The following is a 72,089-nucleotide window of genomic DNA, read 5'->3' on the forward strand; positions in this document are numbered from 1 at the left end:
AAAATACTCCTTTGATATTTCATCTTATGCCTTATTGAGATAACAATTTTGAAGTGTAGTTTCTAGGAGGCCTGTCCAGAAGGTATCCAGCCATGCACTATGAAAGAGAGAGGTGTTTCTTGAACAAGATACAAGATACAAGAAAGAGTATAATAAGACAATGAAGCCTTAGCACACTCTGAAGTAGGCATCTTGGGAACCTCACACAGTTCTCCCAGTCACCATCAGCTGCTCCATTCCATTTTCCTGAATCTCACTGATGGTCCAAAATCTCTTCCCTTTCAAAGGTGATTTTAGTTTTGGGAAAAGCCAGAAGTGGCAGGGCATAATATCTGGGCTGTAGGGGAGTTGAACCACCTGGGTGATTTGATGTTTTGTAAAAAAACCAAAACAAAACAAAACAAAAAAACCCTACATGATAGGTGACACATGAGAAGGCACATTGTCATGATGAAGCTGCCAATCACCAGTTGCCCATAGCTGCAGCCTTCTGAATCATCCAAATAGTTTCCTCAGAGGAATGTTCAAGCTTAACACAAAATTTGTTGCATATTCATTGCTCTACTTGCTCAGCCATTTTGAATGCAATGGCCGCACAGTGCACATGCTCACTCAATGTTGTCTACTGCCTCCTCTGACTCGCACAGTGAAGTCGTCATTGTGCACAAGTGCACATTCTAGTCCACTCTTCTTGGCTGCCAGGTTATATCGATGTTGGACAGACCATTGTCATTATGCTAACAATGGCTGGACTTTTTCAGGACAGACCTGGTATATTTGTGCTTATGTTTATCACAGAGAACAAATATTTAAACATTCCAATAAAACATACCTATGTAAATGTTCCCCTGAGTCAGAGAACTGCATCTGGGAGGCCAATGGTAGTGCTAAGAACAAGTCTTGCTGGGTATTGAGAGGTAAGGAGGGGAGAGAAATCAGTGGCTCTTTCCTATTGCCAGTGCTCAGGTCACTCAGTGTTAAAGAAAACTGGAATTCTTCAGCTTCTCCTCTCAGTCCAGATTTTGTCCACTTTCAAGTTTAGCTCAACTCCAGATTTCTCCCAGAGATTTCCCAAATTATACCTGCTCAAGAATCTATTTCATTCCCAAACAATGTAACACTTATTTTAATACCATAAGGATCAATGTAGATAAATGCATTACATCATCTTCTCTCAAAAAAGATGTAAACTATTGAAGGGCCAGGCTAAGAGCATACACTTAAAGTTCATCAATCCCTTCTGGTGTTTTTCCCACAGTAGGTAACTGTTGGTTGACGGATTACTTCCTTTTTAAATTGGGAGGGAAGGAAAAACCCTGCTTGTCACACTGTCAGTGGAGAATAATCTCTGACTTGGAAAGCAATCCTCTCAGAACTGACTCCTGGGATTGAGTTACTGGTCTTTCAGATCTCCCACTGCAGACTGAAAATATTATTAGTATGAAGGAGCATTGATAAACGCAAGCATACCTGCTATTTTGAGTCAGGATTTATATAAAATATATTGTATGGGAAATGTCCAGCCTTGATTTCTTAGAGCAGTGTCATCTCCTTACTCCCTTCTCAGTCTACGTACATTTTTTTTCATCCACAAAATAATTTCCGAAAGCCAGCAGCATTTTACTCACAAGACATTGGCAGTCAGAGCCTGGCTCTAAGATCAACTCAATGGCAACCCACAACAGATCACCAAATCAACACCTTCAACCTGCTCGGCTTTGACATCAAGATGTGGCACTGTTCTTTAATACCTTATACATGAAAAGAAGGGGTTGTGATGGCCTCTCTGTCTGCCTGCAGTCAAATGTCTCGCATTTCCCACAGATGAGAAACTCTTTTGCTTAAGCAGGAAGGTATATCAATGAAATTGAGAATGAAGGTATACATTCATTTTTGTGTAGATACATACACAATAATAATAGTAGTTAGTATTTTCTGAGCACTAACTTTGTGATAGATGGTATGCTAAGCAATTTATTTCTCACAACAGCTCTGAAGAGCATGCAGTATTACCACATTCCCTTTAATAAATGAGTAAGTTGAGGCTCAGACAGACTGATTAAATTGACTAAGGAAGCACAGCGTATAAGAGAATGGATATAAACTCAGGGTGACAGACCCTGTAGCATGTATAAAACACATAGGAGGAAGCCATGGAATTAATATTTAGATATGAGTGATAAAGATATTAATAGTTGGTCATTATAGGTCAATATAAAACGGGCAATGGCTCTTTGCCTGGAAAAGAGTCTTTCAAATGGGATCAAGTGTGCAAGAAATAAATTTTATGTTTCTATGTGATTTTTTTTTTTACTTATTCAAAGCATGCTTATCGAGCACATACTATTGGTCAACATAGTTAGCCAATGGTGAACAAAATATATATACCCTTGCCTCATGGAACTTTTAGTTCATCTTCATGAAGAATTTTCTAGGATTGAGAAGCCATCTAATCATTATTTTCGTAAGTTTTCTCTCTGGAGACTAGAGACTGTCCCTGTACCCTAACTGGTGGCTGAACCTTGACCACAGGTGGTCATGTCTTTGATCACTTGCCTACGTGGAGGGAACTTTCCTGACAGTTACATTCTGTTACCACAGCTTCACCTCTTCCACTAGTGTGGGCCTATGGGCCCTCTGTCAGCCAAGGTTCAACCAGAAAACAGCGAGTAGAAGAATAGAAAACATATATGAAAAGTATTGTAGGAGCTGGCTAAGTGATGAAGGCGACTGGCTAGGGAAGTCTGAAACGCATAAGGCAGAGCTTTAAGAACAGCAGGCTGGAACTCATGGAATGATCTAAAACTTCAGTTACAAGCAGAACTTCTTCTGGAAAGCTCCATCTCTGTTCTGAGTAAGGCCTTCCAAGTGCTTGAACCAGATCCACCGAGTTTATTTAGTATAATCTCTTTTAAAGTCAACTGACTATGGACTTTAATCACAGCTATAAAATACCTTCACAGCAGCGCCTGGATACTGCATGACTGGATATCTGGGGAGCAGAGCCCAGCCAAGTGGAGAGATACTTCAAAATGACTCAATCCCAGTTTAGATATAACTCACAAAATGTAGCATTCATTAAGTCTAATTCCTGGTGGAATGTGAACATTCCTGTGATTTTTTTTTGTTCTGAGAAAAGGTGATTTCCAGCTTTTAGGAAAATCATTTCGCAGAATAGAAATGTATTACCAAGAAGGGCATTAGAGCGGCACAGCCTGGGCACTGGGGTGAGATATGAACTCTGATTGACTCATATCAACAGTGGGATTTTGAGCAGGCACTTCAACCTTGGATTCCTCACCCGGTGAAAGAGAGGTTAATACTTATAAGTACAGGTATGATGTAAAGTGGAGGGGAAATTCAATAAAACGCAAAATTCCAGTTTGCCTAAGATTATTTCAGTGTATTCTCAGGACAATTATTAATAACACCCTTTTTACTCCCAAAGTGACCCAGCTTTTGAAAAGAAATAAAATAGCTATCTTATTTATATAGCAGTCTAAACACTTTGGTTGTTTTGATGGTAGCACATTTCCACTGATAACTGTAATTTACATACCTGATTTATTCTGTCTAACTCCAGGGGAGAAAACTGAAGACCGAACTTGAAAGTTACAAAGCCCCATGCTTAAGTTCAATAAAAAACATATTTTCTAATTTTTGCAATACTTTCTTTGGTTAGTCCTTCAAATATTTACAATTCCTGGAGTTTTACCTTTGCCAAAAAAAAAAACACCCCCAATGTCTTTAGTCTTGTTCCATTTGATGTGACTTCTGCTGTGTAGATGATCCTGGTCATTCTGTTTGAGACAACCCACGGGTTTTCAATGTTCCTGTTAAAATGTGTTGCCCATATATTAAGTCCAGATGTTGTCTATTCAATTCAGACTACATTCAATGGTACCACTGGTACTCTTTTCCTAGGTTTTATCCATACATTAATTGATTGCATCGGTGTAAATAGCACAACTTTTTGGGCTGCACTGAACTCAGTCAGTTTAATCTCTGGGCCTTTTTTAGCAGAAATGTTAATTAAGCAGGTCACCTTTATTCTTTATCTATGGACCCTCAGTAAGTCTCAACTGCATAAAAATTGCTCCTTTCACAAAGGCATTGACACCTCCCTGTGTTCATCAAAGTCATTAATTTAAATTTTGAAGAGAGAAGTCAAATGTTAGGGTCTCCTTCCATTCTGTTACTGATCAACACATTTTAAAATACTTGTTCAATTGTCTATTAATACTTATTTTAAGACTTATTAATACTTGTTTTTATTAACAAGGGTATTACATTTCAAATGTATGGACAAAATAAAAATAGGACTTAGCCCTGGCTAATGTGGCTTGTGGACCCGGGGGGTTATGGGTTCAATTCCAGGTCATGGCACATACAGTTATGAATTCGATCCCCAGGTGGGATGTGTATAAGAAGGCAGCCAATCGATGTTTCTCTCTTGCATCCATGTTTCTCTCTCTCTCCTCTCTGCCTCACTATTTCTCTCCCTAAAAGCAATGAAAAAATGTTCCCAGGTGAGGATTTTAAAAAAAGATAGAAATGAAATTTTATATATGGCATGCATCTAATCTGCCATCAACTATGGGTAAGAGAATTCCGCTTTGAAATATACAGACTTAGGGTCTAGTCAACATGTATCCACATGAGAAATGAGTGCCTTTGGACAACTCATTTCATCTAAACCTCATTAGTCTCTAATTTAAATCGTGGGTGTAAATATATGTTGGGTGGCATAGGAAAAGCATTCAGCGTGATGCCTGGCTCATGGCTGGCAATAAATAGTTGGGAATTATTGCTGCTGCTGCTGTTGTTAATATTATTACTTTTGGAGCTGGAAACAACTGTAAAAGTAAATTCCTTAAAATCCTTCATTTAAAGAACAGACAATTAAATTTAAAAGAACTGAATATATTTACCTAAGGGCTCAGATTGTTGGAATTTTTGGTGTTTTTCTAGAAAAAAGTAAAACTTGCATGCATTCTCTTCACCGCATGTCCACTCATGCATTTCCTTCCAGGCCTGAAACATGAATGTCATGTTACCTTCAGGGCTCCTCTGAAATGTTTCTTTTAAAACACCAGCTCTAATTGGCAAGAGAGAGATCCAAAGACCTCCTCCATGTCTCTTTGCAATTTGATTTATTTGTTGCATTTGACATTGCTGAAATCTTTTCACTGTTAGAAACTTTTTGTTGAGATGCCCATGGCAGCAGTCCCTCCTAGCTCACCATTTTTATCTCTGCCTGTTCCGGCTTCCTTCCTTGGCCTTTCTTCCTGAAGTAAACTTGGCCCTCTTCTTGTTTTGAACATCACTCTCACCAAATGCTATCTCATTTATTTCCACAGCCCTAGTAACAACCTATGTTAGTGATTCATAAATGTATTTCTCTAACTCTGGGCACTTACGGTAGAGATGTGTATTGTTTCTGAGAATCTATGTGCCTTCTGACATTTTCCATCCCTCTTTCAGTTAGGCAGGGCCAGATGACTAGTACTTCCGACCACTGGGCTCTAAGCTGAGGTCAGACTTTTCACCTCCACACCAAAGCAAAACCAAGACATTAGAGTCCCTGGTGTTGCCTCTTTCCCTGGCCCAGGAACCCTAGAGGCCTTGTGTTCTGAATGATGAAGACATGTGACAGTGGAGTTTTACTAGCCCAGTTCTTAAGCTACTACAAAGAACATGCCCTGATCTACACTGGGTATTCAAGGGGAGTCACAAATAAACATTTACTGGGTGAAGATGAGGAGATTTGGGGGTTATATTTTTGTTGTTTGAGTTTTGTAGCTGGATTCTTCTTTTTTTTTAAGATTTTATTTATTTAGTTTTAGAGAGGGAAGGGATAGAGAGAGAGAGAGAGAGAGAAACATCAATGTGTGGTTGCTGAGGGTTATGGCCTGCAACCCAGGCATGTACCCTGGCTGGGAATCGAACCTGGGACACTTTAGTTCCCAGCCCGCACTCAATCCACTGAGCTACGCCAGCCAGGGCCGGATTATTCTTAGTTGAAACACCTTTTGTTATCATTCATAACCTTTGTTTTCAACAGCATGCTAGAAGATTCTATGCCAGTAGTCATCAAATATGACCACATCCCAAAAAAGATCTGCTTAACTATGTTTTTATCTGACCATTTATAATGGCTTAGCATGTTCTGTTCTACTTTCTATAAAATATCTCAGTGGGGCCCTAATTCTTCCTTGCCTCCTCCATCATTCTGTTCAGATTATAATCAGCCTCAAAGTCGGCTGTTGTCTCAGTCCACTGTGCCCACGATTTCCCATTCGACCACTGTTTCTCTGAAATATTTTCCCTTATTCAAATGTTTGATCACTGCTCACAGTCTACAATGAAAATCCCCCCAATCTACACTTCCTCCTTTCTATGTTTCATTCTAAAAGATTCTGCTTATCGATATTATGATTTAATCATATGGAATATTTACAAACCATTATGTACTTTAAACCCCAATGCATTCTTATATTTTATTTTACCTAACAAAAATGGCTTTTTATTTTTATATGGAAAAGTCATTCTGGTTTTTCAATTCCAATGCAAATGCTGGGTAATGGTTCGTAAAACCAAAGTTGAGATAATAATCCTGACTAAGCATATTAGAGAAGGTTTCACAGAAGTAACAATTATTACAATATTTTCTGCAAGCAATGCGAGTTGTGTTATGTCATATATATTTTGTCTATGCAACTTCAATGGTTAATTTTATATGTCAATTTGGCTGGGTCACAGGGTGCCCAGATATTTGCTAAACATTATTTCTGGGTGTGGTTTTAAGAATAGCTTCTGAAGAAGTAAGCATTGAATGGGCGGGCTGAGTAAAGCGGTTCGCTCTCTGCAGTGTGGATGGCATCCTGCAGGCTGCTGAGGGCCTGAATAAAACAAAAAATGAAGGAGGGCAAGGTCAGATTTTCCTGCCTGATGGCTTGTTCTGCAACATCTTTATGCTCCTGCCCTCCTCGCTCCTGTTCTCAGGACTTCAGACCTAGGTTGGAATCTAGATCATCAGCTACCCTGGTTCTCAGCTCTTCGGACTTGAACTAGATCATACTACTAGCTTTCCTGGGTTTCCTGCTTGGACACTATAGATTGTGGGACTTCTCAGCTTCCATAGTTGAATGAGCCAATCCCTTATAATAAATCATTTATACATATGTATGTGCCATTGTTTCTGTTTATCTGAAGTACCATGGCTAATACATTATATATTTATCTATCATCATCCCAAGTAAAGTGTGAACCATTGTGGAAACAATCTTGTCATTTTCATCTTTATATCTCTTTCATTTACACAGTACCTAAAATAATGTCTTTAAATGGATGTTTTATAATTGCTCTTGGAAGTAAAAAGTGGATCCTCCTTATCCTACCCACTTCTCTATTTTCTTCCCCATTTGTTATTCCCCAAACATCTATTCATCTACTTAACGGGTCTTTCAGAAATCCTTGAAATATTGACAACAAAATTACTGGTTTATAATGTTCAGAATTAATCTCTTACTACATTATTAAAATAGTGTATCTTTGCTTATCTCTGGTATTTTATGCCTTGAAATATTGACAGTGTATCAGTAATTTTTTAATTGATTTTTTAGAGATGGAGACGAAGGGAGGGAGAGATGGATAAAGAGAGAGAGAGAGAAAGACAGACATTGATTTGTTGTTCCACTTACTATTCATTGGTTGATTCTTGTATGTGCCCTGACTGAGGATCAAACCCACAAACTTGGCATATGAGGATGACTTTCCAACCAACTCAGCTACCTGTCCAGGGCTTCGCAGTGTATCACACAATCTTAGCCACACATTATTTTAGTGTGTATTTGGGCTTTGAAACTGGAAGTCGTTAAATGTATCTGTTGCTCTCATATAAATATCTCTCTAATGCTGGGACTAATTTCCTCTTATGTATTTGATTTACCTTTCTCATTATGAGGACCAATCTTTTACAAGAAATGAGGATGGAAAAATTGGAGATAAGTAGTCCTGCCTTCCCTATCCAATCTTTTTATTCTTCGTATGCCCCAAAGCCATGATTTTTTTCATATCTCCTTCACCTCCTCTCTCTTTCTCTTGGAACGACAGATGGTTGCTAATGATGGTGCAACTTACATTTTTTGACTTGATAATGGTGCAAAACTGATATGAATTCAATTCTGAATTTCGATCTTTTCCCAGGCTAGAGATGCATGGTAGATACTCTCTCTTGATGCTAGGTAGTGTCAACCAGCTACAGCTGCCAATCAGCCACAGTAATTGTGAGGGTAAACAATCCAATTTCTACCATGTGCTCTGTTCTAGCATTCTTTGGATGCTGTGTTCTGAGAATGTTTAAAGTAAGCTAGGCAAAGTTATGATTAAATGTTTTTTTCAACTTCTAATGAGTGTTTTAGGATGTAGCCCCATTGTAGTAAGTCAAGGTGCACCCGTACTTACAGGGTTTCATTTGTGTGCCAAGGGCTTATACTGTTAGCCCAGAAATCAAATCTACAAAGCAAAAAAATTAATAAACAAGGTTTTACCCTGTGCCAAAACTGGTGACCCACCTTCTACTTTCTTTTTGTCCCGTCCTTCATGTATAGTTACCCTCCTGATGTCTGGTTTCTTCTAAGACCATGATTATTATTTTACTGTATAAATCAATTGTATAATACCTGGATTTTCCTGTCTTTAACTTGATGATTATTATCCAAACTTAACAATTATTTTTTTCTTACACATTGGAAGGATACTTTTGGAAATCATGATACATAAACAAGAGTTAGTTAAGAATCATGCATGGAGGAGATCTTTATAGGGAAGTGTTTATGCACAGACTTGTGATATTATTATTTAATAAACAGCTGAGTTTCAATTTGCAGTATTTTAAATAGAATTTTGCCTCTTTATTCTCAAGGGGTATCTGCTCATCACTCTGGTATTCAGGTCATACTTAGAGCTCTAAGTGTCATGTGAGTGAAGAAGTGCATGTCCCAAAGCAAGAGAACCAACGGGCATTGAGAGCAAGTGGGCTGGGCCCTCGCATCAACATGCTTTTATTCAGAGATGCTCTATAAGGAAATGTGTGACTGAAGATGATAAAGTGCTAAGTGAAATGTGATGGTATTCTCAATTATCAATTGTAAACAAAACATGATGTGGAGAGTCATGGGAGTAAAGTCTCCGCATGGAGTAAAGTGTCCCGATCTGAAAGGGCAGAGAAGGAGATATTAAGAACCTCTCTGAAAGGTAAGGATTACTGACTCCATTTGCTCTTCGAGGAAACCACTGATATGCACATCTACCATACACACATCTCTACAACTGGAAAACCAAGATTGAACCCAGGTCTCCCATACCATTTGGGCTTCTCTTTCTACGACATTATGTAACGTTGCTTCTTCTACCAGTATTTATGGTGGCATTTGTGTCGATACGACAGTGTGGACATGCCTGGCATAGGTGGTGTATGTGTGGCCAAGAGCTGCACTTCTCTATATAAGAATTAAATAATTGATCGGATTGAAAGTTTTAAAATGTAAGGATAACTTTAAAATAAACTTTCTTCTTAAATTCTTAAACAGAAATCTTGAAGCTTGAACTTCACTGCATTTTTAATCTTCTGGGTAACCTTGATAAGTCAACAATTAGTTATTGCCAACAATAATCCAAGAAAGGTCTCCCGAAGCTTATGATTGATATTTAATACACAATCTGTAGTGGTCACACATTGTCCTGGGCTAAAGGCACAGTTCTGACCTTCATTTTGATGTCACTTTCACACTTGAAAAAAAAACCTTCCCTCTATTCACTCACTTACCTGGCACTTATAACTTTCTAATGAGGAATGCATCGCCACATATTTCAAACTGTAAGATAAGCGTCCCCCCCATTTTGGCTGTGGGGCTTTTTTCTTTTTTTTGTTCCACTTCACAGTACTAGTTGGCAGTGAGTAATTGCTTTCTTCCAGTAATGCTATAAAATTTGCAATAGTTCACATAATCGCACAATTAGGCACATTCAAGTTGGCAGTTTTTTTTCTTGCCATACACTTTCCCCAAACTACTACAGTAAACTCTACAGGAAAATGCCATTTTAGTTTTTGGTGTGGAAACTCAACTGCAAAATGCCAAAGGTCTTTTGCCAAGACTTTCAGCTTATTCCAAACTCAGCTTGGCTTTGCGTCCTGGTCTGAGAAGGGGATCATGAAATGCACCCTATACATTTATAGGCTGCCCTGATTTACTGCCTAAAAATCTCCATAATATTGTCTTTGAAGTGATGCAAGAAAAAAAGTGATTTTTTTTCCTGTGGAATTCCCTATGTTGAGTGAAATTTTCAGCTCTTATTCTGTCATGATTGAATTTAGATGCTTATGCAAAAGTAACAAATTAGCAAATATCACTGGAGTGAAATTTATCTGGAGCCTCTCATCACAGAGTTGTTGTCCTTGTTGAGTCAGAGATGTTGCACTTATCCACCATTTGCTGGCGTTACTGATTACACAGCCTCCAGCTTCGGCTAAAACCAGGCTTTGACTAGAACAACAGCAGCATTGCCTATAATGCCGGAATAGAAAAAAAGGCTTTTTTTCACTGAACGTATTCTGTACCAGGCCATGGCAATTATTACTATGTTTATTTTACCTTTGAGAAAAATGTAACTAAATTAACCTAAGTAATGTCTTGGAAATTACTCGTATCTGAGTACCGCTTTGCTCCGGATATTCCTTGCAGCCTTCAATAACGTCTTCTGTTCATAGTTGCGTTCAGACTCACTTAGAAGCAAAGTCAAATTTCAGTCTCGCACACTGAATTCAAAACCATATTGGAAACAAATGTGACCATTTGCTAAAATAACAACCCGGTATTATTTTTTCCATATGCATTTTCCTCTCTAATTTTCCTCTAGTCTTCTATCTCTGAAGCCTGAAGTTGCCATGTATGACTGCATTAAGCATGTAAAAAAGACTGTTTAGGTTTTTGTGAGATGAAAATTTAGGAAGTTGCACAGGTGCCTGAGAAGATGTCAGGCACGTAGTAATATAGGGCTGGTTCGCAGATGGTGACAACGGACTTCTATAATAAGAAAGCATCTACGAAGTGCCATTATTTTCCTTTCAGAAAACATAGTAAAACATATGTGATGTGTAAAAATAATCTACTCTCTAATCACTTCGTACATCAGCAAAGGTGAGTACAAAATCATGCAGAAAGCAGCAATGCCCAATTCAGTACTGATCTTCCAATATCCATAATTGGTCTTGTCAGAGTCCTCCTTTCAAACCACCTGACCCCAAGTTCCACAGAAATGTCCTTGTTCTCACATGACTTTCGATCCCATGAGAGTTGTAAACTAGTATTTGCAAATGTGTTTGCCAACCTTCGAGGGACAAGTGCCATAATAAGTCATTCCCAATGTCTGTGACAATCCTCCAGGAGCCAGAGAGTGAACATTGAGTAATCCACATGAAGCAGGACTCACTAGTTTGTGGTTACAAAATAACGCCACTTTACATTTTTGAATGGCTTCTTTTTGTCACTAGGGCTCCGCTTTTAACCAGCTTTGAAATTAAGATTTTTCTCTAGAGTCTTGAAATTACTTTCAGCATGATCCTCACTTGCTCCCACAAACTAGTCCATGAACGGAAATGTGCCCTTGGCTCAGTCCGTTTTCCTCTGTGTCCGGCTTCTCACTTGGTTCACTGTGCAGGAACGCCCAGAAATATTTGCCTGGCTTCCATCACGCCCTGTCCTGAGCCAGGCAAATATTTCGATTCCATGCAAGGCTAGGGAAATGAGCCTCATCTCCAGCACTGTTACATGGATTTTTTCAAAAGCTAGGATTTAAACCAGATCATGTTCTCTCTGAAGTTTTTCACCATCCCTTTTAAACAACTATACAAATAAATGCAAGGTCCCCACTGCTGTCTAGACAGCCAATGAAAAATACTTCTCACATTAACAAAATGTTGAATGAAAAATGTTGAAGAGGCACAAAACCCAACTATTTTATTACACTGAAATCATTCAAAGCAAGGCTACATGTGCCTATGGAAATGTGCTTAACTTACTTACATAAAAAGTATAAAGTGGACTGGAAAATGAGATCGAGATTGGTGCCCTTCAGGGGATGGGGCAGGAGAAGGTGTCTGAAGGTTTCAAAAAAAGGGCACTTTCATTTTATCTGCGATGTTTTTTTTCTTCAGACAAAACCAATAGTGACATCTTCTAATTAATATGTCCAAATGTTAGAAGGCATTCATTCTGGATTTCATTTGCAAGAAAGCAATATGAAGATGTAGCACCTAAGGTTCAACGTCACCTTGAGCGTTCACCAGCTGTGTGGCTTTGAATTGAGTGCTTAACCTTCTTGTGCCTAAAGTGTGAAATGGATACAATAATAGTGCCTACGTCAGAGGTACTATGAACCTACCAGCCATATGTGCTGGAATCGGAGCAAACCCTCTTGTACTGAAATGCCTTTTAGGTTTTTGGAAAACAATTTGCTTGTCAGATTCAGCAACCAGTAGAAGCATTTTAGCTGGTTTGTGCTTGAAGAGGAAATACGTGAATCGAAATTCAGCTGCTAGTGTGTCATATTCAGAAAGAAATTATAAAGTATTGCTAGGAAAACATTTCTTGAGGTTTTTCAGTCTTCACATGAATCAGGAAATGTTACAAATACAGTGAGCTTGTCATTCTTATGGAGCTTTCTTTTTAATTATGCTCATGCAAGGGCATGATTTCCTGCTTGTTATGTGGATGACCTGACTCCAAATGCTGAACTAGCAGGTTGGTTCCAGCAAAATTATCCACCTGCTCTTTGAATTCTCCTTAAATCAGACACACGTATGTTTACAAAAAGGATGGCCTATGTAGCATCACAATTTGGGATCTCATGTTACAGCCGTTAGGTTGAATCAAGTCTTGTCAGGAAACACGGGCAGGAGATTACTGAAATAGCAGAAACACGCTACTTAACAGCAAGCCTGTGATGAGGGACGCATGGATGGACTCGGATGAATCGAATATTATTCATGTTAGGATTGCGGAGTTTTCCTGGTATAGAAATCACTTAGGGTAGCATTTCCAAGGATCCCTCCAGTCACCCAAAGACAAATGATCAGTGTTGTTTTATAAATCTAACCCACCTGAATGGTCATTTTCAGAAATTTAAATTCACTGACTGAAATTTTAAAATGGATTATTAAGTGACCGTTATGATAAATCTCACACCCACCTGACACCATAGTTAGCCATTAGAATATCATTCATTTAAATCTCTTTGTTTTTTTCTTATTAATGTCTTATTTTTGCTCTTTATTGGCTTCATGGTACAGTTAAGTTCCATAAGGGGTAATACATCTATTAAATTTTAAAATATTGAAAAATAATATATTTGTTCCTACTTTCTCATTCTTTTTTTTTTCTTTCTTTACAATTCATTTGTACAGAAAAGACTGAATTTCCCTGATTGCATTTCTGTGGTACCATCCAGCATGTTCTCTGACCTTGTAAGTCCAATAAATTAGAATTCAAATCTAGAGAAGCAATCAGGTTCAGATTTAGTTTCATTTGCACAGTGCATGTGTTTCATTTGTATAAACATTTCATCCACATTCATACTGATGGATATTTTAATTACTTAATGGTTTTTGTAACTATGAACAATACTGTAATGAAACTCCTCATGTGCACATCTTTAAACATTTGTCTGATTACTTGTTTAAAATAAATTCTCAGAAATGTTATGACAGAAACAAAAAACATGCACATTGGAAATATTTGTTGGTGCATATTGTCAAACTAACCTTCAGAAAAATGATGGTGTTTTTGAATCACACTTGACGTATCTGAAGAGATATTTTCTCACATTATTAAAATTATGTTTTTTAAAGGTATTTTCAGAGTGAGAGATTTTTTTTCTGCTTTTTAACTTGTGTTTTTATTATTGGTGAGTTTGACCAACTTTCACTACCATTCTAATGTTAAAGCTAATAAGTTGCTGTTTTGATTCCTATATCTCCCTCTCTTATTCCGATTAGCATGAATTGGGTACTGACTGACTTGTGGAATTTGACTTGGTAAAAGTGGGGGAAGGGGGGGTTTCCTCCTGTGAACTGAAGACTGGGTTCTGATGCACAGTGACTTGATTGTATCACAGTTCCTTAAAGGTCTTGCATCCTCGAACTCTTCTCTTACTATAATATTAACACCGTGGGAATCAAACAAGAAAAGTCTGATAGCTTGAAGATAATAAGAAATGCATTTCATCTTATAAAACTGAAGCCAATACTTAGAAAATGCAAAGCTATGAAGCTTCCTTTTTCTCCCAGACCATTCTTTATAAATTTTCTTCTTTCTCATTAAACAAAAACCTCAGAAGACTTCTGATTTTTCATTATTCTTGAAAATTGCTCAAATGCTTCAATTGGAATACGATTTGCTTTCTCCGGCATTGTGCTTTGTGCCTGACAGATAATGTCTTTCTACATAAAATTCCAGTGCGACTAGATTGGTCTTGAGTATAAATTTTGAAGCTTATCACTCCCATTCTTACAGGAGGGTTGCACAGCAGAGCGTCTTCCCTGGTTGAATTTCCTATCTCTTGGTAGCCCGCAGGGATGCCTTGAAGATAATATATTAGGCTATATCATATTATCACCTTGGGAGTTTTGCTATTCTTTGGGTATGTTTCTGACAAATTGGTATTTAATGTGAGACAGCGGAACAAAAGTACTGGGAGATTTTCTCTTTCATTTCTGTAATAAGTTTGAAATCAACTGAAAGAATCATTTGAGAAAATAAGCCGCCTTTCCTTTATGAAGCCACATGTTCAGTTTTTAACCAGTAAGCTTTGCGCCAGGGTAAAAAGCAATATATAGGAGAAAATCCACTACAGGAAGACATAGGTATGCTGCCACCACTACACAATAAACCCTAATATATTCAATATTAGTTAAAAGTGTTAGTTTTGTGCTTTGGTGACAGAGACGTTAGTAAATAGTATAGGTTGAATTGAGTCTTCCAACTCCTGAATAAAGATATGTTTAATTCCTAATCTTCAGTACTTGTGTTGGTAACTTTGTTTGAAAACAGAGTCTTTGCAGATTTTTTTAAAGATTTTATTTATTTATTTTTAGAGAGGGAAGGGAGGGAGAAACAGAGAGAGAGAGAGAAACACCAATGTGTGGTTGCTAGGGGCCGTGGCCTGCAACCCAGGCATGTGCCCTGACTGGGAATCGAACCTGTGACACTTTGGTTCACAGCTCGCGCTCAAACCACTGAGCTACACCAGCCAGGGCTGAGTCTTTGCAGATTTAACAAAAATGTTAAAATAAGATTATCAGGGTGGTCTCTACCAATATGTATGCTATTCTTATAAAATTGAGAAACTTTGCAGACACAAGAATGGCGTGTGAAGACAGAGAAACACTCAGAGAGGGAGGACAACACAGCCCTGTGAAGTGGGAGACAGAGACTGGAGATATGCAGCCATAAATCAGGGTGTGTCTGGTGGTGCCAGAATCTGTGAGTGGAAAAAAAGCAACCTCTCTTGGAGTCTCAGAGGGAGAATGGCCCTGATACCCTGATCTGGGACTCTAGCTTGCAGGACTCAGATAAGTTTCTATGGTGTCCAGTCACCTAGTTTGTAGTGCTTTGTAATGGCAGCCCTGGTAACCTACTATGGTAACTATATCTGGGAACACGGAGACAGCATGAGTTGGAAATAGAGGCAAGCCCTTGGAGAGTTGGTCCTAAGTGTTTGGAGATTGATGCTAAGCACAAAGTGTGGTGACTAAAATACACGTTTTTTTTTCAGGAACTGTTCCTTGATCCCTCCTAGGATAGGTTAGGAGCACAATCTATATATCTTTTCAACACATTACAAATTCCCTTGTATAGATATGTAAACATTTATTGCAATTACTTAACTAATACATTTTCTAATCATCTGAGTTTCACTGTGAATTTTGTGAGAAAGAGGAAACGTGTGTTATTCCTCCTTGTTCTTTGTTTATGCAAAGGAGTGATGCCTATCAGGATTGTGTGGTGTTTTCCAAATAAGATTAAAAGGCATCCTCCAGTTTTCCCATTCAAACACACACGTGCACACACATGCACAGCAAAATGAATGCACATGGAACACCATCAAGTTACCCAAAGAGCATGCATCCACATAACCTGCTTTCTATGTCAGTGTCAACCTCCTGCGACCACGTCTCCATAAACAGTCGCACTCAAAAACAGAGTGCACATTTTATGTCAGGGAGTGATTACTGTTTCACCTGTTAAAACAGTGTAAGGTAAAAGGTGGGTAGGCAACTTGATTTACAACAAAATAAGCAAACAAAAGTCTGAATATTCAATTATGTCATTATCAGAAACTTGAAACCCACCTTTTATTCTGAATAACAGCAAAATCCTAAGTCACTCATGGAATGTGAGCACTTTGTTGTAAACCTATCTCTTATTTTAGAAATTGGCTCATTCCTTCCAAGAAGATAGTTATTTCTAGCCCTATGTAAATTCATACATAGATCTCTAGTGTTATAGTAGGCACTGTTCTTTTCACAATTTTGACTTTGTAAGACTAATAATCTAAACTGTATATTCTTCCTGATATTCAATTATCATGCTGTGCATAGGTGCCCTCACCGATAGATAAGGGGCCCGCCAGATAATAACATTATGACGACTGTGTTTTATCATTTTATTTTCTCTAATAAAGCTTTCACAATGAATGTCTGCTTTTCTTCATTAACAAATAAATGGAAAAGAAGAATTACTTGGATTTCTATGGCATTGGAATGAGGTGCAGGACACTTTGAGAAATAAAAATTAGAAATCTTAAAAGCACGATAACATATACAGCTTATTAATATACTATGATATTAAAACAGTACTTCCCATAGTTGTCAGTTGCTGACCCCTTCTTTTCCGACTAGACTGCAGGAGGATGGGCGACGCTTCTGCCCTTGGCAGTGAGCCACAGACGTAAGTGTTAATCCTGCACTCTGCACAGTGACCTGCTGGTAGTGCAGAGCAGGATCTGGCAGCCAGCGATTACGAAAGAGTTGCCAGAGGGGCTCCCCGGTCCTGCCAGTTCCACGGTGATGATGACTGAGGTCAGCGAGAGGGGAGCTACCCCGGACTCCCAGAAGCAGCTGTCATCAACACAGAGCAGCCAAAAGCAATCCTTTCCAACCAAATCCCTTATCAGAAATTTACTTCAAGTCCAGTGATATATTCTATCCCAGAATTTACAGTGACATGACAGTTCTTTATATTGATAGCGTGCTGTTTCTTTTCTTAGAAACCCCAAGCTCCCTGCAGCCGCCAACGCGTCCTTAGGGAAAAGCTGTGCTCTTTAATATATTCTTATTGCTTTCCTATATGCTCATATCGTGAGTGCTCATGTTTAACAGTAATATGTGGTGATAAATCATGGCGATATGACCCTGTCCCTGGTGTTTCTTTATATGACTATCAACTTGCATCGATAAGAATAAATCATTCATTTAGGGCCTTATCCCTCTTTTTTCTGCCATGTTTCTAGTACTGCTTTTTTTTTTAAATTTTTCAGGTTTTTTTTTAACTTTACTATTAGCTCTTAGAGGAACAAAAGTAAGTGAGACAGAAGCTGTTCTTCCTTAAATAGGATGGGGAACACGATTAGAATCCGATATGTGTGTTTAAATATATATTTTTTTCCAATGTCTTTGCCCTCCACAGGGACATCATTCATTGTCACAGGTAACTCTGAGTTGATTCTTTATGGATTAGCCCTGGGTCAGGCCCCAGGAAGGATTAGTTCCACCAGATTAACATGTGTTTTCCTTGTGAAGCCAACCTGAACCCTCACGGGCAAAGTCAGGGGGGTCCTATGGTCCTTGGAAGCATCCTCCTGTGCAGAAAGGCCAGGACTGCTTCCAGGATAGAACAGACACATTCAGAAGCTTCTTGGAGGGATAGGTAAGCAAATATTGTCAAACCCTGAAATCACAAATAGAGGATTTCACTTTGAGTTTCTGCAAATGATTTCTTCAGCTATCTGCTCCATTAAGGAACATTTCTACATAGAAACAATCCTAGCGACCTCAACAGGGGACAGGGCATGTAAAGAATGCCGCATTCACGCGACGGACAACAATAGAGGAAAGGAATTAAGTGCTTCCACATAATGATGTAAAGATAAAGTATGATATTAATCTTACAAAGCAAAGCCTGAAACGACCTGTACAATATGATTCTTTTATGTAAATAAACTTGAAAAGTGAATAGGTAAAGGCATGGATATTTGTGTTGGTATATGCACTTATTTATGTATTAGTTAATTAATTGGTTTTTCCTAAAAAGAGAATGCTTCAAAAGAACCTGCCAACAGTGGTTAGTGCCGAGTAAAGAGGAAATATTATTTTTAAAAATGTTACTTTCTTCATTACTTGCATTTTAGAAGTGTGCATATGTGTTGTTTTTACACATTTTAAAGCAATACCGAATACTTAAGTGACACCACTTAGGGCACTGCCGGCAGGTTTTTAGCCTTCTTCACTGCGTATGTAAAATGGCAATACATTAACGACAACAAATCTTATAGACTTAGATAGAAAGAAGCTGCCATTCCTGTGAATTTAAGTTTAAAGTTCACCAATATTATAAAGTATTTTTATATATAAGCACTTTAAGTGGGAACAAAGACTAAATAGAATTCAATCCACATTGGGAGTCAAACATCACACTTCTACTTAGAATCCGAAATTGTTTTGTTATTTTTCTGATATATTATAGAAGATAATGATTAAATTCATAATTACAATGAGCATAGGATTTTAGGAGGTGACATGTAGTGATTAACCACAGACCAAAAAAAGAGAAATAGAGAGAAAAAGCTGTGTTACTATTAAAACATATTTTAGTGGAGAAGAGTTAGAATATTTGTTCAGTTTAGTCACTGCTGCTTTCTCACTGCCTAGAACACTACCTGGCAGTAGCTAGATTTTCAACAAATACCTGTTGAATATGTGAAGGTATTATGTAACCATTGTGAAAAAGCTTAGTTTCTTCTTTGCCTCTACAATTTAAGAGATTGAAAACTTTACAGTACAATTTTTTGAAAAATACACTAAGTATAGCAATACCAAAATAAAAATACCTTCATGTGTATATCAAATATGTATTTGAAATTCAATATATCATTTTATTTTACTGATACTAAGACTTAGGTATGCTAATTATCATTGCATTAATAACTACTTTGAGTTTAAATACACACCATACTATACATGTAGATGGTATATAACTTGTATATCCATAGCCCTTAGGTCAGGTACCTTTGAAATGAAAAGAACACACACACACCTTGGACTCAATGATTTATATTAGCTCAAAGATTTAGTGTAACAGATTAAATAATTGTGTGTTGTCCATGCTTTTTGCAACTTTTCTTTTTCATTCAGCCACAGCTTTCAGGATTAAAACGTAGCTCAACTTCAGCACTCAAAATAATAAAAATTTATAAAATGCAACATTTATGAATCGGAGCAGTGTTCCACCATCAGATTACTAGTCATAGTTCACAACTTATCACTGCCCATATCAACCTCCTCTGGGCAGGAGCACCTCCCGATTGGTTTGGCAGGAGAAATGAGGAGCCTTTCTCAGAGTAACGGAGCCAACCATGAAGCACAGCTGTTTTCTCTCCGCGGAGACAAAGGATCCCGGCTTGCATGTTCACAGGAGACCCCTGAGCCTGTCATCCCAGCACCTTGCTTAGTCCCAATCCAAGGAAGGGCTTTCTGCAGAGCCTTTTCATTTCTAAGAAGAACAGCAGGCTTTCTGGAAAGTCAGATGCTTTGAGTTGTATTATTTTAGCTGTTAAGGTATTTACCAAGCACCGAGTGTGCCCATAGTGTGGTCCAGAACAGACAGCTCCCTTATGGATGGCCGCCTGGGCTCTGGAAGCACAGGAGCCTCCACGACACAGTGTGACTCCCCTCACTGAGGCGCAAAAAGGCTATTCAGGTTCTTTCAAATGTTAAATACACCCCTGCAGTTAAGAAAATAGCTGAAGGGTTTTTTGTCTTAACTTGTATAAAATTTCACTTTGAACAATGGTCTGCACTGCATAAACCTGCTCTGTAGAGCCTTCAAGTGTCTAGGAAGCAAAAGAATAGAAAACCTGTGACAATTAGAAAATATACAAGAATAAAGCCCCCAGAGTAACGCTTTTTCAACTATGTCTGGTGAAGAACCTTCTAATAAAAGTGGTTTAATCCGTCCTGGATAATTTTGTAAACTACAATAAAATGAGTTGTTGGAAGAATTAGATGTAAAATTAAAAAACGTAAAGTATGAACCTACTGATCATGCATGTGAATTTCCTAACAATGTCAAATTGCTGTAAGTTTTTAAAAATCCTCTTTATTTCTGCATTTGTCTCATGGGAGGCATGCAATAAACTTTGCACAAATGCACAGTGATCTCCAAACCACATTTTGAATAGCTGTACTTTATGCTGAGGAAGAACCAGTGAGGACTCATATATAAAGACACACATATCTGAAAGCTCACCTTAAATATCTATTAAAATATATTTTCAACAGAAGATCTTTTCTGCCCCTATGATTCTTGACTATGAATGTAGTCCCCAGAGTGTAAAGGACATTTAAAAGCAGACCCAATGGAAATGATCTTTAATGTTAGATACCAACCTAACCAGTGTTGAATTACTAATGATTAATTACTACTCTACTTTATCTTTGAAACGTATAAGCAGCCCAACTAAACTGTTTTTTTTTTTTCCTAAAGGCTTCTAAAAAGAAACAAACTGCATACATGTTCTCAGAATGAACAAGCTCCAACATGATCAACATGTAATCTTTCCTGTAGAGCTGAAATTAACATTAGACTTTCCTTTTGAGACTTGTATTTTGTTGTAAACTGATCTGGTGACGGCAAAAGTTTTGCCTAGTAATCCGCGATCTCCAGACATTATACTACTTAATGTTCTGTTGCTACCAACAGAATATTAAACTGCTGAGGACAAAGAACCTAGACTTACATTTAAATACATTGACTTAAGTAAATACATTTCAGTGTTTGAGGAGCTAACCGATAAAGGAAATCAATTAATTGTTTAGGGTTTATAAGAGCTCAGGAACGGAACTGAGCAGGCCAATGAAAAGAAAGCACACGTTGAGAGGTGACTAGTCTGTATTCTCATGTACAGGCACAGGTGTCAGCAGTAACCCCTGCTGGGTAGGTACTGACTGACGGCTCCAGCTAAGAGGTAATAATGTAATATAAATTACTATAAGCATTATTATTATAAACTGCATACACATTGTGTGGTATTTATTATTGTTCTTTTAGAATTCATTATAACCTGATGTGACGCAGTTGACAAACTAATGTACACGCTTTTCCCCCCTAAAAGCCCCAATTCACATGAAAAAAAAATCTTTTGTAGATACCCAAAATATAATTCGACCTACACCATTTATTTGTTCTGAGGTAGAGTTGAGTTGCAATTCTTGTAGCAATGCCGAAGTCGCAAACCATAGATATAGGTACCATAAACTGATTTTTTAAAAAGAGGAAAATGCTTAAAAAGGAGTATATGAGCTCGCATTTGTCCATGGGCCCTCATGGAAGAAAAATGCAAAATAAATGATGACTGTTGTTTCACAAGCACTTCTAAAAATAATGCTATTCATCCTGAAATGTACTGTGAAAATTACATTGTATGTAAGGACAATGGCTCACCATGGCATACTGGGTATTTTAAGATTTCAGAACCACTGTCAACCATTACTAAGTGGTATAATGTTTCAAAATGAATGTTACAGTCTTAAAAAGATTAAAAGATAACGGTGGTGGTAGTAGCAGTGATGTTGGTGGTGTGTGTGTGTATATGCATGTTTAAATAGTAGAAATCACTATGTGTTAAAAACCCGATATAGAGAATAACGATTTATATATATTAGATTTAATACAACATTGTAATCCCTGGTTGATTAATTATAATATAATCCTAGAAATGAAGAAATGGAGAAGAGACTGGCATGGCGATGTAAAAATTAATCAGGAAATTTCCACACCCTGTGGAAATTATTCGCTGTGTCTTTAGCCTGAAGAACTGCTAGCAGATTTCAAATTCATAAACCATAGCACGCTTGGGAGGAAACAGAAAGGAAACAACCGCAAGATTGAACCAGATTGGGGGGGACTTGCAAAATGTCATCTGGATGTGATTCTTTTCTCACCATATTTTCAGCTGCACTAATTTCAAACTTGGAGGATGTGGTTAAGTTACTTGTGATGAAACAGATCTGCCCATTCCCGGTACCATTCAATTATATGACCTGCAGGGCATGAGAACCAGGCTAGATCACTACGGCCTGCCATGCAAAGATGAAAGAAAGGAAACAAGTTAGATAAAAGAGAGAACACACCCCCCCCCCCCCCTTCAGAGGAGTCCTGCCTTGACCGCTTTTGTGGAGTGCAAATTAGAAATGGAGAACATTTTGCGAGTTTCCTGTTGATGTTGATTGGGGAAAATTACTATGGAAGCATGAACACCCATGCAGTTTGCCACTGCTAATATAGCAGGTGAGATTTTGGGGTTCTTTTTTTACCCAGCAAATGGAACACTCAGGATAAAAGATCGTGTTACTGAGGACAGGATTAAGCTGGCCTATCCTGCTTCCCAAACTTCAGTCGTTCCAGATTAAGTTCAATGCCGTTGTGTAAATTCTGATGTCTCAATTGTCCTCACTATTCTTCTACATGGATGGCACAACGCCAATTTTGTACGAGAAGAAAATAATCTCTCAAAGTTCCTATCAAAAGTATACTTCTCCTAGATGAAGCCTTTCTCCACTTTAGGGTGTTTAGAGATATTTTTTCTCCGAATAACACACATGAACCTACGCGGCAATAATAGGTGGGAAGGAGAAGCTTCTAAAATTGTTGTATTTCATGGCAACCTCAGAGAGCTCTTGAGAGTGTCCTGTAAAACATCTCCAGAAGCTCTGACCGTATGTATCCTCCCTCACTAGCTCCTGCAGTGGAATGCAGGCCCTGGGGAGAACCCAGGCACAGTCCTGGTGTGTGCTGGCATTGTTCCTGGGCTCTGTCAAGGGCTGAGGGTACCACCCATATGAAAGGAATGAGAAAGATTACCCGCTACTAAGAGTGCATAAATTCCAGTGATACTTGGCTTATATTTATGTTCTCACCTCCTAGAAATTGTTTCTATTCGTATAAATATTTATTTAGTAGGGTGTATCATCTTCTTTTGAGGCAGACTTTCAGCTTGGGCTGGAACCTAAAATAACTTTGGTCTTTTGAAGATATGTTTCTTACTGTTTGTGCCACTTTTGCTGAATTACTTAAACCTCTTGAGTCGAGGTAACCCAGACAATTGTCCACACCTACTATATCTGTGCCACGTGCAGGGCATAAGAGAATGCTCTTCAGAATGAGACCGTGGCACTTGTAGAGATATGGTCATCACAGACAGTTTGCTGTACAATAAAAAGAAACAAACACACAAACACTTGTACTTTTATACCATATTTTTAATAGCAAGTGATTTTTGACTATTCCTAACTGAACTAGAAATGCCTATTCACAATAAAACGTTCTCGCAGTTGCTACGCCTACCATTAGCCTGCAGGTGCACACGGGGGCACGCAGCATGTGCGTAATGCCAGCTCACACCAGGGAGAAGTATGTGAAAGGGTTAACACTGTGCCATACACGCAGAGGGTGATCCCACCCCCACCTCTCCACCCGAGCTCTCTCTTCTCTGATGAAAATGTTCTACATGCAAATGGTATAATTAAAAGTTATTTCACCTTGAAATTAGGTTTTGGAAAGTAGCCATCAATAAGCTGTTTCGCCTAATGTTTCTATCTCACGTACTTTTCCATTGTCCTTTCTCCTGTTTCTCACTTGATTTATTTCTGTTTTAATTTTTTATTGTATTTTTCCCATTACCATTTATCCCCCTTATACACCCTTCCCTCCACAATCACCGCACTGCTGTCCATGTCCACGAGTCCTTTTTCCTTTTTGCTTGATCCCTCCACCCGCAACTCCCCTCCCACAGCTGTCCTCCTGCTCTCTCTGAGTCTGTCTCTATTTTGCTTGTTAGTCCAGTTTATTTCTTAGTAATTTTATATTTCCAATCAGAAGATAAGACCCTTAGCACTGGACTTCTTTGAGATGGCAAAACAAATAATACTAGTTTTCTGCCTTCATGTTACACTTGAGAAAGAACAAGGTAGGAGAAGGGGGTCATTTTGAGGAGGATATATTCAGCATCCAAGGGGTTCTAGGGAGCATTAGCACATGTACACACGCACTCACACACACCACTCACACACCTGCACACACACACACACACTGAATTTTCCTTGAATGTATTCAGCAGAATGTAACATTATGAGATTGTTATTTTATCATCTACATAGGAAAAACATACTTTAAATACTTAACTAAATGCTACTTTTCAATATATATAGCAGAAAGAAAAATAAAGCAGACTTGAGTATATTCCTAGATATAATTAACAATATTTTTTAAGGTGTAAACAGTGACCCATTCTCTATTTTAATCCAACTAATGGCACAGAAGAAAACTGCACACTCTCCCTTGTTCATTCTCGATTTACATCAACACACAAACATTAACTGAAAACAGAGATCAGGACCATAAGCTTCTGCTCAAGAGAGGCTTAATGACTCGGGTCTGGAGGTTCATGCTTATGATCTATGATCCTCTGGGTGTAGAAAAAAGAGAATGTGTGAGAAATGTACAAACCCACGCCAACCAGGTGACGATCTGATTGTGTCTGAGAGAATCTGAGCAGGAGAGACTCCCCGGTTCACCGCCAGTGCCTCCCACGCAGACACACATCAGACGCCAGACTCTTGTTTTATGCACGTGAACTCAGGGAAAGGCTGCTGCTGGAGGTGCAGTCAGAGAGGATGGGATTAGTTCTCCTCGGCTGAAGCGAGCCGACTTCCAGGATCCAGAAGGACAGAGTGAGTGCACTTGGCCGTCGGTGCCTTCATCAGCGACTGTTCACCTTAGGTGCTTGATTCAGCTCACGTTCCTACCAACTGACAGTCCTCAGCCTAAGAAAGCCTTCCAGATTGAACCCATCTTGTATATTTTTTCCTTATTGTACTAATTCAAGATCACAATTTCCTACATTAGCTGCTAAAATAAAATTTAGCTCAAGTTGGTATTTCAAAGGTATGCTGTTATTAAATATGTGGGATTTAATATTGTTTTATCTGGTTCAAGACATGCCTTGCCTCTCACCTCCTTTCCCCGGCTGATCAGAAACAGTCAGAAGATGTTTACAGAGCGTGGGATCTAGTGTGTTCTCCAGACGCATAACCAGGGAATGTTTGTGTAGACCAGCAACTTTCAACCTGTGCACTGCAAGACTTTTTAAAACATGTAATACCTGACTCTGTAGTCAGGGACACTGATCTATTTTCCCTTAGATCAAATAAAAAATATGACGGCAGCCAACACAACAATAGATGTCCAGTGTGAAGGAATCAGAATTATACCAATTTTTGTCAGATTGGCAAAAAACATATTTTGGGGTGCTGTAGTAATTAGTAGTTTTAGTAATGAGTTTATGTGTGCCATGCAATGAGAAAGGTTGAAAATCGCTAGTGTAGACCCTCACACAAAAGCCCAAGCTCTGTAACTAGATGCCCAGATTGGGGCGGGGTGGTGCTGGGAAGAAAGTGAGAGAGAGCAAGCAAGCCACCCGTGCTCCAGGGCGTGATGCGTGTGAGTGCTGTTTGGGGAGTCTCTCTGGTGACTGGAACTGTAATGTTTGACGGTCTCGTTAGGAGGGAGCTAGGGTTAGAGAAAAGCTTTGTGAAAGGAATTCAGAGAACAATTAGCCCGACACACCTCTTACTACTTAGCCAGTGCCCCCTCCTTTGGGGTGCCACCATTCACTCACTCTCACAAGGACCTCAGTGGAGGCCAAAACACTGAGAGCAACATTTTCATTTTGGCAATTTTTTTTCATTGTAAATATCTCTTCCCTCTCCAGTTAATATATATCAAGACAGAAATATGACCAAAAATTAGGGTCATAGATAAACCAAGGTCCAATCTTAGGTGTGAGGATTTTTAATCTGGATATTTATTTTGCATCTAGACGTCAAAAAAGTATTTCTTCACTGATACTTAAAATTAGGGTTTCCAAAGGGAAGAAATAAAGCTTTGATTTATTTTTTTTTTCCTCATAGGCAGGTTCAACATTTTAAACTACAGCATCTGGTGTCCTCTTAATGCTAGCAAAATGCGTTCGCCCAACACCTTTGGGGCAAGAGAGACGTGAAAGTGTGTGCAAGTATGTGTGTTTGTGTGCATCTCTTAAAACCAGACATATCCCCCTGCACACTTCTTTCTTAACTAAAGGCATGAGCCATATGACAAGCCACCTTTGTTTCTGAACAACATTCAGCAGCTCTCGAAATGACCTCACTGATCTTCCTCTCCTCTCCCTTTCTTCTTGACTGCTTGGAAAGAATGATTCTTCTGTGGATGGCCCACCAGCCAGGAGTCAGTAACACCTGTGTTTATTTTACAAGCTGGTGACTTGCAGTTACCATTTTTTCAGCGTAAATGTATCTGAAAGGAGTTAATGGTGCCCAGTAGCACTATTATAATTAAGATTCTGCTAGTATTTTCAAAACAAACTGGAGGTTTCCAAATACAATCTGGAAATACTTTGTGTGAACAATTTAAAATCTGATAGCAGAGATTACTTTTTAAGGCACAAAGAAAAAAATGTACTTTGGTTCTAATTTTTGGTTACTGGGAAAACTAATTACCATGCTTCTTATTTGTTAATTTTTTACAAAGCCGGTCTTTTTATGTCAGGCAATCATTCCTATCTACATATGATTAACCAAGAGGAGGAATTATTTATATCTGTATAATGCAAACGATTCTCCTGGCACATTTTCTCTAGATATTCCCAAAGGTGAGTGCTTAGGTAACAGGACCCAAAATGGGATTTTTTGGTTGGTATTGTTTTAGCATTTTGGCTAATATCCAAAGCTGAAACTGATTGCTTTAACGTACCACCACATTTTAAAGACAATAGCTAGATACATCTATAAAATGTGCTAAGACAGGACAAAACCACCTGACACCCCTTATCCAAGACACCCACCTGCAACCTGTATTTACATGTCAGAGATGCGTCAGAGTAAATAAAGCTCCATTAGAAGAGTGTTGGGTGTTTGTAAGACAGGGAGTGCAGAAGCATCTTCCTCACTTTGGAAACAAAGCAAGCGAGGGCTTCAATGAGGCCAGTGTAAGAGAGGGGAATTGTTAGCCAGAGGGGCAGTCAGAAAAGCTCTCTCCAGCTGCATCCCTGCCCAAGGCTTACACACACAGTTCCTCATTTTGCAAATGCCCCTAGAATCTAAAGGTTATGAAAAATGTCTCTGATTGCCATATGAAAGACCCACTATTTTTATATCTGCCTTGAAACATTATATGCAATCAATAAACCACAATACCAGCTGAAGGAGCTTTTCATTTATTTATTTTACCTTTTCATCCTCGTAATTTTGACATGAAAGAGCATGAACAGGTATCGCTGACTGTGGCCAAAGTGACTGCAGGGAGATGAAAAGACTAGACCCTGAGAAGTATCCCCTGACACCGGTTCCCTTTGGCAGGCCTCTCAGCTTGGGGAGGCTTAAATGAGAGAAAGGGGGAAGATTTTAATTGCATATAATGTGAGGATCATAACTTAATCCAATTTTAACACCCAAATGTGCCAAGAAATCATTGGGATGTGCCCTCAGTGCTGCCAAGCAATGGGAAAGGGAACCCAACAAATTGCTTGAAATTCAAGATGAAAGAACAAATACTCAATCAACAAACCCAACTAACTAAGAAGTGATAGTAAACCAAATTGGTTTAAACAAAAACATGAATATCCACATTTTCATGTTATTGTACAAATCAGTATATTAAAGTAAAAGTTCACACAGAGCCCTCAGCTTTCTGGATCTTCGACTTCAGACCTAACCAGAATCGTGAATCCAACCCCAACAGTTTAGAGAAACATCCACAGTCAGATGCTACCTAGAGGAATCCTCTTGGAATTTTCTGCTTATATTCATGAGTAAGGATAGTAGAGTGGAAGTTAATAATGGAATGAAATAAATTTGAATTTAAATTTCTGCTCCAGAATTTACTATATGTTTGTGGGCCATTTACTCAGTTCTCTGCTTTTGAAATTAGTCATTTGTAAAATAAAAAATATATAAATTATAAATGCTGTTACAGAAATTTGTTGAAAGATTAAATAACTTCTAAAACATGTCTCCTAATGAGATTTGATGCAAGTTTTCCCCTTCCTTCTTCTTTCTATTTTTCTTTCTTTTTATTCCTTCATTTGTTTTCCCTTTAGTTTTCAGAAATCATTTGATTTTCTAGTCTCCTATTTCTCCTGCTCTTCATTATCTTATTACATACATTTGAGTACTTTCATCAACCATTTAATTATTAAGTCCTTCTTAAAACAAAGAGATGCAGTTTGTCTCTAGTCAGATGGGATTGTCTATAGTGCAAATAATCTTGACCAAGAAATTGTTACTTTTTCTTGAACGTTATTTATATACTGCAGTGCTTAGAACCTGCTTTGTTCCAGTGATGAAACACCAACAAAGCCAGTGTAGTGAGCACATTCTTACCTTAACAATAAGCGTGTCCTTCTTAAAATCTTCACGAAATCAATTGTCTCCAGAATGGACCATTCCTGCTCTTATCAACACATTCCTTGGGAATAAGAACACCGATATGAACCTTGTGCCACTCTTTGGTTGAAGTGATACCCTTTTCTGGATGATGTTCACGACATCAACGTTGAAAACAGTGAGAGAAGACCTCAGTTTGTCTTCATAGGTACAGATTTTCTTGTGGTGCTCTGTTCGTCCTCACCAAGATTCAACGCCCTGTTTTGCTTGCTGATTGGGCAGACCTCTAGCAATGCCAAGTTCAACTTTAGGCAGAGAGAATTGCCTTGCATAGATATCTCTACAAGCTCCTATTATTTAAAAAACTCTACTTGCTGTAATATATCCTGCTTCTCCACACTTAAAGTGGTTCTACTTCTTCAATGGAATGCTGACTGACATATAAATTCAATGCATCTCCTTTTATATGAATTCCTAAATATTTTATCTTTCTTTTGCTGTGATGATTTTTTTCTCTTTCAGTTACTCATTGTTTTAATTCTAAACCTAATGTTCTGCCTTTGAAACTTATCCAGTGATGAATTCCTAACAGAAAATGAAAGTAAGAGTTTTAGCACTTAAGCATTTGTGTGATAAAGGCAAGATCATAAAGCCTTAGTGTGTGCTTAAAATCTTCCTTTGAATACTTAATTTATCTTAACTTTTCCTCCTATTTTACAGCCTACCCATATCAGTTTCAAATTTTAAATGAACTTTGCTCTCCAAGTCTTTAAACAAAATAAAATATCTGGGAAGATATATGTCTACTCCATGGTTTCTCCTCCATTGGTGGACAATGTACTGAGTTCCAAATATTTTCTACATAAAATTTTAAGAACAAAATGTCTTTGCAATGATTTTGTGATTATTCCAAAGCTCTGAAACTCTATTGTCACATTATCTCTAATGGACAATATGTTCCAAAAGTTAAAACTATTTAGAAAATTATCCCATAGATTTTCTTTCTCAATTTACGGTAAGCTATTCGGACATTCAAATTAAGTTACCTTGGAACTTTCACTGAAGAAATTTTACTTAATTTGCTGAAGTCACTGAGGTCAGATTTTTAAAGTTACTAAGTTCTAAGGCAATTTAGCAATTACAATACATGAATCACTTGAATAAATCATCTGATTTGCACAAAGAGGCAACAAAAAGCTAAGGTTATACTTCATAGAACACTATAGACTCATGCTGGTGATTGATGGTGGAGAAAGTCATTTACTCAAGTTATGTAAGTTCAAAACAAAACAAAAATATCAGCACTTGAGAGCTTATTCTCTAACCAAGATGTGTTTAGAGACAGTGAATAGTGTACATAGCTATTAGCTGTCTGTATTGCTGAAACCCTGAAATCTCTAGAAAAACAAATTTTCTTTGCCTTTTTTCAGGTGATTGCTATTGGAAATCAGATAAACTAGTCTGGAAATTTTTAAAAAATCATTGATAATGGAAAGGCTCAGACATACAGTAACTAAAAAATGTCTATCTACCTACCATGCTTAATACTTTGAATCTACTATTATGTCTTATTTTTTAAGATTTTATTTATATTTTAGAGAGAGAGGAAGGGAGGGAGAAAAAGAGGGAGAGAAACATCAATGTATGGTTGCCTCTCACATGACCCCCACTGGGGACCTGGCCCACAACTCAGGCATGTGCCCTGACTGGGAATCGAACTGGCGACCCTTTGCTTTGCAGCCCGTGCTCAATCCATTGAGCTACACCAGCTGGGGCTTATGTCTTATTTTTTTAACAAAATGATGTATGGGGCTTAGGAGCCTCTTCTTTCACTGAAGCCATGAGATTATGAAACGCCCCTTCTCCACAACTCTGTTGACATCTGATAGAACTATGAGAAAAGCCTGAATCACTAAATCTGTAACTCAAAGAAACAGGATTGAACTTAAACATACAGAACTGGGACAAGTGGAATGTAAACAGAGAGATGGAAATTCTGAGAAACAATAAAAATAGAATTACTACATGGCAACAGAAATAAAACAAAACCTTTAACAGACTCATCTTTAGATTCAACACAACTTTGGCAAGATTGAAGATAGCTCAGTAGAAACTTTAAAACATAAATGCAAAGCAAAAAAGAGTGAAAATATAACAGGAGAACACATAGAAGAACTCTGATGTAATTTCAAAAAGTGTGACGTGTACATAATCGGAACACCAGAAGGATGAAGAAATAAAAACAACCTGAAGGAATATTTGATATATAACAGTGACTGAAGCTTTACAAACTATAGATACAGGAAATTCTAATCTACAGACACAGGGAATTTAAAGAACACCCTAGGATAGATACCAAAAGTAGCCATTAATCAGCATGTGATATTCAAATTGCAGAAAATCAAAGATAAATATACTAGAAAAACATCATGGGCACAGAGAGAAATAAGAATAACTGTGACAATCTTCTCATTAAAAACTATGAGAGAAATAAGATAATGGGATAAAATATTTAAAGAATTGAACAACAACAACAGCAAAACGTAGATCTCTATATTCAGTTAAATTCTTCTTCAAAAATGAAGTAAAACCTTTCTCGGACAAATAAAACCTGAAGAAATTGTTCATCAGCAGGCTTGTTCTGCAAGAAAGGTCAAAAGTAGTTTCTCAGGAGAAAAGGACATACTATGGCCAGAAACAGGTCAAAACTAAGAAAGGTAAAACATGAGAGGTGGACTAAATTAATGCAAAATATAATTTTCTATTAATAATTTATTTGAAAAATAATTATTTCACTTAAGCTACACTGGTGATAATGTATTGGGTGATGGTAGTCTATGCAAAGTGATATGGATGGCAGCAATATCACCAGAGAGAAGAGAAAGCAATAGAGTGATATAGTGCGGCTAGACAGTGGGCACAGGTCAGTCAAAAACATGTATTTCAGACATAGATTTTAGACCACTATGCAGTAAATCACTAGAAAACAGGTATAGTTGATACACTAAGAAAAGAGATAAAATAGAATCATATAAATGTTCAATCAAAATTAAAACCAGAGAAAGCAGGAAAAGAATGAACAACAAACAAAGAATAGAACATAGTTATAAAAATTGTAGATATTAACAGAATATATCAATAATCATTTTCAATGTAAATGGTGTAAAGACATGAACTAAGAGACAGAGAATGACAGAGTGGGTAAGAAAGAAGCCCCGACTACGTTGTCTTTAAGAAATCTACTTTAAATTTAAAGCCAGATGAATTAAAGGAATGGGTAAACAGAATAACAATTTTAACCCTGATTACATAAAGTAAATGTAGCTATATTATGTTCAGACAAAGTTGGCTTCATGACAAGGAAGATTATCAGGGATAAAGAGGAGCATGAGAACATGCTACACAATCAGAAGAAAGAATGAACAAAGATTTTCTTTTTCCTTCCTTCCTTCCATCCCTCCTTCCTTCCTGTTTTTTTTTTTTAACTAAAAACAGCAGGAGAATGTTTATTTTCAAATCTTCACAAAATTATTTACTTGGTTAGCACAAGTTCTCAATGTGTTAAAATTTGTAACTTTTTTATTTTTATTTTTTCTTGTTTTTTCCTTTTTTATTGTTGTTCAAGTACTGTTGTCTTCATTCCCCCTGCCACTTTACTCCATACCACCCACACTCACCTCCCACCCTCAGCCTTCTCCCCCTTTGTCTTGTCCATGGGTCCTTTATAAATGTATGGCTATTTGAAAATCATTTCGCAGGTCAGGGTATCCTAGGATACAATGCATATTGTGACAAAAAATAACATATTACATGTGTACTATCCAACCTAACTGAAGGTTATGTAGGAGTAACTTTCTAACCTTCATAACTTTGGAAATCAATGGAGTCTATAAGACTAAAGGAAAAAAAGAACTATTGAACTAAGCCAAAGAACTGAACTCTAACTGACAAAGTTGTTTTCTGTAGGCATGAGGAAGAATGATTCGGAAGCCATTATATATGTATACTAGAACTGAACAATTAAAAAAATAGACAGCATACCGTGGGTGGGAGCCCAGTTCTTACTCCTGCAAAGGAAGTTTAGAGATAAGCAAGGAGAGAAGCTAGAATAATCTATGTGGTAAGGGATTACAGTTGGAGACATCTTATGAGCTCGTTCTGCATAATATAGGTACAGAAAAATATAGCTACAGGCATAGATATGTGTAAGTGTATATACAGGGGTTGGTATAGACATCACACTTTCCTATTCCCTCATCTGAGAGGACCTAGGAGCAATGACATCTCAGTAGCACCAAGCATACTTAGCACCTAGAATTTGGTTTCTAATGCCATCTTCATAAAGGAGCCATGATTCTTGCAGAAATGGCTAATTCCAGGACTAAGATAAGAAAAATACAAAAGCATGAAGCATCTTCTAGTGCCAGAAAAAGAAGTAGGTAGTCAAAACAGAAATACAGTGATAGGAGGGTGTTAAAAGGACACCTTTTCAACTGACAGAACTTCCAATGCCTAAAGCTGGAAAATTTTGACAAACAAAATAAGTAGAGTCATAACTGGGTTATAAATAACCATGATTCCATACTGATGTAAATGAACATTTGAATAAATAAATAAAATGAGAGATTGAGAAAAGGTAAAAATCTTACAGATAGAAGCATTTAAATAATTTATGTAGATTATCCTTCCCCAAGGTAGATCATTATTTTCCATTCCTTAAGTGTGGGCATTGCATGCAGACCTTTCAACGAGTTTAGTTTGGAAAGACAATAAAAGGTAACTTACTATGGAGACCCTGTGCACAGCTTCAGCCAGGTAAGCAAAGTTAACTTCATCAGTGATGTGTCATATTGACAGTGTATACCATGGACATAGGATTGGAATGGTGTGATGAGAATGACATTTTACCTCTGTGGTCTTTCTTCCCCAAACCTAGAACCTCAATCTAATAATGAGAAACACAGAAGGCTAACCCCCACTGTGGGACAATCTACAAAATACCTAGCTAGCAGTCCTCAAAACTGGCAAGGCTGTCAAAGGCAAACAGAGACCACGGAGGTGTCATAGTCACAGACACATAAGGAGATCAAATGGTTAAATGTAATATGGTACCCAGATGGCATCCCAGAACAAAAAAAAAAGATGCCCGGGAAAACTTTCCCTGGATGATGTGGCTCAGAAGATTGAGTGCCGTCCTGCAAATCAAAGTGTCGCTGGTTCGATTCACAGTCAGGGCACATGCCTGGGTCACAGGCCAGTTCTCAACCAGGGGGTGCTCAAGAAGCAACCGCACATTGATGTTTCTTCCCCTTCTTTCCCCTCTCTAAAAATAAATAAATAAAGTATTAAAAAATAAAAATAAGACATTAAGAAAAACTAAAAAAATCTGCACAAGGTAAGGAGTTTAGCTAATAATAATGAGTCAACTTGGGTTCACCAATTATGGCAAGCTTACCATAAGATGATAATAACAGGGGAAACTGAATGTGAGGGAAATGGGAAACCTGTGTACAATTCTTACATTATCTCTGTAAATCTAAACCTATTCTAAAATAAAAATATATGAAATAACTAAACCTTTCATGTAAAGTCTTGGTAAAGAGCAATATGATGTATATATAGATTCAAATATATGAAGGCTTTGGGTCAGGGAACAATTGAACACAGAAAACTAGATGGGGCTCAAAGAATTCTTTTCAGAAAGAAATGAAAACAAAATTTAAGTGGCACATACCAAAACCTCTGCAGAGTGGTCACAGTTAAACTCAGAAGGAAGTGCCTGGCCTTAGACTTGGTTTCACACAATAAAAATAGGACATTAAATTGTCTGACAATAGATGACAGCATCCGATGCAGGAGAGAGTATGTGCAGGTGTTTACTCTCATTTATTGTTGGTTACAATATGAAGGGCTACAATACTGCACATACACTTAATGTCTATTTTTAAAAATATAACTATATGCTGACCACAGTATTTCATTTAATAATATATAGTACATACAATATTACTATTGCACAATGATTTGTGAATAAAAATATGTATCACAGAATTTTAAGAGCAAAAATATAATGAAGAAGCTAAATGTCCTATACTCTGAACATAGCTACGGTGCATTCATTTAGTCATTTTATGTGGCAAGAATAAAGTAAGCCAGACTTATATTTATTGAATGCAGTAATTTTTATGATATGTTGTTAAAAGAAAGGAGGAAGTTTCAGAGTAATGTTTAAATGTGATACTTTTTAATGTAAGAATAAAAGAGAAAGAGGTGAGGGGAGAGAGAAAAAAAGAAAAAGAAGGACTTCCTACACCCATAATGTACTTTATGAATACGTGAAAAGTAGAATGATGGAAAAAAAATTAAGATTGCTTGCCTAAAGTTTTAAATACTAGATTGAAGGAAAAGTTTTTGCAAACAATTACTTGTTTGCATAAATAAGTAAATCAAATATTATTGATAATAAAAATTTTTAAATAATGTATAATAAATATTTAAAAGAACCATGATTTCATCTCAAGAAGGCACAAAAAAAAGTAAATGAAATAGAAGTGATGTATGTATAATAGTAAAAGGAAAAATTAATTGAATAGGAGACTGGCTTTCTTTGTTGTGATTAATATTCAGGAAAATGAATATGAAAACAATGTATATGTGTAAATTATAATTTATTTTGAAAAATTAGAGAGATTTATAACAAATATGGAAATACTTTATATATTGGTGGTAGTGATGGGTACATCAGAGTGTGTTTTTATTATTTTCTATTCTTTCTTATGTTGAAGATAGTTCATAATTAAAATGTTTTAAAGTTTAATAATTCTCAATGAAAAGAACATATTTATATCTATTTTCTTCTGTTAATTATTTTTCAGGAATCTCTACCATGCACATTTGAAATATTATATTTATATATATATATCATATGCTTAAAGGTATTTCTCTGTCTCCTCTCTTCACTTACATATAAGAGGTATGCCTACAAAATTTCAAATTATCAATTTCTTATTTGGGAAAATTAAAATAAGGGCAATATAAGTGTTTTCCACATTTAGTTTTACACATTTTACAACAACAAAGTATTGTCTTCATGATTAAAAAATGTATAGAAGATATATTTGTTATGTTGCATAAAGCACACAAAATTCCATGCACAGTGAAAACAATAAAGAGCTCAGTGCACATCCCAGGGATTCAGCCTCCAAACAGGACAAATGAGACTAACTTTACTTACTCTGTTTTCTCAAATATCCGTCTACCGGCATGTCTTTTAAACAAACATGCTGTTCTTTACTTCTAATCACGAACTGCTAAGCTCGGATAGAGCGCGTCCTGTAACTAGGCCAACTAGATCTTTTGAAAGTGCCTTCTCTCAGCACTCAGCGCTTCTCGGTAACCCTTTTATTCACTCATGGTTGAATCCCTATACAATTTCCCAGAGGAGCTATTCCAAAACATACTCAATTTACTCAAGCCCCTGCATTCACCCCTGCCTCCCTCATTCTCATCAGATGATGCTGTCATCTATTTTACTCAGATTAAGCCTGGCAGGTTTGAACTTCCTAACCCTCTGTAGGCAGTACTTGAAGGGAACAAAGAGAGGCCCTGGAGAAAATAAAATTAAGAATAGTAAGCTCAAACAAAATGGTTAATATATACAAATAATATCCAATCCATCCATTTCCCCTCTACTTCCCTATTACTCATATGGCACCTTTTCCTGCTTCTCTCTTTTCAATTTATATTTAAAATATTTTTTAAATCTTCAAACATAAAGAAAATTACTATAGAAAATTCTTTGAGCCCTGGTTGGTGAGTTGATTGCCAGCCTGTGAACCAAAGGCTTGCTGGGTTGACTTCCTTTTTAGGGCACATGCTTGGGTTTCAGGCCAGGTCCTCCGTAGGGGGCATGTGAGAGGGAACCACACATTGACGTTTCTCTCCCTCACTTTCTCCCCACCTTCCCCTTTCTAAGAAAATAAAATAAATAAAATACTTAAAAAAAGAGAATTCTTTTGAAATTTAACATAGAGAAAAATCAAACGATTCATTAGGAGAAAAGCATAGATAGAAGCGGCTCACAGAATATACACTTGCTTCAGAGAAGACAGGTATTTATCCAGACAGTGTTGTCCTCGGTGGTGGTAGCCATATGATGATGCAAATGATGATGATGATGATGGTAAGGAAGGTTTACTGAGGCCTCTGACTTTCAATTACCTTGCTCAACTGATTCTCCACTACAGTGAGATAGTTATTATTACCCCCATCATACAAAAGAAGATATTGATATTTTATTTTCTCATTTACTTGGTCAACGTCGTCAACCAACAGGGTTGTCAAGGGATCTGAGGAGACTCAGTGTGAGTTCTGTACGACCCCAAACTTCAGTGCTTCTCCTGATTCTCTCCCACCTTGTTAATCACATAGCGACACCTAAAATCTCAATATAAAAATTCAAGTAATGAGTGCTTACATGTACCAGCTGAGGAAGATGTCTCGATTGTATGGCGTTACAGAGGAAAAGATATTCAATGAAGTGACAGTGAGGAAAACAATTCCAGGACTAGAGAAGGAAATGTCTGCCCGGATCTGCAAAAGAAGGAAAAGAGGAAGAGGAAAGAAAGAAAAGAGTTTACGAAGAATTTAACAAATGTACCGGAAGTGCATTTTCTTTCATGCCGGGCCTTTCCTATCTCCTTGCTGTATTCTTTCTGCAATAATCCTTTTCCCCAGTCTCAGGATCACTCTGGTGCTTATAGGCCTGGAACTTCTATTATCCATTGCCCTAAATTTTGGGTGAAATCACCCTTGTGTATGTTGTAAATCACTAATCTTACTACATGTTCTAAAGTATATTTGCCTATATGTTCTTAAGAAATCAAAGCCAGGGATCTGGGTCCAAATGGGTTATGCATTTGCTACTAAGTGCAGATTTAAAACCTGTTAAATGATGTTTGACATATGTCCTTGCTCTCACTCTTCAACGTGCTGTTAATTAGCTTAAAAATCCCACGGACTCCTGTGCATGGCTTTCGATTATGAATGCCTATTTCTTCCCCTAACACATTGCTCTTTTTAACCTGTACTTACAATGTTTTGATTTAAAAGTTTTTATATACATATATTTAGTCATGTTTTCTGAATTAAAATTATAAATATAAGATCTTTTTCTTTCTTTCTTTCAAACCTTTGATAAAGTCCTATTTATTTACTTTGATGTTTGGCAAGTTCAGTGAATTCCTTTCATCTCCTGTGTAATATGTTGAACAGAGTCCTGGAATAAGAAATTAAATTTCTCTTCTTAAAAGCCATACATGAACATATGATCTTCATTCTTATTTGTCAAGAAACAAAGGCTAGACACAGGGTCAAGACTCAGCTCGGGCATTCTCTCTTGAAGAAAGTCAAGTCCGGGCTTTGTCTTTACATCTTGTGCTTCCCAGTCTCCCTGGTCCTTAACAAAGTTTTCAAACTATTCATTTCTGTTGATAATCCTTACAATAAATTGAGAGTTCCTGAGAGCACAAGGCTGTGACATGTGAGTCCTCGACATTAAGCACAGTATCTGCTTGTAGTATAAGCCTTGTTTTACTTATTGTAAACCCAATAAATATCATCCTGATATTTTACAAAAGCATTGTTAGCATAGTTAGTTAACTACTTATTAATAGACAAAAGGGAGCAAAAGGAATTCGATGCCCAGTTTAGTATACTGGGGAGCGTGAGCCTACTTGCTTGGCCGGGAAGTTCCAGCATGCACCTACTCATCCACACCCCACAGGGGACTGCTGCCAAGGAGACACAATTCTGAGGGCACAGAACATCTCTACGGGAACACTGTGTGCCCGGTGGTACCAGGTTGTTGGGGGGTGCCAATGGTCAAGAGCCCTGTCAGTCTAACCAGAAGTTGGGCCTATTAAGAACGTGCAAAAGCTTGGGAATTCGATCGGTTCTTTTGGAAAAGCACCTGGTTTGTCCCAAACCTAAGCTAATATCATCCCCAGGGAACAAATAAGATGTCTGTCTGTCTGTCTGTCTCTCTCTCTCTCCCCCTCTCTTCTCTTGGGCACCCACTCTCACCCCTTGCCTTCATTCGGTAGCACACAACCATGTGACCTAGTGGGTTTCACAGCTACTGGGGCCTGCAGCAGATGGCATGAGCTCTGAAGGACTGAACTTTAATATGAAGCAGAAACTCTGGACACTAGCCTTTGTTCTGACCTTGCTGAAGGCAAGGTTGGACTTGGTCCACGCTGGGACGGAGGGAGATGAGAAATTGGAAACTCAAGGGTAGCCTTCCACATGAACAAACCATCTTGCCCCAGCACAGTCTCCTGTGTGTGGGTCCCTGGAATGCTGTCCTGGTGATCCATGGAAAACCCTGATTCCCACCAACAGCAGCATGGCTATATGAACACATTGGGAGGGCTTCTTCCAGGATTTGAAAGGGGGCTTTACAAGTCAAAGTCCCTGAAACTTCTTTACTATTGTTTTCTTTTTTTCTTAATCCTCACCTAAGCATATTTTTTTATTGCTTTTAGAGAGGGAAGAAGGGAGGGAGGGTGTAGAGAGAGGGGAAGGAAGAGAGAAACAGAGGGAGAGAAGCACTGATGTGAGAGAGAAACATGGATTGGTTGCCTTTCGTATGCACCCTGACCAGAGACTGAACCCGAAACCTAGGCGTGTGCCCTGACTGAGAATCAAAGGCCAAAGTTCTTGAATCTTAAGGTTCATGAAGTCCACAGGGAATCCTTGGTATGAAGTTGGTGCTAAACACATGATTATTCCTTGTAATTAAAGGGCAGAAAGAGTACATAGCATGCCAAGCATGTCTGAAGAGAACTGGACAGCCAGAGATAGCATATACTGCACCACACACTGTATTTATAAACAGACTCCGTCTGCGGGTTTGGGTTGAGTGGAGTCTTCGTTAACGACATCGGTGGGGGTGTCTGCTGCGGAATCAGGCAGTTTTCTAACACGGTGATTGGGACACAGTCCTGCCCCTGAAGCAGTTCAGAGGCCAGCCTCATTATTTGTGTGGAGTGGTAACAAAAACAACAAAGCCCAGTGAAGGAGGTGTGCACTTTAAGACAAGTCAGAGTACACCAGCCAAACCTTCAGGCATCTTCTGCTGCTTAATTCATTTTCATTTTCCTTGAGGTTGACAAGTGGAAGGGTCAAGTGCCAAATTCCAATTGTTCTCCAGACGTTGAAAAGATACTGAGGCACCGAATCTGAAAGCACTTAAAAAAACCAAATTTCATATAAATGACAGTTGTATTAAAAAGTAAATGGTAAAGCCACCATTTTCTTTTCATCTTACCACAAATATACTTGAATTTCAATCTCTTCATTTTTGAAATATTCACAGTATTTCTTACCCAGCCTAACCCTCCACCAGCATGCCCTGCTTCACAAATTCACTAGTATCTGACAAAATGAGACCACGTGAATGATCAAATTTGCTCTATTTGCAAATTAAACTTAAAATTGCTTAAATAACTGATTTTTTGGAAATTGAAGCAATTCATTTTATCTTCTTTCAAAAAGGAAAACCTAATGAAATAATATAAATTCAATTTTAGATTTGTGTGTGTGTTTGTATGTATAGATAAGGTGGTTAAAAACATTTAAAAAGATGCTTTAGTCAGTATTCACCATCCTGGGCACATTAAAATATAATTGTAATGAGTAATAAGGAGATCAAAAACAATTCCTAAAGTAAATGTCTGCAGTTATCATCAGAGACAGAATTTCTCATTCTGCTATTAAAGACAATGCTATTTAAACTGTGTGGCCATAATACGTGGGAATCATTTCCCTTTGAAATACACAGGAAATAAATGTATGTTACATTCCTTCCCCACACCAGAACATGGAAATAGAAATGGAAAAACAATTTAAACCCCAGATTTCCAGAGTAAACTAAAACATAATTCTGTCCTTTAACTTATCTGTAAATCTCTATAACTCTGGACATAGCCAAATTCAATGCTATGTGAAACTGCAGAAGTATGTTAAGAGATACAAAACAGGTTTCCGAAAATGTACATTTTATTTTCAAAACATTTCCACTGACACATAAGAAATTTAATTTTTCAGGCTTTCTTGGCCTGTCTGTCCTATCAGTGCAGGCCTGTACTTATACACAGGCACCGACAAATAACGGTATTTATGTGAGTTAACTCACATCTTTAATTGAAATCTCCCCTCTCTTCCTGTTAACCATAGAATGGCCACCCACAATGCTTGTTCAATTCCAGAAGTTTCCTGCTCATTTAAGCAAGATCCTGGAGGCAGAATTCATGAGGGATTAACACTCTAAAGCACCCTTTCACCATGAATCTCAAGTCATTTTGCACATTTTAATTTATTCTTACAAAGCCACAGAGAGGAAGTCGACTGCCAGGCCTGTTTTTCAGAAAGGTTCTCTTAAATAGGGAGAGATCCAAGCAGATCGGGTGCGTTTCATTCCAGCATACCTAGGTCAAACATGAAACAGTTGAGAAGGTGAAATGTTGGAATTTTAACCTAAAAATTACTTTTTAAAAGAGGCATCATAAAAGCTCCAAACAGGGTTGTAATCAGCTCTTTCAAGTAAAGCACACATACATATACTTTTACAAATAAACATTTTATTTAAATGACTGTGCTGATAAAGGCTGAAAGAAGAAAGCCATAATGGAGTCTAAATCTGTTTATGATTAAAATCTAAAACACACATTTTTTTTTCATGTGGCTTATAACACAGGGGTCAACAAGATACTTTCATTACATGTATGAAAGAATTTAACACACTGCAAATATACATGAAATGTACTATAGGTACATTTGTTTTATCTTCTCTTACAGTTTCATTAATTGTGTTTATAAGTAAAACAAAACAAAAATGAATGTATTCTAGGTTTCTAATATATTTCAGGGTTAAACTATCCTGTATACTTATCCCTAGGGAATTAGACATTTTGTTTAACATAGGAGGGTGTAACTTTAGAAAAATTAGACTACAAATGTTAATATCCCAAATTAAGAACAGAGTTCTAGGTTTGATAAGGTTGTATGCTCCTGCCAACTTCCGGGCACTGACCAAAGCAGCCAAAATCTAATTTATTTTCAACATAAATGTTTTCAGAAAGTGACCCCCTCCAAAGCCTCTTCCCTACTTCTCCATAGTTCAAATTTGAAAAATGTTTAAATGAGGTTAAGGAAAACAATAAATAAAATAATGACATTTGAATGTATTTACAATTATAATTTTTAAAAAAAGTGAAGGAGAAAAATAAATTAGGATTGTTTTCTGAGGAATTAGAAGAGAAGATTCCTAAATAAATATACTATTCATGCAATGGTTTTTAGTATACTTAAAGAGTTACACTTGTCACAATTTTCAAGCATATTTATCATCTTGAAAAGAAGCCCTGTTTCCATCAGCAGTTTTGACCAATAAAATGCTTAAAGCAGTTGCTGTGCATTCCCACTTTTGATCCTTCCATCTGGACCATTCAGGTGTTCCGTTCATCCTTTGCATTTCCTCTTTTTTTATGGAGCATGAACTGGTAAGATGTCACAATACAGTGGTAAGTTTCCACCTTGGCAGCCAGGTGGCTTGTGTTTAAATCCTGGTTTCCTTCCATACCAGCCTGGTTTCTCCGGCAAATTACTAAGTTTCATTGTGCCTCAGCTTTCCTTCTATAGAATGGGGATGAAGGAAGTAGTAGTAACTCCATCATAGCGCTATAGCATTATTGGGGCAAATAAATAAGAAATGCATATTTACCTGGCAGGGGAGATACCGTGACCATGAGCGAAGGTGGTTTTTGCAGGATGAGGCTTATCCATTGCACTCTGGATGTGCTGACCCCTGCAATTTCCCCAAATGTGGGAAACTCAACTGCGTAATTTGTGGTAGTGGGGAACTGTGTTCACGCTCTAAAAAAAAGAAAGAAATGTAAAGTACTTAAACAGTTCATAGTATATACACTAACCATCTTCATCAATGCAAATAGTTTTAGGTTCTGGTCTATCAAGAGAAAAATAGTTGTATTATCAACTTTCAGCTATAACAGATAAAACTGGAATGTGAAAAGTCATCTGTTTCAAATTTATAGGGTTTTTTAATGTACAGAAAGATGAAATAATTTTCTCAGTAGGATACTTGAAATAATTCAAAGTTCTTTTTAAATTATGTAAACTGTGCTGAAAGTGGAGAGCAATTGAAAAGCTAAGAATATCTATTTCGATGCCATTCACTGTAATTTATTCCTCAGAAGCATATGAATGATAACTTTTAAAATCAGAAGTATCTGTTAATGCTGCAAACAGAGCAGATAGATGCTATGTTAGAGAACTGGTCAACATGTATTTATTTGTTGTGAACCAACAGGGAGCATGCTGGCCGTAAAGCCAGTTGCTAGACTTATCCTCAGGTGGATCAAATTAACTTCATCCGGCAGGATGTCAGTCACTGCTGGAATGCCCGTGTTTGTGTATATTGTGTCGCCTCTGGAAGCCAGAAGAAGTCTCTGCGAGGCCCCACTCGCGGCAGACACGCGATGCTGTGCCCAGCCACTCTCCCTACTTCACACCAGCGTGAACTCACTGAACTTTGGTTGAACTTTCCCGCTCAGTCGAGTACATTTTTAATGCAATCTATCCTATTTAAGCCTAATTTGTATTTCATTTCACAACCTTGCCATTTAGCACAGGCCCGTTGAGATAGATTTAAGAGCAGCATCTAATGTAAAGCCTAAATGACACTCGATATGCACACCAAGGACACACTTTCTGTCCCTGAAATGCATCCTTAGGGGAAACAAATGGGCAAACATTTTTATTTCCCTCCATGTTTCTAAGTCATCTTCTCTTACAGTGAAAAATAACATACTGTTTTTGCAATTTTTAAATTTTGTTCATAACGAGAATCATGCATCCTTTTAGTAACACACAACTGGAATAATATGGCCAATATTGTCCATCTCCAAAAAAAATAGCATTTTCATTTAAGACTCACCAGTAGTACATTTTTGCAGGCTTGGATATGACAGATTATATGTTAAGGCAAATTTCTTGTCACATGAGAGGGTAACATGCCTAAGAGATTTATAAATTTTTATTTTAAAAAAGGATTCTTTGCATACCAAAATATAGGCTTCCATTAACCCAATCGTAGGGAAGATAAATTTTAGCAGGGCAATTATTTTTTAAAGTTCAGATGGCCACACATAAATTTTTTCCTTAGATTCAGCACATTTTTTAGTTATCTGCTAGGAACATTAAGTCCTTCAGTATAGACCAGCTTTTCTGGGGGGAAGCGGAGGGGATGTTCTTTCTTTTCTCTTCTAATATATTTCAAATTTATTTTGTTTGGATAGGCCTTTGGAATAGTCGCTACTTGTTTCCAAAGTGCTTCTGGAAATTGTACTCCTAATTAAATATAAAGCATACCGAGTAAAAGTATTCTACAAAGGATATACAGTTTTACACTTGGATTTAAGCAACGCATTGTGAACACAATTCTTAGGCTGTATCCATTTGTTGAATAAATGTGTGGTATATACATTTCACCTAAAGGCCCTTCAGAAGATGCAATGATAGATAATAGGACCTTTTTACTTTTACTATGACTTTATAGAATTTTATGGTAGATAGTAATCATTGTTTTTACTAAGCATCTGGGTTGTAAAGATAAGACATCCACCCAAGTACACACCATATTTGAACAAGGTAGACTTTAGTGCAAGGGGAATAATTTTATTGAGCACCTACTATATAACAGGCAGTGTAAATATTCATGGTGCCAATGGAAAATCCTTGCCTATACAGAGCATGTATTGACTAAGTGCTATAAGAAAGGAATAACCAGCTCCTATGTTACTAGTTTCAGAGGAGGGCGAGATTATTTCTTGTGGATGAGACAGCATTTGAAGAAATATTTAGGTTTGGAAATGCAGACAAAAGGGAGAAGAAAACCAAGCCATCTGAATTACTATCATTGTCAGGTTTACAAAATGGCTGTTGTTTAGAACCTGTAAGGTTGGGGAACTTTTGTCAAATGCTGGAGTTTATATTTCTTATTCTTATACTATTCTAAAGTACTGATTCCAGTGCAAATCACATAGAGATATAACCAAATAATACAACAGAGCTACTTTTCTTATATTTATAGACTCATTGGAATTAAGAGGGAAGGAAAACCAATTTAAATCAAACAAACCCAGAGTGTTCTGCGAGATGGCCAGCCAGCAATCACTGCTGCAAAGCTGTCTGTGTGCAATCCGCATATATTCACAATGTAGCCAAAATTAGCCTGAGAACATGGTGTGGTTTAGAAATTACTGGAGCAAAAAGACAATCTAAGAGTAAAGCAGGATCGTTTGCACTCCATATTCTAAATAACACAGTCCTGATGTTTCTTAGGGACTAGTCCAGTACATTATGGGAAATGTACATACCTATAATCAAGGTGTCCATAGCTGATGGGTGATCTCTGGCCAATAAATTGCCATTCTTCACTGTGTATACAATGAGCACGTTATCTGCAGAACGTGATCCTATAAGAGAAGAATTTCTTTTGCACTAAAAGCTAAAAATGTATATGTTTTCTTGGATATTATCTACATTTTTAACAACAACATCTTGAGGTGTTTGAGACTCTCTCAGTTTCCATTCAATAATCACAAATTAATTTTAACTGTCATTAAATCTTTTCTTCTGAATAACAACTGTTAGGAGAATTGGAACACAAAGAGAGGTAAGATGCCTCCTTTTCCACTCCAGTGGTGTCTGCGTTTCAGAGGCAGAGGTTCCCAGCTATGGTCTATGGTGTGTGTTTCCTTTTTAAAGAGTTGGAGGATTCACTGGGATAGGCAGCATAGTATATTATAAGCACTATGATAATTATTATAATTACTATTATTATAATGATGTGGGCTGCCTGCAGCAAGAAATGAGTTTCTGAGTAATGGAAGTGATTTTATAATCTAACAGGGCAAAAGTCATTTAGCAGTCGATCTGCCTTCACTCTCTAATCACCAAAATGGAAACATTTAGAGACAGTCAAATCCCTCACCGTAAATAAAGTTTGGCAAAATATATATTATCTACAAATTGATATGAATACATTCATGATGTTACTTTTGATTGTTAGACCACAGTTGTCCTCTGCTGATTATCTCCATTGGAAATAACTTAAAATTATTGCAAATGTAAGAACACACACACAAACCAAAATAAATGTACACACAACTCCATACAACCAGGTAGCACACGTTTTCAGAGATTTCTCGATTTATTAAAAACCAATCATCCTCAAGAAAAAAATCTAGATTTCAGCTGACCACATTAAAATCATCTTTGAGGCTACACATTTTTGTGTCTAAGATGCATGCGTTTCTTAAATTTCAACATAAGTAAACATTCAAAACCTTTTCAATCATTTATAACCAAGGATAACCACCATGTTTATGATAAGCAATAGGATAAAGATTCGAACTGCCACATCCACAGAAGAGAAAGAAAAGTTTTGTAGGTCAAAATAGAGAAGAGGTATGGAAAATGAAGTCACCTTCAATGTATAATAAAATATGTTTATCTCCCAGATATACTGTCCTGTGATTGAGCTTGAAACAAGTAGCAGAAAATACTTGAAGATAGTACACTTTCGGTACTTCTTGCCTCACAGCGTAAATGTGACTGAATAAAGCCCATAAAATATTTAAGAGAATGGAGAAGTGGTTGAAAAAGGAATTACACCATCATATGAAAACATTACTGCATGTCTTGCTTTAAAAAAAATCAATGTTTATAGTTTTAACCATTCAGTTGTGAAAGCATTAAATACTATCATGTTTGCCATTAGCATTACATTAAGAAGTGACCATGATTAGTATTATGTTAAAACAAAATAAGGTCCATACAGACTTTTTAAAATTCATAATTCTTTCTTAAAGAGCATATGACTATGAACAGATATAGAAAAATAGTACTTACATTTTCTAGTCCTTCTTTCTCTTTATTTGTAAAAAAAGAGTATTTTTCTATTTCCATGAACAAAAATTAGATGATTTTTATTTAGCCCATCAAAAGTGATAGGTAAGGGTAATGGAGTAACACTCTGAGATAACCTACTGTCCATTAAAAAATCATAAAAATTCTACTTAATTTTTAAAAATCTACTTGTCTTTGAGTAAGCAATCTATTGAAAATGTCCATTAAACTCCAAATCCAATCAGGTATAGAGTCAACTGGCTCACCTGTTTTCTAAAATTTTAGTTTCTAAATTGCCTTGACATTTTTAGTCCCCCAATAAATTGGAAGTTCATTATTTAGAAATGTGTCAGAATGCATTTCCTCAATTTTTTTTCTCCTTTCTTGTCCTTCCTACATGGAAAAGTTGGCATATAGAGAACGTTTATCCAATCTTCATTATGACAACCACAGGGGAATCTTATTTTCTTGAAGACAAATTGCCCTGGGCAAGTCCTTTGCAATTATGAGCCAAAAGGAAAAAAAAGTTTGGAAAGCTAATCCACACAAGATAAATATAAAAGGGTGATACTATACCTTAATGTCATGCTCATATAAAATTAGGTTATTAACGAGCTTCACCGCATTAGAAGTTTAGTCTACCTTTAGCTCTTTTTTGTTGATGAAATTATTATAAACACCAAGTAACAAAACTAAAACCTAAATTGAAAGGCGATTGAGCCATAAAGCTCAGCTTTCTATATGCTTACAGTTCTGTAAGTCTGAATTTCTATGCATATGCAATTAAGGCTCTGAGTGGAAGTTCCGACACATGGTACCATGGTGTCCATTTCTGGAAACAGGGTTCACACTATAAAATGAGGTATTGCTCGCTTGTTCTCTGCACAGTTTTCAAACAGAATACCAAGATGCTGGAGGAAAGAAGCTTACATGGTACACTGAGGTTCATCTTTGTGGATAGAACCCACGTCATCTGCTGCTGCTTCAGGGTCTTGTAAGATATGTTGTTCTTTCCTGTCTGGACTGTTCCCAAGAAATACCCATGGCTCAGTCCCTCTCCACTTTCAGTTCAAATTTAATTATTGTGCTGTAGGATGTCCTTACTTTAAAATTGCCACTGCATCACCTTCCATTATCGCTGAACAGCACTAATCTCTTCTTACTATGTATTGTTTGTTTGCCATCCTGGAATAGCAACTCCTACCAGGGCAGGGGTTTTACCTTGCGTTGTTCCTGGAAAGTGCTGGGTGTGTATTAGGTGCTCAGTAACACCCTGGGGGCTATCCAAACCAGTCAATCCTTGCTGCTAAATTAGTTGACTTACTAAAGAAAATTTTATAGAACTAGGAATCTGTACTGTCTCCTCTTAGACCTAGATTCAGCTAAACTCAATGCATTGTGCCAAGCATTTCAAATTAACATGAAAAAAATAAAAGCATTGGCAATCTATATTGCTTGATATATACAAATGCAGGCCAAAATTAAATTAAATTATATATAAAAGTAATGTGGACACCCCTTACTTGTAGGTTGGGCATTGTCCCACAAACCAAAAAGTCACCAGTTCGATTCCTGATTGGGGCACATGCTTGGGTTGCAGGCCATGTCCCCTGTTGGGGGGGTGTGAGAGGCAAACAATCCATATTTCTCTCTCACATTATTTTTCTCTCCCTCTTTCTCCTTCCCTTCCCTTTTCTCTAAAAATAAATAAATAAAATATTTTTTTAAAAAGTAATGTGGCCATAAAACTAATTTTCTTACCTTAAAATTGAAAGGGGAATTAACAAATTCATCAATGAGGCAAATAGATCCCTCCTTAAAATTTATTCTTGCACTCTATAAATTTACTTTCTATGTTTGATTCTATTTTATAATTGTATACCCATTACATTCCTCCATCTACAAGAACTAAAAAAATATCCACATCAAAAATCTCACTGTGTATCTAGATATTATTTATTTTTCATGATAACAATAACCTCTAAAGATGTTATTTTAATTTTCATGTATGCCTAGGGTTTATGAAAATTGTTTGGTTTGATTTATTCTTTAAAAAATACTCTGCCTGTAATGGCACTGTTGCTAATGGGATCTTCACACTAATTCCATGCACACAAGGAGAAGAATGGGATGGAAATAATGGCTCATGATAGCAATTTGTAGCTCATTGTGAAACCTCTTGGCAGGATGCGTGTTCCTGTATCCCATAAACAGAGTTAAAAGCTGCATTGTATTTATATCCAGAGGGACCAAACTAATGTATTAGCGAATTATAATAAACAGAATAATGGAAAGACAGGGCTAATGTTGGCAGCTAAGAATCACAGAACTTAGAGAAGAGCCTGATATATGTACGTTTCTAGACTAATGATGCTAGAGTTAGCTAACAATAGACAAATTACTCGAATATGGTAATAACTGAATTTTTAAAAGCAAATTAATCTAAATAACCCTTTTAAGCTTGGGTCACTTGCCATTAAGTATAGAGCATTGTACATTTTTGTTGCCCTGTGGCTTCTTTGGTTTTTAAAGATGTAAACTGCTGAAAATCAGTAGGACACTTTGGTCTCCTTATCTTCTAATCCCTGACTAGAAACACTGATAGTATTATTCTTAAAACTCTAATGATATATATTCACTCATTATAATGTTGTACACAGGTGTGAGCAGGTTGTGTCTGAAACACATACATAGGAAACACACAAACATAGAATAACATTTCACCAAGACAAAGGTGTTTATGCCATATTGCAAACAAGGGAGCTCACTCATTGCCTAATTTGAGGAAGCGTGTTCAGAATGTATTGGCCCCAACCTGCACTGGGGCACCATAAATGTGCTACCATAATGTCCTACCAAATGTGGACCATAAATATGCTATTTTCTTTTTCTCTATAACCTTGTACTTCCTTGCATATAGGTTTCCTCTACTCTTTCTTGCCTCGTAGTCATTATAACTGTTCCTCTGGGCATCAGGTAAGACTGGCCTTGCCCAGTGAGTGAAATTTATTCTTGACCATGCATCTGACATCGACAAATAGAATATAAATAAAACTAATGGGTGTCACACAAGAAAAGACCTTTAAAGAACCAGTGCATATTTTTTTTCAGTCTAAGAGAAAAAAAAATGACTCTTCAACCTGGGTCCAGGGGAATGGACAAAGATGATGTGGAATCGTGCCCGACCTGTTTCAAACTTGGAGGCTCGGAGCATGAATGAAAGACAAACCTCTCTGGGCTTAAGCCAATGACGCATCAGTGTTGTTTGTTACCTCCTCCAGTTTAGTCTCTCCTGAAAGATAGTCACATTGGACCATCTAAATTTCTCCTCGAAACTTCTCGAAAGCCTCTCATTCTCCTCCTATTCTTGCCTTTTCTTTAATTACCCCTGACCTTTATTCTATATATAATAACAGCCACCATGCATATCAGTTGTGCTTATAACAGGCCAGTAGTCTACCAAGAACATTTTAGAAAGTCAGTAAATGGACTTAGTGTCCGCTATCCAGAAAATTCCAAAATAATTCCAAAGACAGCACCCGAATCTGAAGAAAGTTCTTTATTTGATCCATTTTCCTGTATAAAAACTCTTCTTGAACCATAAACTTTTAATATGTATAAGGCTGGATGTTTTCCCAATTGCATATACTTTTTCTTTTTGAATAGAGTTAAAGTAACATGTTTACTATATATACAGAGTTGAAAATACTGTATTTTCTGATTACCTTGTGATTTATTTACAGCGAATAATTCTTTCACCGTATTTTTCATGTGCCTGCTATACTCCAGGCACTTTTCTAGGTTGCTGGAAAAAAGGCAGCAATCAAACCAGACATAGCCTTTGCCTGCATGCAATGCACATTCTAGGAGAGTTGAGAGTCATTGAGTGAATAGATATTTACTGTGTCAAGTGATAAGTGCTATGAGAAAAAAATAGCAGGCTGAGGAAAAATGAGTCTCATAGTACAACATAGAGGAAAGAGTAGAATAGCTTTTTTAAAAGACTTTTCAGGCAACATTTCTCTGGAAAGAAACTTCTTAAGAATTTGGAAATTCTGAAATTTGGGGAAAGCACAAATAAGTACATAAAATCAGAAAATTAAAAATGTATAATAAAAAATTAACCAACTACTATTAAAATGTTTTAATAATAAGGGCTTTATAAATAAACAAACATGCATTTTATTAACAATATATCATTAAAAGTGTTTTTTCCACTTATATTAATACTTTTTTTCTAAAAAGGCTGAAGTGCATGCTAAAATTAACATTGGCTGGTTCTTACCAGGTGAATTAATGAGCAACTTATGTATTTTTTTCTTTACTTCTTTGTATTACTGAATATTTTTAAATCAGAAAACTCATAGTTTGAAAATATTCTTCTGTAATGTAATCATCAGTGGGTTTTATAGCATTTTATTATACAGCTAATTAGCTAAAACACACTTTATTTTATTAAGCCACCATTATTGAATATTTAATCTTTCCAATTTTTGTGAATAATATACTTTGAATGATTTTTGTGATAAATATATAATATACCAGCTGTATTATAAAGTAATTAGACTTTCATGGAGTAGCTTGATAATATATAGATTCCTATTTTGTGGGAAAAATGTGATATGCATTCCAAACAATTTATTTAAAGAGCAATCTTTGGAACACAGCACATATTTTAATTGTGTGCTTTCTTTACAATTAAGTATTTTTACAACTTGAGTCACTTCTACTTATTGCTTAAATATGTACATAATATTTGTTAACCTTTAAATGTTACTCTGAATATCATATGAAGCAACAAGTGTTACTTTTTACTTGAATAGTTTATAGCACTAAATAATTAATAATAATCAGACCCCTCTGGGGGGAGGTGGGGGGAGGTGGGGGGAGGTGGGGTGAGAAAACCCCTCAGGTCAGTCCATGGTGGCAGCAATGATAGCACACACAAACTCTGATGTTCTCAGGAACTTTCTGGGATCACCAGTCCCCACCCAGGCTAGTGTGATTGCTCGTGTTTGTGTTTAAAAACATCTGGAACTGCATTTAGCAGGGTGCTTATCACAGTGCACTGAAATTGCTCTTCTTCAGTGTTACTCACTTATCTGCAAATTTCTTAGCATCAGGGACCACATATTTTCTCTGTGAAATCACTACCAATAAGCCCAGTGTCCTAAGCACATCAGGTCTTTGGGAAATGTTCATAGATCTGAAATAAAACCACCTGAGGGATGTCTTGGAAGCAAAATTTAAATGGAAAGGAAAAGTGGAAAGAAGGGCATTGGCTGGTCTGGCGGTATCCATTCTCAACACTCTCATTGGAGTATTGGAGTTCCCATCAATAGACAGGGTAATGAAGAAACTATTGAAATTGTGCCTATACAGCTTGCTCTAATAAAAAAAAAAGATAAAGGGATCTCTCTTCTTTTTCAATAAAAACATCTTCTTTGCTTCCACGAACTACTCCTACCAAATATAGGAAAGAGGTTTCATTCATAAATAAACTCCACTTTCCCCTACCCTCTCCACCATCTCTACCCCTCTATCTGGACAAACTAAAGATGGTTTTTAAAAATGTGGAAAACCGTTCGATTCCCAGTCAGGCCACATACCTGCGTTGCAGGCCATGGCCCCCAGCAACTGCATACTGATGTTTCTCTCTCTCTCTCTTTCTCCCTCCCCTCTCTGAAAATAAATAAATAAAATCTTAAAAAAAACCCGACATTCATTATTTTTTTAAAGATTTTATTTCTTTATTTTCAGAGAGGGAAGGGAGGGAGAAAGAGAGAGAAACATCAATGTACGGTTGCTGGGGGCCGTGGCCTGCAACCCAGGCATGTGCCCTGACTGGGAATTGAACCTGTGACACTTTAGTTCGCAGCCCGTGCTCAATCCACTAACATTCATTATTAAAAAAATGTGGAAAACCCTTCATACACAGGGTAGGTACAGAATCACTGCTGGGCAAAGCTAATATTAAGAGCTTTCTTCCCCCCTCCCCCTTTACTATTATATGACCAAGGATACCCAGAGAACATAGCTCTCAGATCTCAATGTAGGAAAGCAACTGAGCCCCCACTGCTGTGCTCTGAAATTTATCTCCGTGTTTGCACCGTGAGCATGACTCTCATGATCCCAGCCAATGACTGAATGAGATACACATATGAAGGCAGAAACATTTCAAAACATGAGAAATCCTTCCAGAGGCTTTGGTTTGAGGACACCCCAGTGATCTTTTTAGACTTTTCTTTGAGCAGCAGCTGGAGAAAGTCCCAACCCCACTTCCTTCTTTCTCTGTTTCACTCATGGTCCCAGACCTGCACCGTGGTTTCATGGCTCTCCCACCTCACTGCCACTCTTCCTATTTTCTTTCACAGGTATTTCTTGTCATACCATTCTTATACCTTTATATCCACTCTGGAATCTGCTTCTTCACAAACCCTGTGTAACTAACAAAATATAACAGAGAGGTGCCATAATGTCTTATAACATATTTTAATGTAATCATAAATTTATATCTATCTATTATCTATCTATCTATCATCTATCTAGTTATTTAAATGTATCCATAGCTAGATTGTAAGAATCTTGACAATACCTGATTTACTACGTGTGGCAATTCTTCAAAGTTATGTATATTCCTTTCCTAGGGCTCATGTAACAAAGTACCACAAACCAGGTGGCTGAGAACAACAAATATGTGTCCTTTCACAGTTCTGGAAGCTAGAAGTCTGAAACTGAGGTGTCAGCAGGGCCAAAATCTCTCTGAAAGCTTAAGGGCGCATCCTTCTTTGCCTGTTCGTAGTTTCTGATGGTTGCCAGCCACTCTTCAGGTGTCTTAGTTTGTAGATGCATCCTTCCAATCTCTGCTTCTGTCTTCACATGACCTCCTCCCCTGTGTGTCTTCTGGCTCTACTTCCAAATTTCATTCTTTTTATAAGGGCAGAGTGACCTCATTTTAACTTGGTTACTTATGTAAGGATCCTATTTCCCAAAAAGGTCACATTCACAGTTACTCCCAGTTAGGACTTGAACATATCTTTAACTTATCTTCTGGCAGACATTAGATTACTTTAGTAAGCAATATAGTGAAATGTAGTGAAATATATTTCAACAAATAAAAGATACCATAACTCACTGGCTCAATATACTCCATTGACTTTCTATTATAATCAGTGTAAGGTTCCAGATCCTTGCTTTGGACCAAAAGTTCTGCAAGAGTAATTCATTAAGTCTCTGACCTCATCCCTCTCCTCCCAGGAGGCCTGTGGTCCAGCCACCATTGTCCTCTCTCCATGCATCAAAACATGCCAAGCTTTATGCCTCAGGGAAACCTCACTTGCTCTTTGCTTTGCCTGCATCTATCTTTTCACACGTGGCTGCTTCTTACTTATCATTCTTGGTCCCAGTCATATACGAGCTTCTGGCAAAGGACATCATAAACTCTGAACTAAAGTAACCTGCCGTCTTTTGTTGTCAAGCTCTACCCACTAACCCATTGTATTATCTTCATAGCAACATCACTCTCTAAAATTAATTAGCTTACTTTTGGAGCTTGCTTTTTTTATTATCTTTGTTTCCCCACTGGAAATAATTTCAGTTCTACAATGCCAGTTCTATCATGTTTACTTCTCTATTCCCAATTTTCAACCATGTGTGACAAATGTGAGCAGTTCAAAAACATGCACTGAGTGACTAATTTACAACGTGTTGTGTAAAGACGGGTACGTGCAGTTGTCAGGCTGGCTGGTGAATCAGGAGAGTCTGAACCTTTGGGCTTGTCGTGAAGGTCTCGTTCCTTCAACAAATGCAGATTAGAAGTCTCCTGTGCACTAATTGAGAAATCAGCTGGAAGAAGTTACTTAGCAGATTTAGGTGTTTCACATATGAAATCACACGGAAAAGACTATCAAAAGAACAACAAGCATAGCCTGGAGAGTAAATACTATTGAAATTCAGACAATGAAAGGATCGGGGAAGGCTGAAGTAATCGAGGAATGTCTACTGAGGACTGAGAGAGAAACCCCTCTGCCACCCCGCAAGGAAGAAGGGGTGTTAGGGTGGATATTAGAAGTCTGTGACATAGGGGATGGAACTGCAGAGATTTGATGGGGGTCAACAATGTCCTGAGAGTGCCCTGGAGTACGTCACTTCCGTAGTGTGGTGGTGGGAGACGGGTGGAACTTCGACCTGCGGAGGTTGGTCCTGGAAGCCTATAAGGGCCAGGTTCTCAAGGAGGTTCTCAGTGGGGAACTATCAAAGGCGCCTCTGAGCCCTGGCTGGTGTAGCTCAGTGGATTGAGCGCGGGCTGCGAACCAAAGTGTCGCAGGTTCAATTCCCAGTCAGGGTACATGCCTGGGTTGCAGGCCATGACGCCCAGCAACCGCACATTGATGTTTCTCTCTCTCTCTCTTTCTCCCTCCCTCCCTCTCTAAAAATAAATAAATAAAATCTTTAAATAAAAAAGTCTGTCTTAAAAAAAAAGAAAAAAATTTGAAATTCAGTCTCTTCCATATTCAGAGGGAGGCCATTGTGCACCCTCATGTTTAAATTTTAATTTATTATTTTTTTATTTTAATTGTTCTTCAAGTACAGTTTTCTGCCTTTTACTCCCATCCCAGCCCACCCCCAAACCCTCCCCACCTTCCTCCCATTTCCACCCCACCTTGTTTTTGTCCATGTGTCCTTTATACTTGTTCCTGCAAACCTCCCTGTTTTCCCCTAAAATTGTTTCAATTATATTAAGAAGGACAAAAAAAGGATAGATTGACCTTTTGCATTTACTCTTTTGAGTTAATTTTAACAAAAGTAATGCTAGAATCAGGAAAAACTTGTAAGACATACACACACATACATATACACAAAAACAATGCTGCTATTGGTGCTTCCCAAAACAACATTTCCAAAACTAACGAGAGAATTCTAGAGCCAGAAGAGGCATGTTAAGCTATGTAGTTAAAGTCATGCAATATAAAGCTTAAGATTTCTAACATGTTAATTCTCGATAATGCATTCAGTAGAACTAGCATTTTTGAAAGGCCAAGGAAAACCTGTCCTTCTGACTGTTACTGACTTCATAATTGGAAAGTTTCACATGCTAAGGAACTTATTCAGTAATAAATAATTATTGTCAAATTTAGTTTCTGCCACTTTTATACACAGGTACATTGACCAACAACTGCATTTGTGATACAGACACACACACACACACACACACTTTACAGAAAATATCCAGCCATGCTATATGAAAAATGGAGACCTTTGTTGAAGAAGATACAAGATATAAGAGAAATTATACATAAGACAATGACACTTCAGTCCCTTCAAGTGAGGCACCTTAGGACCTCACATAGTTCCCCCATTCGCCATCAGCTACCCTGTCATATATGCCTAAATGTCATAGATGGTCTGAAATCTTTTCCCTTTCAAAGGCAATTTTAGTTTTGGAAAAGCCAGAAGTCTCAGGGGCCCTAATCTGGCTGTTGGGGGGTTGAGTAACCTGGGTGATTAGATGTTTCGCCAAAAAACTCTGCATGAGAAGTGATGCATGAGTGGGAATTATGTCATGATGAAGCTGACAATCACCAGTAGCCCACGGCTGCAGCCTTCTGGATCATCAGAATAGTTTCCCTGCAGGAATGTTCAAACTTGACGTAAAATTTGAGGCAGATTCATTGCTCTGCTCATTCAGTCATTGTGAGTGTGAAGGCCAAACAGTATATATGCTCACTCAACAGTGTATATGCTCACTCAACAGTGTCTTCCACCTGCACTGACTAGTACAGTGAAGTCATCATTGTTCGTGTGTGTGCATTCTAGGCCATTCTCCTTGGCTGCCAGGTTACATCAATGTCACACAAACTGTTTTCATTATAATAACAATGGCTGGGCTTTTTCTGGACAGACCCAGTATATACATACTCATATACATATAGGTATATATCCTTGCTCTTTATTTGTCTCTGTGTTTTGTATACATCCCCTATATAAACATAGTCTACATATATAAATATACAACTTTGAGTTTTATATACACACATTTATGTATAGCTATAGAATATTTGGATATGTATATACATGCGCTATATATATATATATATATGGATTTTATAAAAAATGAGAGACAAATTAGGATGTTAATGGTTTACCAAAGTGGGTCATTTATGTTAAATCTTATCCTATCTGAATTTGAATTGCTCTTTTTCTTTTTCTCTCTTTCATTTTAGATTTACTTTCCAAATCCTGTGTTTGGTTATGGAAGGAAAAATGTTCAGTTCCCATAAATCCAAATGTGTGGGGGGAAGTTATCACAACACTTGATCTTCCAGGACAAGAAGTGCAACCCTGCCAGCACTTTTCTGTGGGCTTGGCTGGCTTGCAATAGCAAAACAAGATCTGCCTGTGCTCTCAGCCTCGCGCTCTACAAGTACTCCTGCATTGCCTTATAAGCTGTTGGACAGGCACGCATGCCTGGGTGTTCACAATGGTTTTTGCCTCCTTCCCCAAGACTCATCTTTAAATCCCAAGGACTGGCCTGAATACTGTGGTTTTTGTCTCCGTATCTCTGTCTAGCACTGCGACATGAAGTGAAATAGCATTGATATTTTGGGAAAGAAAATGTATTCATAATCCCCTTTGGGCAGCGAGCCCCTAGGACCCCCTGGACACCATAGTGACTCAGTAATGAAGTCCAGAGTTTTATAAAGAGAACTGGAGAAATATAAATAAACCCTTCAGTATTTTTGCAGAGAACAATTTATGAACAAGCAGGGTTACATAATTTTGGTAGAAGTCATATCTACACTCTAGAACTTCTAAATTATTTTCCTCTGTAAAAATGTACAGCAAAAAAAATAATAGGGTCCAAATTTATGCTTCATTAAAACAATTACACACCACCTAGTAGAGCTTTTAGCCATGAAAGAGAATTTATTTTAGAATAAATTTTGCTGTTGTTGGTACAAATGTCAACAATATTCAAAGGATACATGTTAAATGAGCCTTTCAGTGACAATTATTAATTTTTGAAAGCTAGACTGATGTTTCTTTGTCCTATTAGATAACCTCAGGACCCCAATGACTATCAAATTCTAAGAAGGGTTGGTGGCAAATTACTTAAGCGCTCCACCCGCCAATTAAATAATGTGAAGTTTTCAGGGTGACATAATTGTTCTGGCTGTAGGTTATCGCAGCTGAGGAAACAAGACATCAGTGGTGTCAGCAGACCTCAGTCTGTGCCTTGTGTGTTTGCAGAAGAACAAATTGAGGAAGCGAACAGCAGGGCATTGGGGCAGCTACGGAGATCCCGTGTTCCACTCTGCTTGCTCAGCAGGTCCCAGATCTCCTAAGGGCAAGGTAGGACTTATTCAGCAGGTTCAAAGCATGACATCGGAAGCAATTGTTTTGTAACTTTACTTTGTTACCACATATACTTGGAGGTAGTGAGAGAGTTTGTAATAAAAACGATAGGTACCCATTATTAGTTCTCCCAGGATTCTGTTGCCCTCTACATATATTTTATTACATTTAGTATTCTCAACAAGGGGGTGCATATTACTGCTGCCATTTTATGAATGAGGAAACTGTTTAAGTCATTACCTAAGTGCGTTGTTTAAATCATTAATGAATAGCATAAGCATTCAAACCTAGCTCTTTCTAGTGACCAAACCAGTGTTCTTTCTGGCATGCTTTGCCTCCTAGGAAGTGAATTCTTACGCCACTAATATGGCTAGCTTTTTCCCTGTCAAGCCAAGTGCTGTGTTCAGTTAGACAAGCTTGACCAAATGTAACTATTTGGGAATCATGCATGAATAACCTAAAGTAAACACTAATTACAGAAATAGATGAGTTTTCCACGGTTTAAGCATTTTAGGTTTGAAGGGAATATATGAAGAAAAATGTGAAAAGAACATTGTGTAACTCGGCCAGAATCAATAAATAAACCATTAGTACAGTGGTATGGAAACCATGATTCTTAACTTTAAGATATCAATTGTAAGTTCAGCTTTTGTTTTGTTTTTGTTTTTGTTTGCTACCATCAAAATAATATTTAATATTAGTTAACTCATACAGTGTAATGTGGGAGGCACCTTTCTCTGGCGAGACACCTGGTGATATTTCAGGGCTCAACCAAAAGTATCTAATAGTTTAGGAAAAGAGATCAGTTGTAGAGAAAGAACTTAAATATTATTTTTAATGCATGCGTTTTTACTGTCAAATGTTAAATTCAGAGTCCTGCTATACTTATTAAATAATGACAATTGTGCAAGTTACTGTAACTCAGTTTTGAATTTTTGTTGATACTTGGACTTGAACTTGCCTCACAAGGAGACAAGAAGAGACAACACACCCTTCCTTGGGAAGTGTGCGCCGTGCTACAAACACATGAGTGCGGCAGGGCTGGAAGTTAACTTCGAAAGTGCGCTGATAAACTTTGAATTATTTATCTGTGAAATTCAAAACATGTGTGGGTGAGTGCTTGTTGGACAACTTTTCTAAATCGTGGGGCCAGTATCACAGAGAGTTGCCCTCCATGATTTGGGGAAATTAAAAGGTAAGATTTCTGCTTACTGGAAATAAGTCATGAACTGGCTTTGCATGTCTCTATTTTGGTCTGGCATACGCATTTACTGGAAGGCCTAATAGCAACCTCTGAATAAATTCATAATAAGAAAATGATGTGATATTTCCATTTCAGATATTGGCCTAAATGGCATGATAATGATAACTTGTTGATGCCATGAATATGTGTGTGAGTGTGTACGTGTGTATAAACAAGCACTATTTATAGATATGTGATACATTAGTCGTTATTGCAAGGATACACATATGGATGTACTTCTAAATACCATGGCCTCAAGATTATATCTATACAAGGAAGAAAACAAAAAACAACCACCTTTTGTGGACTTGAACACGATAATTAGGTACAGTTTACAATTTTAAAAAGAGGAGGATATTTTACTGGTTTCAGATTGATACTCAAATTTATTTAACTAGTTTTTTGAATGTAGAGAAAAAGTGCCATTTACCTGGCTATGTAAGCCTGTTTGGTGTAAACTAAGATTTTGCCTATCATCACTTTCCTCAGCAAAATAAAACTCTCTAGAAAGGGCCAGATTCATGGATCTCTACACTTCCAAGGAGGTTAGGTTCTTCTGTTTTGTGCCCTGAAAACTTAGGCTTACACTTCTGCCCTTACTTGTTTCTTTTACCTTTTGGCCTTCTAGGCCTGAACAGGTTTATACAGGAGTAACCAGCTCATCATATCAGAGAGAAAAAAAAAAGAGCAGGACAAGATGAGAAAGCTCAAGGCCATTTATTCATATGTGCACACCCCAACCATGGTCTTTCATCTGGGTTTCGAGTGTGTGAAGAATGCCCGATGAGTTCCAGCAGAGTATCCACTTGGACAGTTTGTTCCAAAGATAACCCAACTTGTTTAGAACAGGTCATAGAGGTTGATTCACAGTAAAATTTTATGAATTGTGCTATAGATTCCTAAGCACCTTCTTTTAACTGACAATATGGTGTGTTTCAAACACTCCAGTTCTCAGGTGTGCTAAACTTAGTAAAATTAGAAAATGGAAAGAAGTTCTAGACTGAAGACCATTTTGTGTTTACCACAAACTCAATGTCTGTGAGGTACACTGCCATTCATAAATTTTAGGGTACATTGCATATTGTCATCCTGTTTCCCACACAGGAATAACAATGACCACTTTTGTGCACCTACTATGTGGCATTTATTGCGATCATGCATTTTCTAGCACGGTGATTTTATAATTTTCCAAATGAAGACATAGACTAATTAACTTGACCGTCTCCAAATCTCATGAAAGGATGAGCTGAATTCAGTTTATCTGGCACTGCGGCCTTTGTACGTCTCTCAAGGAAAGGTAGACCCTTATGGTATTAGATTATCAGGCAAAAGCAGAACTCAGAATTGATTCTGTCTGCTTTAGAAAAGATTAACTGAGGAGATTCTTGAGCTATCATAGCAAAAGTATGAATATATCACTCCCTATTTCTTTGTCCATTCACATCTTTAAATTTTTATTCAAACCCCAAGTTCAGATCACTTTAATTTTTAAATTTTCTGATCTCAAAGAGGTCAAGTAGCCTATGATAAACAATCTAGATAGCCACCATATCCATCAAGTATTTTGTATTGTCTTTTTTTTAGAAGTAATTGTCTTTAAGGTCAGGAGCCCTTTACCAACTGTCCTTGAATGGGGTTCCCAATGTTTGGGGGAGTCAACTCCCCACACCAACAATTCTCAGATGCAAGCAGGGTGGCTAAGAATTCACCACAATGCTGACACAGTCCAAGAGAAGATAGCACCAGAGTCCACAGGCTAAAGGTTCAGTCCTGCAAGACTGCTTCTCCCGTCACACACACACACTGGATACCAGTTCGTTACAAGCCCGGGTTCGTACCTGTGCTTCCGACCAACAGGCTACATCGTGGAGACTCCAACAACCCTTTCTTTGGGTTTTGTTAATTTGTTAGATGGCTCACAGAACTCAGGAAAACACTTTTCCTCACTAGATTACCGATTTATTACAAAGGACATTTAAGGATTTGAAAGAAAAAAGAGATGAGAAAATAGATAGAGTGAGGAGCTTGCAGCCCAGTACAATTGCATGACAGCATTCTGGTTCCCCAATCAGGGATCCCTCCAAAAAAGGGTCAAGTAGGTGTTCTCCTGTGTCCTTATAGAAGCTTCATTACACAGCCAAGATTAACTAGTTAATTGTCTCTTGGCAATTGCACTCAACCCACAGCCTGTTCCCCTCCACTGAGGTCAGGGGATTAGACAAAAAGTCCCAAACCTCTGATCACATGGTAGTTCTTCTGGTAACCAGCCCCCTACCCTTGAATGTGATCCAAAATTTAACTCATTAACATAACAAGAGATAAGTTTATCACTCTCAGCACTTATGAAACTCCAAGATTCTGAGTTCTCTACCCCAGGAACAGTGGAGGAACACCAATATCATAAAAGACCTTTACAAAGGACAGTTTATAAAGGAACGGGTTTAGGAAAAATAATTTCCTGTCATAGTTGTGCTGTTAATATCTAGTGAGGTCTTGGATGATCATATACATTTTCAAGGCCTCAATTTCTTCTCTGTGGATTGGAAATTCAAGGATACATACTCCTTTTCTTTATTTCCAGTATTAACAATATCAGCTCATTAGATTCTTTCCCACTTGATAATTTCCCATGTGATTCTTTTTATAACAATAGAAGCAAAAAAGTCCAAACACTTTTCAGAATGTTCATCATATGTTAGCATGATTCCAAGGGCCGTGTTTGTTTAATTCAGGGTTCTGTGTAAATGCACGACCGTGGACAAGTCAGGCAAGCATTTCATGCTACTGTTTCCGCCAGGGTAAAAGGAGACTAATAGTGTCTTGTGTTAGTAGTGCAAGAATGAAACAAAATACAGTAATTTGAAAACAACTACCCCTGAGACTTAAAATTTGCTTATTTCTTGGTGCTTTGAAAGGAATAAAGTCAGTGACAAAACTGAAGACTTTTTCTTTGTATTTCTGCATCCATATGTTTATTTACTTCAGATTCATCTTCTCATGACTATGATCATTTATACGTCTGTTCCTTAACTTTCCCATGACTTGCTATCGTTCATCTAACTTTGATACATGCAAAAATTCCTAATTTTTAGCTATTTAATATTTTACATATGTTGGCTTTTTCTCTCAAGATCATTAATCCACATGAATTAAGGCTTACCTGAGTACATCAAAGGTATTCTTTTTTAATCAAATTCATAGTGATCACTGTGCTTGTCTACAAAATCCTTCAGGAAAATTGTTTTTCAAGATTCTGTAGCAAAAGGAATTGTAATTACAATTTTCTTCTTAAATTGGAAGACTCTCCCTATGCATATCTTATGTGTCTGTAAAGATTGTTTTATTCTGTCTGGTCATTTATCTCTAACTGTATAACAAAACACTTGGTGATTAATTTGATCTACTATGGTTTTCTACTGTTGAAAAGACCCATTCAGAATTCCACACCATCCTGAGATTTTCCTTTTGCACTGGGAATGAGCACCTTGCTATACACACTCAAAGCTAATCCTGTGATCTAGCTGATGATTATTTGCAATGTTCACAGAAAAATTGACTGACATTCTCATGACTTGTCTAGTAGAACTAATTGTTAAACCCAACAAAGTTGGTTTGTTAGTTAACACCTTTACCACAGCACTAACACTTGGAGAAAGGTTTTGTCCTTGGCCATCCCTGTTCCCTCACTTGTCCAGTCGTTGACCTCTTCTCCAAACCCCGACCCCCATAAGTAGCCTTTCAACCTCACACACCAAAAAATTAAGCACAATTCTTCAGTACTATCAATTTACCGGAATGAACTGCCTAGTTTTATCCTCTGGACAATAGGGAAGAATGATAATTGGGATTTTTCATAATGTGATTGAGAAGTGATAACCACAGATATTTGTATAATTTTTTCTATAAAATGTCAACAGATTATATGGATGTACTCCATTTCTATTTTCATCAGAATGGTTGGTATTGTATAACTGTATTTCAGATTCTTTTTTATATCCTTCCCCCCCCCTTTCTTTCTGGTGTGTGTGTGTGCACATGTGTGCATGTGCATTTAATCAAGGCAATGTAAACACACATTCTGTCTTCTGACTCTCTCATTAAAGAATATTATGTGCTTTGTATAATCTTAAATGTTTTCATTTGTATTATTATCAAGATCCTTGAATTCAAGAAACTGATCCTACATACTACCTTTGTAATAGAGTAAGTGAAAATGTACTGAGGTGGGATTGGAATCTATTATATGTAAGGAGATTAAATGTTTTTTCAAAGATCCAAACACTTATATAATTCCTCTCAAACTGTAGTTAAAATTTTATTTTTTCCAAATGAAGTCTTATTTTAGAAAACTTTCAAGGAAATTCCAAAGTACCCACTCACTCTCTGGTCTTTTCTGGACGAGGATTAAGAGTCTGAAGGAAGTAAATGCAATTTAGCCTGCTCCGTAAAAGAACCCAGCTTGGATGTGATTCTCACAGCATGGCACAAAAACAGGTACAAATTTGTTTTCACAAAAATTCTTTCAGAAAGCATCCTAAAAACTTCAGCTTTAAACGAACCAACTCAAAAGGTATTTCAGGCTGCAGGACCTCCTCACTTCTGTTATAAATCACCTGGAGCTGGACATTGTCTGAGCCTAAAAGAGCACTTTAAGCAGAAAAGCCAGACATTTCTTATTCGATTTCCTGAAAACTCAGACTTCACTAAGGCTTGGCGTTCACTCCTTCCACCCTGGTGAAGTTCCAAAACTTTCAGTTTTATATCTCTCATTGAAGACAAAGTAGCAACATATCCCTCTTTCTTATTCTCTAGAAGAGAAGAGTTTCTTATTTGGAGCTTTGCAGCTATAAACCAATTGGAAAAAACATTTATTCTAACTCCCACATTTGGCATTTTTCCACCAGCTGAGATAAGGATTCCCACAAGGTGAATAAACATTATCTCTGCTCATGAGTGAAGGCTCCAGTCCAAGTCTTGGGAATTTCAACTCCCCTCACTATAAAATGTGACCCCAGTTACACTCTTCCCAAGAATGCATTGCTATCTTGATCACATGTTCTCATATGTGTCTAGAGAGTCAACAGGGACATATATCTCAATTCTGGCTCTTTATACTCATCTCTCTTATCTAGAAATGTGGAAAAGACCATTATAGTTTATCCTCATCTGTGGCTTCATATTTGTCTTGAAGAAGCTAGTGGTATTTATACATGTAGAAAAGGTTTTACAGGCGTAGAGAAGAAATAATGATGATAATAATTGACATTTATTGTTCACTTGCCTGTGCCAGCCACTGGATTAGGAGGGGTATAGCACTCTTTCTTTAATTTGAATCCACTCAAGAGCCCTATGAATTAAATATTTTCCAGTGGAGAAAACTAGAGAGTTAGGAAACTACCCCAACATTTCCCAGCAAAAGACAGGTAAAGTGAGAATTCAAATGCAAATTGGTTTGGTATCTGAAGCTTTGACCTTAAATATCAATCATATTTCATTCTAATTAATAATTGAATTACAAATGCACTTGCTTTGCAGTATCTGAGATTACAGGGATTCAACTTTAGCAACATAAAAAATTGAAGGGAAAAAACACTGATTTTGAAAAAATATTGTCTTCCCTTATACTTGAACGTGTTTAAGAGAGGCCAAACAAGCTGTTGAAGGAAAGTAACAAGTGGGCTCTAACTTGGACATTTTTTATAAAATTCCGCACAGAATTATAATCAGTGCATAGTTTTCTGCCAAGTCCATGGTGGAACGTGTAGTGGAAACTGCCTCCTCCTCTAGAGTGAAATATTTTTAAAGTTTCAAGATAATAAGGAATATAATTTATTTTTAAATTATCTTTTAAAAAACACTTATATGCAACTAATATTACTTTGCTTCGATCTAAGCTTAAAAATTCAAAAGAATAGTTTCCAAACCACAGTTTTCCTGTGGAATAAGGTGTTTCCACATTACTCTTAAATAGAACTGAGCCCAAGGAATGGCAGAAGTGATCTCAGTCTCTTAATTTTGAACTTTTCCATTATTTTCTGTGCAAATTAAAATCCATTAGAAAGCATCTGATATTATAAGCACTTAACAGCCATAAAGAGCAAAATCATCTCCATCCATCAACTCAACATCCAAAACAACAGCATCCATTAGGAGATAGTGCAGAAAGAAAATATAAAGGCCAATCCACTTCAGAGATAGAATCCAGGTCTCAAGCAAGATTTCTTTCATTTATATACCAAAGTTGCAACTGGTTGACCTACATTCATTGTCAACTCCCTGTGAAGGCCACCAGAATGACCTGTTGATAAAGCAGATCTGAATCAAGCAGAGCTGAATTAATTACTTATTAACAGAAAGCAAAGAACCATCTTGAGTGAGTGATAATGGTGTCTCAGAAGGGAGGAGTTGAGGAATAGATATTTATATGCTTTTTTAAAAAGATTTTATTTATTTATTTTTTAGAGAGGGAAGTGAGGGAGAGAGAGAGAGAGAGAGATCAATGTGCGGTTGCTGGGGGTTGCTGGCCTGCAACCCAGGCATGTGCCCTGGCTGGGAATCGAACCTGCGACACTTTGGTTCGCAGCCCGTGCTCAATCCACTGAGCTATGCCAGCCAGGGCTAGATATTTATATGCTTTTAAGGCTGTCTTCCAGTGGTTTAAGGCAGGTTTTCCAACAAAGAAGTATCACTATGAATGGACAATGTTCTTGATACAAGAATTTAGAACTGATGAACACATGTGAGATGAATAATGTATCCACAATCACCAGTTAGAAAACTCCAGAAGCAAAATTATATTTAAGATTCCTGGCTCCATATCACATACCCACTGATACACTAAAACTAACACTAAACCCAGAGGGTTAATGAGATAGGGTTCATTGAGTTGATATAATAGCAAGGGATAAACTTAAACTATTTTATACAGATAAACTCTATCATGATTCCTCTAAAGTGAATATATCCCCACAATTCCTTTGTCAATAGGTTTCAAATTTTAACTGTTAGCTATTTTTAAAACTTAAACATCAAAGACAATTGATAAATTGCAATTGCATTTAAAATATAATAAGTTAATGTATGAATTTATTAAACAAACTTAAAATCACTTTTCACTTCTCTGGCAAATATGGCTGTCAAACTTTTGGTTTCAGTGGAAGTCCCCAGGGTCTGCCTACCTTGCTTGCCCTTTCTGTTCCTTTGGTGATGGTGGTGGTGGGAGGGAGTAGGCGTGTGTGCTAATCATAAATCCTTATCAGCCATGCTTCATAAAATATAAAGTGAATATGAGCAATTGACGGTTAAAACCAATCCAAAACAATACAAAATATTTACTGATACCAAATGGTCCTTCAGAAAAAGTGTGAGGATTCTAATTATCTGCATATACAATTTTAACGTAGCTAAATCACATAGAAGAAGAGTGAGTTTGAGAGTTCATTGCACTAGGGTAACTTTCAAGTTTTAATTTCATAACTCTAAAGTATTTTTAAACACATAAAATAAGTATCTTAATTCTTTGTATGATTTTTTCATGACATACGAGAACAAGGTTTTAAAATTGTTTTTAGACTGAAAGTCATCTAGCCATCTTCAGATCACATTTTGAGAAGCACGATTGGAAAGTCATGAAGGCCTGTACGTGAAAAGAAAAGTAATGATAGATAAAAACAAGAAGGGAAATTTGGGGGTTGTGGGGAAGTTTAATATGAATCACTGACATCTAATAGGCAGGGTGCAGACACTTGGACCTAATGAAGAATTTTAAAGAGAAAAGTTAGAGAACTAAAGAGAAATGAAACAGGAATGTCTATATTTTTTCTAGACAATGCATACAAATAGAGGCCTTATTGCTTTTATATCTAAAAATTACAAGTTAAAAAAAAGAGAAAACACATACAAACTTAAGTTACTTTTGAAAACCAGAAAGTCAACCATCATGAATCAATTATAATTATAAATGTGATTTATTCTACCCCAAATGTGTCTGCTTCTCCCTTCGATTGCAGACACCGACAATCAACAAAGCTAATAATGATATAGAAACCATACAAAACACTAGATTAACCTGACTAACAAATTGAATTTTGACTTATAAATTGAATCAAGAGAATTGGTTAATAACCTCAAGTCGATAAACAAGAATTAACTTTTATTCTTTCTACACCTTCAAATGCTTTTACTGGAATGTAGAAAAGTTACATAGATAACCATTATTAGGAATTGTATTTAATGAATATCTCTGATTACTTCTATTAATAGAGAGCTAAATTCAAGCATCAGGTGGGTAATATTCATGAGATATGTTACAATTTTACACTGTAAATAACTATGAATTCTGTGGTTGCTTTTGAATGCCATAAAAATTACTGAAGAAAATAGAAATTTGAGATGCCTGAATTATGATTTGCCATTATCCAATTGTTTGGAAATGAGGCATATTTAGAGACTCTCCCTTCCCCGCAAAATCAGAGTACATTTATTTGTAGTTGCTGAAAAACAGTGTAATGATTGAATAGCTCATGTGACAATGTAATATAAACAGTCTATTTAAACATACGCAAATTAACAGTGATGGGGAACTTGCTATTTGTTGCTTTAAGAACATGTTAAAACTAGACCCCAAGCAGATCAACTGGAAAATAAATTATTTTATGTGGCTATGTTATCAAACAGCCTTGTCAGCAAAAATTAGAAAAAACATTTGCATAGCTTGTGATGAGTGAATGTATCCCGATGTAGTTTGTAAGAGATTAACATACTAATTAAAATTAATGTTAATTTCAACTCACTCAATAATTATTATTATCCCCAGGGGAAAAGAAGCCTTTCCTTCTCTTTTTTTCCCTATTAGTATTCTACAGTTTCCAGCAGTGACTAGCCACTTAGGTAAACAAAACCCGGTACTGGGACTTTCCTCGAGCTACTGATGAAGACACCTTTCCCTTTCTGCTGACCGTGAACTGAGAAGGGTTCAGTCCTGTGTTTGTTGAGGCAGTAACTGGGGGAGTGTGCATGAGCAGGGAACCAGCTTTGAGAAGGGCAACTCAAAAGACAAAGAAGGCATCAGACACTAGTTGAGCCCTAGATTAAGGCTCCCTTCATGCTAGGGATGCCTCGGGAATGTTCCTTTTAATGGAACAATACATACTCTTCCTTTTATTTTCTTAAAAATTCTTGTTACAAACAACCCATACTGCCCTGGCTGATATATACAGAGTCATTATCTTAAGTTAAGAGAAACAATGAATCATGGAACTTAAATGTTTAAATCTAGTACATATTTGATTAACTTTATATGTGTATTGGACTAGATGTGTTATCCCAAAATTCATATGTTGAAATCCTAACTCCCAATGTGATTGTGTTGGAGCCTCTGGGAGGTGATTAGGTCATGAGGATGGAGCCCCCATGATTGAGATTAATGTTCTTACAATGGACTCTCCAAAGGGTTCTCTTGCCCCTTTCACTGTGTGGGGACACAGAGAGAAGACAAGCCATTTTTTATAAACCATAAAGGAGGTTCTTATCTGGACATGGCATCCACTAGAAACTTGATTTTTGACTTCCCAGCCTCCAGAACTGTGAGAAATAAGTTTCTGTTGTCAAAGCCACCCAGTGTACAGCATTTTTTTAGAGCAGCCCAAATGAACTAGGATAACATGTTTACTTCCTGTTCTTCTTATATTATTCTCTATCACAGTATCATTGTGCAGTTTGGAGAGTGGCCAGGCCGGCGTCAGAAAAGATGATTTCTGTGAAAATAAAGGAAGCAAAGTTGGCCATGATGTTTGGGAAACATGATTGCAGATGACAGGAGCAGCCACTGCGCTGGGTTGCAGGTGACTGGTGGCCTTCATTGCTCAGTGATCAGAGAGGACCAGCCGAAAGGGGACAGGTGCTGAAAGGGGACATTTTAAGAAATGAGTTTAGGGAGGGAACAGGAGGCCTGCCAGCATGGTGAGAATCTACATTCAGATAAAGCCCACTCCTTGAGCACAATTATTTAACAATGAAGGCATTAGGGGTCAATATAAGATTGTTGAATTGTAAACCAGACCATAGGGGAGAAAGCAAAGGAGATGGTTACGATAAAGATGAACTAATATCCATTATTTAATGAAACTCAGATGCTTTATGGAGAATCCACTGCCATGTGCAAGAGCTCGTCAGGACAAAACAAGTTTGTATTAGTGGTCAAGTCATTATTTCAAAGGTGGTTTCCATTCTTCAGAGGAAGAGCAGGCATTTAGGTCTGTTAAGAGATGTCATGGCTCAAGTTAGGAAGGCTGAATTTCTATGTGTTCTATGTATGATATTGGCTCAGGTCTCCCAAAAATGATTACTAACTGTGTTTGCTCTGTACCTGGCATGAGATATTAACCTATACCCTATTTCTACTTATTTTTATAAGATATTGATGCCAGAATTGAAAGGAATAATATATAAAAGTACCTTCACATTTTTCAGAGCACGGCCAGTGTAGACATTCCATAAAATGAATGTGTTTCCTGAGATCAGTCAGTATCTTGATGGAATTAAAAGCAGAAGGCATTTATTTCACAGGAGGGAAAACGAAAGGAACATCTATAGAAATTCAGTACTTTTGAACTTGGCAACCTCTCCAATTATTTATCTCTTTCCTTGACAAGGTTCTTTCAGAGGGGCCAGTGTTAATGGAGACATTGGGAAATAAAAAAACTCCATAAAGGAATCAACTGTAAAATTTCCAAATTAGAGATAGGAGAAAATGATCCAATGCCTTAAGAAGTGACATCTATTCTTTGTCAAATAAAACCAACCAAATGGACAGCTAAATTGCAAGAAGCAGTTACCATGTATGAGTAATGCCTATAATGAAAATAGGAAATGAATAATAAAGACATTTTGTATATCACCAGGCTTGGCAGGCTTGGGAAAGGTGAGGAGGATGCATATAGATAGAAACACACACATATATAAAAAGTGAAGCAATTTTAATTGTGTCAGTAATTCGAGATTTCAAACATTACTACACAACATAAAATTATTCAGGCCTATTCTGAGTTATCTCCCCTAGTCATACGGCAACATGGTCCTTTCAACGCCTTTCAAGGTAGACACAACTATGACTTGATTTGACTAATGAAATTAAGCAAAAGTGGTGTCATGTTTCTTTAAGAACTTTCAATGTGACTTTTAAGAAATGTTTCTCTCTCTTTCACAGTAACTATTAACATTTTGGATGTGTCTCCCCCATCAGCTTTTACTGCAGAGTGATGATCACACAGAGAAGAGCAGGAGCCAGCCTGCAACGGACAAGTAAGAGGAAGGAAAACACACTTCAGACATTTAACTTTAAATGGCCACAGATACTTTAAGATTGTCTGTTACTGCAGTGTAACCTGGTTTTATAATAAGTAGTATAACATACTTATCATAAGCTAATTATCTCCTGTTCTGTCTACAACAATTATGATGGTAAAACATGTAAGAGAATAAATACACATCTAAAAGTAAAAATAAAAAAAATCTATTCCCTAAGATGACCACTCTTCGGTTTAATACATGCATCCTTCCACCTGGGACAGAGCGCATCCAACCGCACACGCAGGCACGCACACCACAGGAGTGATGAAAACAGGAACACTGAAAGAACAATTGTCTTGGTCATGGTTCTTTTATTAAAGAAGCAAAGAGAAAGAACATGAGTAATGTCTGTTATCAAAGAAAAAGATTCCATTTAGTGGCAGGAATATTATAATTGCCACCCAATGCATTCCAAATTTTTAAAGATTAAAAAAAAAAACCTAAAAAAGAAAAAAAGAAAAACAACACATTTTTCTGTCTGGTTTTTTTTTTTGCTGTTGTTGTTTTACATATTAGTTCTCTCAAATACAAAAGACACTGCTTTCTTTCTCCAAAATTTATGGAAAATTCATACAGGTCTAGCTGCAAAGCTGTAAAAATTTGAGAACACAATATAAAACAAACCTGGGTCTCCATATCACTAAGATGTAAACAGTCAGAGCTGAACTTTTTAGACTAGCAGGTTCTGTGGTGGTAAGAGATAGAGGGTCTCTGCCTGGGTCTCATGAAAGATAAACAAAATAGATGCATCATATAATTTTCCTAACTCGAGGGATAAAATAGGGTACTGACACTCCCAGTGCAGACAAAACAAAACGGCAGTTCCCAAGTTTATAGTCCTTCATCCCGGAGTTGTATTGGGAACTCGTGAAAATATATTTTAACTGATAACATAAAGGAAAATAGGTTTTTGCTCATAAAACTTTTTAAGAGCTCCATTCGAGGGAAAGATGTGAGAATGAGACTGATTGGCAAGGCTCTGCTTTTCTTCTATCTCCCTCCTGCCTGGGGACAAAGAAGCTTACTGCTGTAGACTATTCATTGTATTTTAATTACCAATTCAATGATTCTAAATGTATCCTATTTTCCAGATCCAAATAGGGAAGTTTTATGGAATCCTAGATATATTATTTAAAAATAAAACATAATGTAACTGAAAGCTTGAAAATAGTTATAAAAATGTATTTACATATATACGCATAAATGCATACACATACACATTAAACACATAAAAATAAAAGTGATAACATCGCCCTGACTATTATGACTCAGTTGGTTGGAATGCTGTCCTGTACTCAAAAGGCTGTGGGCTTGATCCCCAGTCATGTTACATAACTGGGTCCTGAGGTCCCATCCCAGTGCAGGCGAGTACAG

The 72,089-nt window shown here is 37.2% G+C and overlaps 1 non-coding gene across 1 annotated transcript; it reads left to right on the plus strand.

Moving 5' to 3' along the window:
* The first annotated feature begins 42,552 nt into the window (after positions 1 to 42,552).
* Positions 42,553 to 42,717, plus strand: LOC114493469. The gene has a single exon (XR_003684143.1). It is a non-coding gene; the product is annotated as a U1 spliceosomal RNA (small nuclear RNA).
* The last annotated feature ends 29,372 nt before the right edge of the window (positions 42,718 to 72,089 follow it).

The sequence above is a fragment of the Phyllostomus discolor genome, chromosome 1 (assembly GCF_004126475.2).
Source record: "Phyllostomus discolor isolate MPI-MPIP mPhyDis1 chromosome 1, mPhyDis1.pri.v3, whole genome shotgun sequence".
In the NCBI taxonomy this organism is placed as follows: domain Eukaryota; kingdom Metazoa; phylum Chordata; class Mammalia; order Chiroptera; family Phyllostomidae; genus Phyllostomus; species Phyllostomus discolor.